Source organism: Mercenaria mercenaria, chromosome 17, assembly GCF_021730395.1.
Source record: "Mercenaria mercenaria strain notata chromosome 17, MADL_Memer_1, whole genome shotgun sequence".
Lineage (NCBI taxonomy): Eukaryota > Metazoa > Mollusca > Bivalvia > Venerida > Veneridae > Mercenaria > Mercenaria mercenaria.
Window position 1 is genome coordinate 44,510,215 of NC_069377.1, and position 60,948 is coordinate 44,571,162.

General features: G+C 35.1%; 2 protein-coding genes across 8 annotated transcripts; one reads left to right on the forward strand and one right to left on the reverse strand.

The window, feature by feature from the left end:
* Positions 1 to 9,812: 9,812 nt before the first annotated feature.
* LOC123537561 (chymotrypsin-like protease CTRL-1) lies at positions 9,813 to 26,933 on the forward strand. The gene is made up of 6 exons (XM_045321373.2): positions 9,813 to 9,973; positions 10,388 to 11,084; positions 11,375 to 11,468; positions 14,003 to 14,171; positions 14,891 to 15,036; positions 25,782 to 26,933. Exons 1-6 carry the CDS (start codon positions 9,925 to 9,927, stop codon positions 25,944 to 25,946), a joined length of 1,320 nt encoding a protein of 439 aa, XP_045177308.2. The 5' UTR covers positions 9,813 to 9,924; the 3' UTR covers positions 25,947 to 26,933.
* Positions 26,934 to 27,270: 337 nt separating this feature from the next.
* LOC123535756 (tripartite motif-containing protein 45-like) lies at positions 27,271 to 45,577 on the reverse strand. 7 transcript variants are annotated; one of them, XM_053528045.1, is made up of 7 exons: positions 44,583 to 45,573; positions 43,251 to 43,327; positions 42,141 to 42,199; positions 36,564 to 36,685; positions 33,188 to 33,275; positions 32,171 to 32,300; positions 27,271 to 31,114 (listed from the first exon to the last, which is right to left on the reverse strand). In XM_053528045.1, exons 1-7 carry the CDS (start codon positions 45,481 to 45,483, stop codon positions 31,001 to 31,003), a joined length of 1,491 nt encoding a protein of 496 aa, XP_053384020.1. In that variant the 5' UTR covers positions 45,484 to 45,573; the 3' UTR covers positions 27,271 to 31,000. The 7 variants fall into 7 exon arrangements, 2 of the variants coding, with proteins under 2 accessions (XP_053384020.1, XP_053384021.1); XR_008368018.1 differs by lacking the exon at positions 27,271 to 31,114 and adding an exon at positions 33,585 to 33,676 and having other exon boundaries at positions 32,261 to 32,300; positions 44,583 to 45,577; XR_008368019.1 differs by lacking the exon at positions 33,188 to 33,275 and having other exon boundaries at positions 44,583 to 45,575.
* Positions 45,578 to 60,948: the final 15,371 nt, after the last annotated feature.

Sequence of the window (60,948 nt, forward strand, 5' to 3'; positions counted from 1 at the left end):
ACTGCTACCTGAGGATAGCCTCGTAGGAATGGGACGGTCCATTTGTTAAAGGGTAGGCGTATTAAATCAGCATGGTCATATTCGTGACTGATAAAAAAAGGCATGTACAAATTTATACAGAATGTTGGATTCGAAAATAAGGAAATATAATCGAATGAAATGTCTTACATGTCTGACTGCTGAAATATACGCCAAATTTGAAAGACAACTTCTGTTTGTGGACATACGAGTGCGATTTTTAATGCGTTACTGATAATAGTAGTTGGATGGGCACCATTTTCTACATTTCTGCTTGTGCTTAAGTTATATTATTTATTCACCAGAAATGCCTGGAATACATTAATTCTCTTCAAAGAAGTGCCTGGAAGGCCATAGGTAATAGCCGTTTCTGTACCTTTTATAACTATGAAATGGAGAGGTTGTGGGGGAGTAAATCCCTATTAATATGATACAGGCAAGTGAATTGTTTCCAATTGTGAAGCGGCTTTACAGAGGAAAATACAAATACCAGAACTTACAGTAATTTTTTAATTTTTTTGAATGATGCTTAATTTTGAATTGGTCGATTATGACCGACAGTGAACAGTCCAGTGCTTCCACAATGAATACTCAGTGGTAAGGTAACTACAGACCGGCTACGAGGGCTGTTCATAATGTACAATACCAAGAGTAAACCGCAAAGTTCATTTGCCCAACGGGTCAACTCAAAACTGTCTGCAATGAAAGTATCATTTATTCTAGAAGTAATATTGTCTTTTTTAATTTCCATTATTGTGTGATAATAGAATTGTTTTACATGACGTCAAAGTTACGTTTTGCATTTTATGACATGTTTGACGTCATGGTAAGGAAATAATGCTATTACAAAATTTTGGTATTACACTTGTATAATAAGCTTTGACTGTATTATTTTATTCAACTCCTTTAATAAATTCAATGACAGGGCTCGAACTTTTGACCTCCCGAATGTGGGGCAGGTGCCTTATCCATTAGGCAACTGCAGCTCTGTGTACATATGTGAAGTTGTAATACTGAATACTGATAGAGAGGGCGAGTAGGGTGGCTTTGACTTATCCAGCACGTACGAATGTCGTTTTGTTATTAAGACGTTGAACTTATAAAACAAGTCATTTTGTCTGTCTGTATTTTTGATCTTTTGTCTTCTTCTTCTGTAAATTTTTCATTCCAAGACTGAATTCCATGTTAGTTGGGCGGATGAAATATGCGTAACTCCGATCTAAAAGCAGCTTTTGGCCAAAGTTGCAATGTATCCTAACTGCTAAAATAGTACATGTCTTTAGACCTATTCAATAATATCACAAGAACTTTGTTCATTATTTAAGAGAGTAAATGTCTATAGTCTTCCATGAAAATACTGATTAAATAATATAACCACACCTGTGTTTAAAACTACCTTAATCTGCTGATGGCACGATTTCCTCGGTAATCTATTATCCATCAATGTAAAATTGTCCTGCTGGTTAAACATGATTGTATATAATATTATCAGTTTAATCTAGCTTGCAGTATATTACATTTCAAACGATAATTTAAGATTTGACTTTTCCATTCAAAGTAGAATTTCTTTGTATTAATTTCTTTGGGACAGTATATAAAATCAATCCAGAATTATTGCTGGTCAATCAGATTTTGGCCAAGTAACGGCATTGTTCGAAACTTAAATATCTGATCATTTACTCTTATTTATAACATCTCAGTCATTTTACCGGAGGTATTTCTATAGCTTGGTTTCCTATTCTGCTTTTCAAATCATGATAGGGTTATTTTTAGAAAAAAGTATACATTTGATAAACACACTTTGCTTAAGGAATGATAGAACTACAGACCTGTTGCATTATATTTTTCAAAATTGTCGATAACAAATGTAAATTTAGCTGACAAACAATAAATCGGATATTAAAATGAATTCAAACGCTACACGCAGTTTTCAAATTTAACTTTTGGTTCAGATTGCTGAAATATCCTGATATCTATCGAATACAAACGTAAAACTAGAAATCCTATTGAAATGAAAAGAAATACTTAGGTTTAAAAAAAAAAAACTTCATGTAAGGAGTGCGTTATTACAAAATTGCATGAAAATAAAGGCCTATAAATCATACATATCTAATATTGATCTAATTCTATGTAATTTGTCTTTTAGTCTTCAAACAAAATATGCAAAACTTCAAAAAAGTCGTAGAATATTGCTGAAAAGTGTCACCTATAAAACGTAGACATAATTAATGTATACAATGTAATAATATAGTTTCCTCATAAAGTTAATGTACTCCGTTTTTATAACTGCCTTAATACGGTTACTTTTAAAACTATATCAGCATTACTGTTGGAAAATATATCGACATTTCTTTTATTTGATATACTGAAACAGATTACCCCTTCTACTTTTATTTTTTTTATATTTATTCAATATTTGTTACTGACTGATACTTGTTTATGACAGAATCTCACATTGTCAAATGATTCGAATCTTTCTTTGATAATAAAATATATAGTGTGAAAATAAATAATTGCGAGCATTAATACGTGTATAAAGGTAATGTTACACTTCGCAATCCCTAAAGAAACACTAGTATTTTGTCAGCACTTGATGTGACAAATGTTTCGTTATCAAAGTAACACTTAAGACATGAGTTGGAAAATGATACCATTGTAAAGTATCATCTCTAGTACTTGCGTCAATTTCTATACATTCTTTATTAACGTCCTTGGTATAGATGGATTTACACTTGGCGAGAACGTGAAAGCTGGTCGTGGTCTCACTGATCGCAAAGGCAGAGTAGGTTAAAGAAATATAAGAAATTGATATGTTCCAACAATTTAAAAAGGTTATGTTTGTATGGACATTCTTAACATGATCTGACAGAATTTACAACCTATCGCATACATCATTAAAGGTCGAACTTAAAAGTTTAATTAAGAGGCGTTGACGTATGGATTTTAAAAAGTCAAAAAGCTAAAGATATTCGACGGGTTTAACGGATGTACCCCTTCCCTCACCCCACATGCACACATATAAAGTCCCCCACAATTTCCAATACTAAATTTAACAAAGACAGACACAATCCCTCCTTTGATTTTGTATCCAATCATGCCCAAATGGGGATATATATATATACAGTACAACCTCTCAAGAGCGTCCCTCTCTCGAGCAAAAACCTCTCTATAACAACATCATCAAAATTTCCCTAAGCTGAAATATACTATCAGAACAACAACCTCTACATAACAGTCAATACTTGTATCTCCCAAAGGGCGTTGCTTTACAGAGGTTGCACTGTCTATTCATTTCGTATTCAAATATATAATTATCATCTTAAAATTGTTATTTTTCTAATTCTTTAAAGTTTCAAGTTGGTGGGATTGGGGGCGGTGGGGGCTTGACCGCAGCGGTCAAATTTAACAGAGATGGGGTAGATGTTACCTGTAAGGTTGCAAAAGGTTGTTTTAATGAACTTCTTGTATGCATATGAAAGATGAAAGAATCGTATGATGATAAAAATGTATGTTAGACAAAATTAAGAATTTATCAGGAGTGAAATGGAGAAAAATGCAAATGGCTAGAATTTCTAGGTGTAATTGTTGATTAGAATCTTTTAAAATCATTAGCTACTTAGATGAAATTGTTAAAATAAGAACTGTACCGATCTAACGTCAGATTATATGTTCAATAATGAATGGAACACTAGTACTTCTACTGTAAGCTTACATACTTATGTTTATCGCTATGTCACTTAAAGAAATTTATGTCGGCAGTAAATAAAAGCTATTTATTGCTGACTACGTAAAAAAGACCATACACAATACAAACAATTTGTGAAAAGATGTATAAATGCCTCATTACTTCTGTGTAGGAGTGTAAAACTAAACACCAGCTATGCATAATTCATGCCTACATGCTTTTGGTCATATTCTAATTTCCGCCAATGAAGCAATTACTAAATGTGGAATGTTATTCTAGATAATTTCTGCCGAATAACGTCAACAATCTTTCTCAATGTACAATGTGTGTGACGTTTGAATGAATTACATGGCTTACATATTTTATGACGAGTTCATCCTATGCCGATGGCAGAACGTAAATCTCTGGCTGTCACTTGATTGAACTGTTGCTTAATGGATACCTCGATGTCTTTTAATGACGTTAGAAAATGGTAATATTGAAGTTTGTTATGATATATGGCTGCTACCAAATAATTAAACTAGCACTAATATTACAATACTATTAAAGTATCTGTCAAACACGATACTTCGTTGTAACATTTCTGTTTCGCCGATTCTTTGTCTATATATTTTAGAGGAAAAACCACATGTACCACACACTCGAGTTCCTGTAGACGGAGAGATGGGCGAGGGGCAGGAACGTTCACCGTGCAGCTCCTCCTCAAAACCCCTTCAGCAACCCCCTATCCTTTTTTTTCATAGGTACTTAATTGTTTGATAGGACCAACTCTTTCAAAATAAGAAATATTCCCATGAAAAAAAAACATTAAAAGCTAACGGAAAGTTTTAAAATGTGTTATTGATCAATGACACAAAAGAAATATTCTGCTGAGTTTATGTTATGAAACATTCTAAGTTAAATAGTGCTTTGATGAAGTTTCTTTATATAAGATTATTTGTAATCTGATTTCTAAGAACTCTTAGTATTTTGAAATAGAAGCGATATGACTATATCAAAGTAAAATGCAAAATGTATTGGGATTTGTTTTTAACTAGTAGGTCTGCAATTAACAGACGACTTAAAGGGTGTGGGTTCTTATCTAATGGTAAACTTGTATTATTTGAGCCAACGTTTTGTTCGACACGTAAACAAACCTACATAAAATTGCTTTTACAAACGAACAGAAAAGCCAGTTGGGAAAGTCTTTCACACTTAGGGGTTGTAATCGAATCGTTATATCATTATTTTAAATATATGAAACACTAAAATGACAAACCACTTTTGCTTCTTATAAATGGCTTTCAAAGCAATAGGAATTAGCCTGAAACATTCAAATATATATCTAAACACACTGAATTGGTTATTTTGCTTTTTTCATTTTTAGTGAAACAATTTACTCGGGCTACGCCGAGACGTATAACCTGTTCGTATTTTTTAGAATATCAAATCACTATTATCATGTATATTATTCTTTTATTTCTCAATCCACCTTTAAGCATTCAGGACCAAAAATAATTTGTGATTTTTTAGTTTGCCTCTCTCTCTCTCTCTCTCTCTCTTTCTCTCTCTTTCTTTGGCCTGAGTTCAGAATTAGTAATTATTTTATGTGATGCTCAAACTGCAAATTTTCTCCAATTGCAATAGTCCATTAAGTGACTTCATGTTATAAAGAACATGTAATTATTAGCCCAGTTGAACTTGTTAGCAGTGTAAAATATGCAAGGGTTGAAAATCTGAGGTGTAGCAACAATCAACAAATGCAGCCACGCGTACAGCATTCAACATGGCAGTAGATGAACATGTTATGTATACACGAAAACAGCATAAATGTACACAGGGGTAGGCTCGATCCCAGCGCAAGGGGTAGGTTCTCTGCCACGCGTTTGAAATTCATCCACGGGCGGTTATATAGCATGTGGCGGTGCCGATGAGACGAACTAACGATATTTGTGTCGATAGCCGCAGATAACGGACTAATCGAGATTTGTGATGCTGAAAAGCGACCACTGTACATAAAGCAATACATGAAGTAGGGGAAATCACTCATTTATTATGTCGTGTTAACTGTTTGCTATACTGGTCTCCCTTGCGAGACAACCGCAATAAAATATTAGTTACTACGCAGTAACTTTTACACATCTTTTATTCCAATGTTTCATTGATGGCTATTGCTAATATTATCAGAAATTTAGAAAATGCAATTTGAGCGTGACAGGTGCCATTCACTTTCTGGTGAAACATTGCCAATGCTTCAGGCGATACTCTTTGGATCTGAGACCTCGATTGTTCGTGACTTTACACGTAATTGCTGTGCAGTGATTGAAGGTGTGTTCTCTGGTCTAATAATACCTCCATTAAATGGTTATTACCTCTTTCAACATTAAAAAGGGGAAACTAATCACAAATTTTAATACGACCAGTAAAAAAATATCTTAAGGTAGATAACGCAACCAAGCAAATAATAGCAGACACGGCTGAACTGAGTATATATTTGCAACACTCCCACGACCCTAATACACGCTTTAGTGGAACTGACAGTAGTATTGAGTTTATCTATGATCCTAAAGGACAAGAAATAATTGAATGGAGTCCAAATACGAGGCCTTGTTTGCGACTAAGAAACATAAACGAAGCCAAGAAGCATCACAGCGTAACGTCAGAAGGTAGGCTTATGAAAATCAACAATTTTGCTTACTGTATTCTCTCACCATTTCTGAAAATAATTAAAGAAGATATATCACATAATGTTCTTGTTTCGGTCCTTCTCGGCGGGACGACATTACGATTGGAATTTTATATGAAAATCTACGACAATGTCCGAAAACCTCGATCGGGGAGAAAAAAAAGAAGTCTTGATTAAAAAGGTTCCCGCTTTGCACTGGACCAGTAACTGTACTTGATTGTAATATGAAGACCCTCTCTCAAGAATAAATTCTCTGCGTCGGACCAGCTGCAATGCTTGATCATCATATTCTAACTTTAGAAAGATAGTAACGTTGCCATTGTAATAAATTTACTCATGGGTTGTCATTAATCCATAAAATGATTTTCATTTCCGTACGCCGAATCCAGGCTTTATTCTGCGTTATCCGGATAAATGACGTTACGCCATCACTTCCGGTTTATCAAACGTGCAGAACTACCTTAAAGGAAGGCATACAGACACTAAAAAGAAAAATGGCGCGAAAAAAAATGGTAGTCGCATAATGGCGGATACAAATAGTCCTCAGTTCTTTTGCTCTGTAGAGCTAATTTCCTTATTTTCTTTGCATTTTTTTTTTTGTTAAAATCACATGACAGATCTATGCTTGACATGTAGGTAGCATTTTCATAATGAAATAACAACATTACAAAATTTTTCATGGAAACTTAGATCATACGCCACCAGTATAATTTGGGGTCTCATTTTCTAGCTGATTTTGCAGTTTGTGTGTTTGACTGAAATTATTTTTCTTGCATCAAACATGACCCCCACTTTTCTTTTGATTTTTAGTTAGTATTGACAATATTCTTCAAGAAAAGGTTACAGACATTTAAAATGGGTCCTGATGTGTGATGCGGTCATTGGAATTAGGTCAATTTTATATAGAATAAAGAACAACAACTATTTAGTGTGTTATAACCTATAAATGTTATTCATTTTACTATGGACAAGGTAAGGCGATTAGAGTTAAATGTTCAGGTTATTGAATGAAAAATTTGTTTTACATTTTTGCGACTTCACATATACTCATATAGTTACTATTAAATTCAATGAAATAGCCTCTTTTTATTTCCTTTAATTTGCAGAATAATTAAGTATAAATGTCTTGCAAAAATACCCTAATATCCCTTTGTTTCATTCATATCTATTTTGATAGTGAACATATATTTTCTTTTCATCCTTACCAAAATAAGTTCTGTTTTCCACATTATTCTCTATATTATAGTTTATAAATCAATCGATGTTTTTTCCAGAATTTTTAACAGTCTTTCAAATTGTCAAAGAGCTAAAATTTCATCTATGGAAATAGATGTACGTAAAGATTTATTGAGTTTTATTTAATCTGTGAAGTTGTTGTTGATTATTAAATTCACTCGCGACCTGATACAGGCTGATAAATATCTTATATTTATGCGAAGGTGCCTGTTTTTCGTCAGTTCATTAATACATAAATCAGATACATATCATTCAGCTTCCACTTACGACTGCTTCTCAGTATTAAAATAATGACTTTGTTATGTATCTGCGTGAGAACACCGTCGCGGGTATTCTTGTAAGAGTTACCATGATTCAGAGTTCCTAAGCGCGGGAATTTAACCAAATTTCCAAGTGGTAAATAAGACAATATACCACAAGAAAAACTTGTCTTCTTTTGACTGCTTAATGACTTTGTTATGTATCTGCGTGAGAACACCGTCGCGGGTATTCTTGTAAGAGTTACCATGATTCAGAGTTCCTAAGCGCAGGAATTTAACCAAATTTCCAAGTGGTAAATAAGACAATATACCACAAGAAAAACTTGTCTTCTTTCGACAGCTTCTCAGTATTAAAATAATGACTTTGTTATGTATCTGCGTGAGAACACCGTCGCGGGTATTCTTGTAAGAGTTACCATGATTCAGAGTTCCGAAGCGCAGGAATTTAACCAAATTTCCAAGTGGTAAATAAGACAATATACCACAAGAAAAACATGTCTTCTTTCTTATATTTAACTGACAAACAAATCGGGCTATTTATAATACTAAATAAAAACTTTTTTATTATTATTGTTATTATTGTTGTTGTTGTTGTTGTTATTATTACAAACAAAATAAAACACAGTTTTGCAGTACATGTGTGCGTGCGTGCGTGCGTGCGTGTGTAGACCCTTGCAGTACATATTGGTTTATAATACATTCTGTGCTAAAATTTGACTCCTAGTGTGCATACTGAAGGACCTTTACGTTGACGTCAAACACTGTCAGTTAACCATCTCTAAACAATCGACGATTATTTATTGTAGTTTAGCAATTGATAAAAAGGTTCTTCACGCGATTTATACCGGGTGTCACATGCACTGTAACAGTGTAAGTAAGTGTACCTACCAGCACTTGTAACAAGAAAGTCAAGAGCAATACACGTAGTGGACATTTCAATAAAACAACACAGATAAAAGGCAATAAATAATCCTAACGCTTTACCATGTACCTCCCGGGGAGTATTGACAGTAGCTGTAATAAATGTAAACCTTCCACACTTTGAACTGATAACACTTGTTGACTGAACTTCGACAACATTTCGAAACCTTGTGAGTTTTCGAAATGCATCTCGTTTGGCAGCTACCTTTCATGTTTTTGCAAAATAAATAATGAAGCTTTTATGATTTGTTGTTCGATTTTCTTGTTGAAATAGTTCAATACAATATAATAAGCAATGCTCATAACGTATTTGTAAAGGCCAAGAGTCGTAAAATACTCAGCTAAAATGTTTCGTGTCAGCTTAGTAAATTTTGTTTTAAACCTTATAGTGAAAAAATTACATGGTTTGTCGGTAGCCGGATATGGTTGTTCCACTCTATTTATGTAAATAAAAACTTATTCATCTTTCTTCATTATTTGCATTTCAATATTGTAGGTGGTGCATTCCTTGGTGACATTATCAAAATCCGTCCGTTACAAAATGTTCGCTGACTTTATATATCTAGTCAGTAAGAACGTTTGGAGAGTTTGATCCAAGTAGATTATTATTTGTCAAAGAAAACTTACTTATGTGCGGCTAGAGTTATTGCACTTAAAGGCATATATTTACTTTTGAAGATCTTTACAATATTGGTACATTGTAAGTGAGCCTCTTTCATATCCTTTATTAAATGAAAGACCATTATCGTGATTTCGTTAAAAGATGAATGGAGAATGATTTAAACATGTAGTTAAGAAACAGTACAGACGCGATGAATCTTCGCAAAACATCTTCCTCGAGATACGGTATTAACCTAACAAGAAGTAGAAAAACAGACAACTGAATTCAACGCGTAATAACCCACACAAAGACAGATCAAACGAAAAGGACAGCCTATCTTGAAGCACTGATACACACATGAGAAGTTTATTTATTTGAAATCTCATTGACCCGGTTATACCTTAGGCAGGATATCGTGTAAATATTTGAATTCAAACATGTCTCAATTTACTTCTGAAAACATAGTGGATGCCAGTTTGGGGAGAAGACGCAACAAGCTTTTATTGAGACATCATAGGCATTGCAGTTAGAAAACAAAATGACATCCGCTGGATTTTTTATCTACATCCTAATTATAATTTTATCAGGTAAAACAGACTTTTTGACAATTGGTTATATCTTGCCTTCTTCACTGGTTTTAGATTTAATCTTAAAGCTACACGTGATAACATTTCTTACATTTTGTTTTCTCCATTGGCACATATGGAGTAAAACACAAGGCTTGTTGCACTGATTCAAATGGAAGAGAGATAACTATTCTAATTAATATTACATTGAATCCATAGTCATGTGATATTAAATTAAATAATTCACGAAAAAGTGCTGCAATATTTATAAGAAGATTGATGCTTTTGGTATAATAGCTTTAAATATCATCTTCATTTTGATAATTTTAGTTTGCATTCTACGGAAAAATGAAATAATTTCGTGATGATAGTTAAAGTAATTTCATTACGACTTTTTAAATATTATTTTTTGATAGATCTATTCCTATATTACAGACGCGAGGCATATAGAAAACAAGGAGCAACGTAAAGTGCTTGTGAAAGAAATCCGTTTTTCAGTTCATCAAAGGAATCGTGCGGTAAATGTGTCTGTTAAGAACGGTGTAGATAACGAAGAAGAGGCTCCAGATTTAAAACTTTTTCAACCATTTCTCATGGATGAAATGAGCCGTAAAGTACAAGAAAACATCATGCTAAAACAGTATCACAAAAACGTACGTAAAGACCCATATTTAAGCAAGGAAGCTAAAGGCGAAAGCTATCCAATGAAAAGTAATGTCAAGGATGATATCAAACACGGTAATACAAACAGATATTATGAATACAAAACTAAGATTCCAACACAGATTGCTAAAACAATTCCAAACGAAAAAGATATCAGTACTAGTGATCCAGAGTCAATGAAAGCAAGTAAAGCAAATGATGAGAATCATACAGACGGGAAGGACCAACTTGATGCTGACAGTAAAAGTACTGAGTTCTCAGGAAATGACCTTGAAGATGCAACGAAAGTATCCGAAGGAGAGGCTATCCAGAAGATAGTTGGGGGATCTTTTTCTATACCGGCGCACTGGCCATGGCAAGCTTCCATACAATACTTTGGGACGGACGGTTATTGGCATCATTTTTGTGGAGGAAGTCTGGTCAACAACATATGGGTGGTTACCGCAGCTCATTGTGTCTGCAAACTCGAGTATGTATTGTATTTTAAATTCTAGTTATCAGAAAATTTAATTTTGATCTACGTTATGATATTTTTTCTAAAGAGGATTTTCTTTCTGTGACATATAAATAAAACATTTTAATATAACAGGGCTCGGACCTTTGACCTCCCGATTGTGAACCATATATTTTGTCTAAGCATTAGATGGTCAAACTCTGTTATTTTATACAGTCATGGGTGAATAATAATCACACTCGCATCTATGATAACAGATCTACAGTCGTTACATTATCAAGTACGTTTTTATTTTCTGTACACAGGGATTATATTATTCGTGTCGTACTTGGTGATTACCGGCTGAGTACACGTACCAACAACAGAGAGCAGATGATTGATCCCTCGAGAATATGGATAGTAAGTGAAATTACTTCCAATATCATTTGCCCTCAACGATGTCATATATTTATAAAAATAACTATTTTAATCGTTTAAACTTTAAGAGTGTTAAACACAATAGCGAGCTAAATGAAAGGGAGGCTTCCGTCGTTAGTGCATGTGATACATTGTATAACCGATTTCTGCATAGCAGTGAGAAGTGTTGTATATTTGAGCTGTGCCATGGGAAAACCAACATAGTGGCTTTGCGACCAGCATGGATCCAGACCAGCCTGCGCATCCGCGCAGTCTGGTCAGAATCCATGCTGTTCGCTAATGGTTTCTCTAATTCCAGTAGGCTTTAAAAGCGAACAGCATGGATCCTGACCAGACTGCGCGGATGCGCAGGCTGGTCTGGATCCATGCTGGTCGCACACCCACTATGTTGGTTTTCTCATGGCACGGCTCATTTTATTACTTCTTATGATCAGCCCACTTTGATTGCGTTCTATGCTGCAAGTATATTGTAGATTTGTAAGCAGACAGTACCATATCTTCATGTAAGCTTTCTCTATTTCAGTATGGCTGTTACGTTAAAAGCATGCAAGCTTGCTCCATTTCAGAATGGCTATTACGATAATTTCATATAAGTTTCATTTTTCTAAGCTTGGATGTAACGATAAATTAATGTCGGCTTGCTTTATTGTAGCCTAGTTCTTGCTTTATATTAGCACGGCCATAACGACAGCTTCATGTAAGCTTGGTCTATTTTAGAATGGCTATTAAAAAAAACGTTATGAAAGGTGCTTGCTCTATAAGCACGGCCATAACGGCAAATTCATTGTAAGCTTGGGCTATTTTAGCATGGCTATTACGTTAGCGTTATTATTATTATACCAGATTTATATAGCGCCCTTTTCATGATAAACACGTTCAAAGGCGCTTTACAGCAACTGCAGCCACACAGGGCGCGAAATCATCCTCTACTAGTACAGACACAGAGCAATCTGACCAGAGGGACAGAGTGAGACAAAGCCCCCACAGAGAGATCAGAAATCAGATACAGGCTTGTCCGGCTAACTTAGCCTAGCTCGTTGCGAATAGACAGCCTGGTTCTTTAACGTGCCCAGTGTATAGCACTGATACACGCAAGGATTGCCTGGGTTCCTGACCAGTACACCTCTAGCTGGGCGGGAAACACTGAAAAGCGTTTCTGAAAATTCCCGAGTAGCTGCCGGGGATCGAACCCCCGACCTCAGGATTGGAAGGCCAGTGTGCAAACCACTGAGCTATCCGTCCACCCATGAAAGGTGATTGCTCTACGATAACTTCATGTAAGCTTGCTCTATTTTAGTATAACTATGGCTCTATATTAGCACAGCCATAACGACAACTTCGTGTAAGCTTGCCCTGTTTTAGCATGGATATTACGATAACGTTATGAAAGGTGCTTGCTCTGTTAGCACGGCCATAACGACAACATCGTGTAACCTTGCTCTATTTTAGCATGACCATTACGAAATTTTATAGAAGTTTGCTCTACTTAAGCTAGGTTATTACGATAATTTTTATGTAAGATTGCTCTATTTTAGCACGGCTTTTACGATAACCTCATGAAAGTTATTTGCTTTGTTAGCAAGGCCATTACGATACCGTTATGAAAGGTGACTGCTCTATAAGCACGACCATAACGTCAACTTCATGTAAGCGTGCTCTGTTTAAGCATGACTATTACGATAACTTCATGTAAGCTTGCTTTATTTTAGCAAGGCTATTACGATAACGTTATGAAAGGTGACTGCTCATTAGCACGACCATAAGCCAACTTCATGTAAGAGTACTTACTTTTGTGCTTTATTTTAGCATGAATATTACGATAACATTATGAAAGGTGCTTGCTCTGTTAGCATGGCCATTTCGATAACTTCACGTAAGCTTGCCCTACTTTAGCGTGGCTATTACGATAACGTTATGAAAGATGATTGCTCTATTAGCACGACCATAACGTCAACTTTGTATAAGCGTGCTCTATTTTAGCATGGATATTACGATAACGTTATGGAAGGTGCTTGCTCTTTTAGCACGGTCATTACGATAATTTCATATAAGCGTGTTCTATTTTAGCATGGATATTACGATAACCTCATGAAAGCTGCTTGCTCTGTTAGCACGGCCACAACGACAACTTAATGTAAGCTTGCTCTATCATAGCATGGCTATTACGATAATTTTATTTATAAAAGTTTGCCCTATTTAATCTCGGTTATTACGAAAACTTCATGTAAGCTTGCTCTATTTAGCATAGCTTTTACGAAAACTACACATGTACATGAAAGTTTGCTCTATTTTAGCATGGCTATTGCGATAATTTTATAAAAGTTTGCTTTATTTCAGCGTGGCTATCACGATAACTTCATGTAAGCGTGCCCTATTGTAACATGGCTGTTACAAAATTTTCTTGTAAGCTTGCTTTTTTTATGGAAGCGTGCTATGTTTCAACATGGCTTTTACGAGAACTTCATGTAAGCTCTTTTTACTTTATCAGGGCTATTACAAATCTTGTTCTTTTTTAGCACGGCTATTACAATGAAAGCAGTCTCTATTTCGACATTGCCGTGGTAAAGCTGGCAAACAGCGCGAAACACACGACTTACGTGCAACATGTAGAAATAGCTTCACCAAACCTAGATACATTTTCTGAAAATGATATATGCTATATCACCGGATGGGGAAATATCATAGGTTTGTTTGTTTTCATTGAGCTATTGAGCTATGTAATTTTAGAATTCATATTATTTTTTCATTTTTTTATTTTCTTCAGCTCAATTTGAAAAGTGTGTCTGGTAGGGGTGGAGGGGGGGGGGCGTGCGTGTGAGTGTGTATGTGTGTGTGCGTGTGCGTGTGCGTGTGCGTGTGTGCCTGCGCTTGCGCGTGCGCGTGTGTGTGTGAGTGTGCGGCAGAAAAGTATTTGGGTGTGACTTCTGTAAAATCTTACAATGATTTCAAAGAAAAATTGCCGTTTTTCATTCGTTAAATACATTGTCTCCCCATCCATTTCGTTGTGGACAAGTGCTAGATGTATTCTATTTCTGTCCTGTCATAACGGTGGTATGTTGAACACATCTTATTTTGATACCTAAGAACGAATAAATACGAAAATGCAATCCTGTAGTCCCTGTGTCGAGCAAGAAACGTGCAAATCGCAAAAACTGCCAAATTAACTATTGTTTGTTAATCAGCTTAAAAATTTCTGTGTCCCCCTACCCCCCCCCCCCCTCCCCACACCCACCCCACCACGCCCAACCGCCGCCACCAGCAGCAGCAGCTGCAGCTGCCCGCTCCCAAACACGGAATGGAACGGAGACATTCAAATCTGATGTCTCAGTGTTTTTATCGTGAACACCTATGCCAAAAATTGGAGTAATTTCTACCTAACTCTAGTTTTTATCTCCTTTAAACAGGCACCACAGATCGTATGTATGTGTCAGATTATCTTATGGAAAGTCGTGTTTCTGTGATTTCTGAGACGAGATGCCGAACGTTTTACGGAAATATAATTGAAGACACACAAATATGCATCCTTGGTGACCATTCCTCTGCTTGTTGTGTAAGTTTCAACTTTTTCTGATCTGTTGTATTGACTTATTTCGTTTCTTTTCTAATGGGTCAGTCACACTACACCGTATAGCGTTAACGGACATCCAACGTATAACAAAATTTTCAATCCGTTCGTGTCCGTTAGCATACATTTCTTTTACGTTTCTCGTGCGGCGCCTGTGCTCCTTGTTTGGTTCGTTATTCGTGCGTTCCTTATTCTGTACTTATCCGGTTCTCATCAGTTCTTGTCCGGTGGACCTGATTTACGGTTGGACTACTACCGGACATGCAACGGATGTAACATATGTTTAACGGATGATAACTGACAATACATTCGTCAAACGTTCAAAGAACGTTTTGTCTGCGTTTACGTTTTACGCGGTACAAGTCCGTTACTAGTACGGTGATGTCCGATAATTGAACGTTAGTTGTTCGTCGTGTATATGTGCTTTGATCTTGCGGTCATTGAGCGTTTTGTCCATTATATGCGCCCCATACACCGATCGCGAGAGCACCGAGCAGCAGCGGGGGATGTCTTTCGTCACCGGATACTTTCTGCCGCATTTTTTCTATAAGTCGCTATACGGTGTAGTGTGACTGACCCATAAAATACACTGTATGCCCAATGTTCATATTTGAAACTTTGAACAATTGCTACACATCAAATACAAAAATTAACATCAATGTGTTTATAAATAGTACCACATAATGTTTGGTTTAGAATACTACACATTAGTATATATGGCCCATCCATCTGGCTTACGGAAGGTCGGTGGTTCTACCCATGTGCCCGCTCGTGATGAAATAGTGCACGGAGGGGCACCTGGGGTCTTCCTCCACCATCAAAGCTGAAAAGTCGCCATATGACATATGAGTGTGTCGGTGCAACGTTAAAGCCAACAAAATAATGATATATAAGGTGTCACTAAAAATCTGTTTTAAAACATGTGTAAGATAGAAATTTAGTTGTGATTGCAGGTCTACATACACATTAACATATACAACTATTTTAGCGGAAGTTGAGTATATGCTACATATTTAACAGAAGCTGTTTTTCGTTTCGAAAGTAACTCTTTAACAAAACAAAATCAAAGCTGTATAACTCAGAGTCCATTTTTATGTTTCATTTAAAGTCTGTAACAATTTCTGCTTATGGTTTTATTAAGGACAATGAAACAGATATCTTTTCGCGCTGGTTCATGTAATGCGACAAATTAGGATCCGGCAAAATCAATAGCATTCTCATATTTACATTCATTTCCTTTCCATTTGTAAACAAGATAATATCGTCACCTTAGCGCAGTAACGGTCTAACTCCAAATTTTACAAAAATTACTTTTTTACATTTTTGGCTTCAAAATAGACATATACATCAACTGAAAAAAAATATTGGATATTATGTCCATTGAAAAATGATGACTTTGATAAAGTTTCAAAAATGGTTTAACTCAACATAAATATTTGTTTAATGCAAAAACCCGATAAAAGCACTTATTGGGTTTCTGCTCCAAAAAATCTAAATATTTTATATTATTTATTGATGCAAAAATGGATTAAGTGCACTTATTTTTGTTAAATTATTTACATTTTAGGGAATATAGATTTTCCGATTCCACTGAAAGAATTTTAATATAATGTTATACAGTGAAAGATGATAATAAATAGATAAAAAGAGCAGGAGAACATCCTGTCTATATACAAAATCATAAGTTTTCACTTTTTTTTAGCATTTCATAATTTAAGACGATAACTAAGGAATTCCATGTAGCTTGAGATGAAAGTACAGTGATATTTTAAAGGAGTATTATTTCATTTCATTACATATGTTTCAAACAAAGAGGGCAATGGGAGTATGAATTACCTCTAGTGATAGCTCTAGTTAGTACAATTCTTAAATTTGTGTTCCCAGAATGCACAGATTATACTGAAATCATTGGAGATTAACAGAAATCCAGATGGAAAATTGATGCTGCAGGCATAGAGTTCATTTGATGTGTAAGCATGTATTGTTTTTAGATGTAAAATTTAATCTAGATTTGATAGAATATCATCACATAAAATACATCTGTTTAATAAGAATTATACTTGTATTTGCATTCAATTTGACTAAAAAAGGTTAATCTGTTTACATTAAAAGAAAACAACAATTTTCATATCTGCATTGATCATCAAATACCAGTAATCGATTTATATATATTGTATAAATACACAACTACTCTAATAATAAACAGCCATATTGTTCAAAAAAAATCATTCCACTTTAAAAGTACGCAAGCTGCTGAAAATTGCAAAAGACTATTTCTTGACAAGTGCAAAAATAGGCTTCTTTTATTTAAATGAATAAAAGCTTAAATTCACCTAATTTGGATATCAGGATTTAATTATTTTTCTCTTTCAATTTGCATTCTAAATGCATTTTGTACATTGTGCTTGTCAGCATTCTTGTCAGCATTCACTTGTGATAAGGCAATATCAAATTGAATGCCCTTTATGTGCATAATACATAGGTGACTGCACTACAGTTACTATTGTGTTATCCGACAGTTATCGTAATAATGTTTAACTATCATAGTATAATTTTACGAACAATATGGAATTATGTTTTGAGAAAGAACAACTGCGTGAATGTTCTTGTTAGTAAATGATAGATGTAACATTAAAATCATCAAATAATAACCTGGTCAAAATTAGAATCGATTTTAATATCCATGATGTGGTACAGTTTAAACCTTTCTGTTTTTGAAAAACAACTGCGCAATTTCTTAGAATGATGTCACATTCAAAATGAGAATAATTCTGTTCATTCACCTATAAAAAGGCAACATTTTATTTTTTCTTTTTATACAAAACCTCAATTTGCCACATCTTTTTGAAAAAAAAATTTAGAAATTTGAATTTTCTTTGAACACCTTGTGTTACTGCAAAAAGCTTTAGGTTTACCGGATATTAATGAGATTGGATTATCACTGAACAAATTATTCAGTTTTCTCTGTATAATGCAAATGTAGATCATTGAATTCTTGAAAAATTTAATTATACATCTTTGTATTTGCAATGCATAATTGTTATCATCATAGACGATCTTGAGATATTTTCTAGAAACGTAAGTGAAAAATTATGTTGGTGACACCAATGAATGACCTATTCAATTTTGATACTACCTCTCAAACCCTTACATTCATTTTAATTCCAAGAATTCTAGAATCATGGGCCTAATTATACTGAAACAAGCTTAGAATTAAGAGCTTTTCTTTAAGTTGATATAATTAATAAGTTTCTAAAGCATGGACATGTTTTAATTGACACAATTGACACAATCATTATTATTGAATTTTACTAGCTGTAATGTTATTGTACTAATTTCATTTTTAAAGGACTGAACATTCATTTCTTTTGTGGTTACATGGTAATAAACCACACAGTAACATCTGGCAAATCCAGAATAATATAAACGAACAATCCTTATCTTTACATTTTAAGTGTACCTTATAACTATTATAAAGATTTTCAAACATGTTTGTATGTTTCTTATGAACGACATCAGACCGCACATTCAATCTCGCAGAAAAGGTCACCCTTGAGATTATTTCACTAATGTTTACTAAAGAGAATTTTCCACGTTCAAACAAGAAGTCCAAGAAACAGTTATAAGAAGTAGGGATGGCAACGAATAGCATTTTTGGTATTCAAATATTCGGTCATCAAGTGATCAACAAATCACAGGCACCAGTATCGGACCTGGGACAAAGAATATGGCCTTGTTTTTCATCCTAAATGAGTTCAAAATGAAAAATATGTAATGAAATATGACCCCCTATAAATGATACATTGTCTACTGAAGGCCAGAAGGTTTAGAATCGAGCCTGCGGGCAATGGGTTCACTTCCCGGGCCGTTGTGAAATACATGCTTTAGACAATTAAACAAACTACCTATCACTTTTTCCTGTATACATTTAGCTACAAAATGAAACCGACCCCAAGTCTCTAGCCCTTCCCGTTCATGAAATATCTATCAGAAAACGAGTGATTTCCTGCTGAAAGTCCCTGGTAGATAAAAATGCGGCACAAAGAATCGGTACGTAAACATAGACTTAAGTATGGTTGTCCGCCGAGTACGGCTCAAATTCAATAAAAAATACTAAATAGTATAAATAAATACATAAACTAGGGCCACTCACAATCGTCAGTTGCATCTCAAACACGCGATATTGGCGTTTCAAATTTTTCCACGGTCTTTCAACTGAATGCTACGCCATTGAACAGAATTCATAAGGTATTTTTAAACGCAATTTCTGATTGGCCAATAGCGACACACCTCCGACAGAATCTCAACGGCTCGTGCAAAATTACTCGGATATTATCGTATCGGTTTCAATGGCGGAGAATACAATTGAAAGACCGACGGAAAAATAAAAAAAGTAAATATCACGTATAGTAGATGCTACTGACGGTGGTGAGTGGCCATGATTTACGTATTTAGTAATACTTGTTATTAATGGCACATGACTTTGACCCTTGCTGGGCTGACAAACATCTTTTAGTCCGTGATTTCGTATCGGTTCGTTGTGCCACATTTCTATCTACCTGGAATTTGCAGCAAAAAGTCACTCGTTTTCTGATAGATATTTCATGAACGGGGAGGGCTAGAGACTTGGGGTCGGTCTCATTTTGTAGCTAAATGTACATGTGTAATAGTGATAGGTAGTTTGTTCAAATGTCTAGAGAATTTATTTCACAACGGCCCGGGAAGTGAACCCATTGCTTGCAGGCTCGATTCTCGAGATTCTGGCCTTCAGTAGACATATGTATCATTTGTAGAGGGGTCATATTTCATTACATATTTTTCATTTTCAACTCATTTAGGATGAAAAACAAGGCCATATTCTTTGTCCCAGGTCCGATACTGCTGCCTGTGCAACAAATCAGCTTAAAATCCTTCGAAATGCGTTAATTCTACTTTCGTTTACACCGGAAGTGATTCAGTCATTGACGAATTAAAAATGACAAATCGTTCACATCGCTTGTTCATCTTTTGGAGTACAAAATATTCGTTATTTTCCTTTATATACAAATAGTTTAAATAAACAATGTTTATTTCTAACATGGGTATAGCCCTCGTGTAAGTGAAGTCTTTCTAAACATATTAAACGTAACTGAATCTCTTATCGGATGATCGCGTGAAATACTTCAAAACGGCTGGAGGCATGGCTTGCATTTTGACAGTTGATTCACTACGGGGTGGAATGGAATAAAAAATGGCTTAACGTTACGTCTCTTGGTCTGAAAATTGAGTATTGATTTTTTTTAAAAAAGTTAACCATACAAATTTTATGCATTTATTTGTCATTTCATTCAGATAATCTGATTTACGTCAAAAATGATATGCATCCCATTTGACCTGTTTTCTACACTTTTCGGCTTTTTTCTTTACTCAAATACGTCTTTTATTGACTTTGATTGAAATCCGAGTATTTAGTTCAAGTGATGTCTGATCATTTTTAATTACACACCGTTCGCACCTACCGAAAACAAGGCGTGTTCTAACGGATTTACATCCATTTGTGACCATTAAAATTTTCTAAATGTAAGCAATTAGCGGTATTAACTACAGGGTACACTGTCATCACCTCTCGGTACGCTAATATACAAAATGACACGTCTAACAAAGCCATTTTCGCGCGAATTTATTATGAAAGCGGTTTTTGGCAAATTAGATAAACGAATTTTTTGTTCTTTCGTTTGGCTTTTATTTATTTTTCATGATCTAATATATTTTCCGAATATTCGAATTGTTTTGTTTGTTTTGGGTTTAACGCCGTTTTTCAACAGTATTTCAGTCATGTAACGGCGGGCAGTTAACCTAACCAGTGTTCCTGGATTCTGTACCAGTACAAACCTGTTCTCCGCAAGTAACTACCAACTTCCCCACATGAATCAGAGGTGGAGGACTAATGATTGCAGACACAATGTCGTTTATCAAACAGTCACGGAGAACATACGCCCCGCCCGAGGATCGAACTCGCGACCCCGCGATCCGTAGACCGACGCTCTACCTACTGAGCTAAGCGGGCGGGTTTCTATATTCGAATTGTGAAACAGTATTCGAATATTCGTGTAATGAACGAGTATTCGAATATTCGTTGCCATCCCTAATAAAAAGCGAAGCAAAACTAAATGACGTCATGCAAAAAGCGATAATTATATGAAATCAAAATGCAAGGCGCAAAATTGAACAATTTATCGAAATCTTTTGAAAATCTAGGCGAAACGGTGATTAAGGAGTATCCTGAAATTGAAAACAGCAATTCCGAAAAACTCAAATATGTAAGTGTTGATAAACAAATACCGCCTCCTGCTACAAACACAACCGGACATTTAAAACAGCTTCAGCATTGCACAAACAACAATAGTCAGTTAAAGGAAACTCAAAGTTATGCCGATGGATGCTGTAAAGTCTACGAGGAAAGGAACGGCGTTAACTCTCGATAAAGGCCGAAACGAAGAAAGGAATACAAATATGAACACTCATACTGAAGAACAGCCTCTAATGAAGCAAGACAAAGAATCTAACAAGTGGTTACGCAGAAAAGCACGAGAAAAAAATGAAGAAGTAAAAAATCACATAATCAATCCGAAGTCGAATATCCAAACATGCCAATAGTAAACAACAGAGAAAGAAAACCAGCAGGTGCAACAAATATTTTTTTCAAAGGAAAATAACGAGGCCGAGTAAAGAGATAATATATTGGCGGAATCGATCCGGAATCGACAGATGTTGGTCTTGAAGAATACTTATCAGATCGCGTCACTATTCTGGAGTAAATCAGACGATCTAGCAGCCAAAACTGCAATCCCGCATTTCGAGGACTACTAAGTCGAGGATTCAAATTTTTGGCCTCGCTATATGCGTTACAGGAAGTGGTACCCGAGAACAGAATGGAACCAATATATAAATGGATATTATGAAAATGAACAAGACAGTATTGACAATTACGATGATTACAAATCATAAATATGTGTATATTAAACACAACGAAACGATTAATTGCTCGCCAAGTAGAACCTCGCTTTGTAACTTGGAATGTTATTGGTATAATGTCCTCAGCTGCCTCGCTGAGTAATCTGTTGCATAATGAAAATATTGACTTTGCATTTATAACCGAGCATAAACTATCTGATCATTCAAAGTACTTTTTAAGATTTCTGAATAATCAGTATGATGAAATAACAGTTTGTAATCAAGATGTTACTTGCTTTGGTACACTCCGATGCGGAAAGGGAGGCGTAGCTATTCTGTATAAAAATCACTTTAGTTTTCAATAAGAAAAATGGACGAAGTGGCTGACGAAAGAATTGTGGGCGTAGAAGTTTACTGTGAAAATATAAAAATGTATGCATTTTGTATATATATGCCGTCAGCTAACTATCCAAATGAGTCTTATTCCGAATGTCTTGATACAATTCAATCGCTTTGTGATTCCTACTCTGAAAATGACACAGTAGTTTTTTAGAAGATGTTAGTGCTGTACCGGTTACTGATATTAATAACTTCAGCTCATATTCTTTCAGGGATAAAAAGATTACACAATTTTTATCTCAAAATCAGATGACATCGATTCTTCTTAACTTGCCTTTTTGTAAAGGACCAAGATATACTTTTAAGCCAATGGAAAAAATCCTAGATCACATTATCATGTACCAATGGGATATAGAGCTTGTAGCAAAAGTAGAAATATTATGTGATGACATGTTTGATGTTTCAGACCATTCTCCAGTTTTAGCTGTTATAAATGTTCCTCTTACATCTGTTAATATTAAATCCAACCATGGTGTTGCATGGCATAAGATAACAGATACCCACATTTCCGATTACAAAAACAATTTGTTTACTATGTTAAGTTCAGTGAGCAAAGCCGATGTCGATTCGATGTACAAACACATTGTCAATGCCATTATAACCTCTGCCAATTCTACCCTCCCAAAAGCAAAATTTAATAAACACGCAAAACCTTACTGGTCAAAGGAATTGAAACAAGCGTATGATAAACAAAGGTCAGCACGCCGTGCCTGGCTTACTGAAGGTCGACCGAGAGGCCGCTTTCATGCATCTTTCATAAATTATAAGTTGTCTAAGAGAAATTTTATAAATATTCAAAAGAAAGCCATAGAAAACGTAGAAAAGCAATTTGTTGATGAACTTACCCAAGCCGCTGAGTGTGACAATAGGTTATTTTGGGGAATGGTTAAAAATCGTAAAGGTAAGAAGTCCTCGGCATGTTCACAGTTAGAAACAAATAGCGGCTTATCTCGAGACCCAGAAGTCATAACAAATCAATTTTGTAAGTTCTGCGAACAATTATATTCACCACTGTGTAATGAAGCATTTGATGATGACTTTAAAAATTTGGTTGAGAATGAGCTGAAAAAAATATTCGTTCAACAAACAGTGAATGTCCGAGCCGTCAACAAAGTATTCCTAACCTTCCGCCAGATGATATCGAAAATCATGTTTTGACCCTAAAATGAAAAAAAGCCCCATCTTTTGATATGATATGCAACGAACATTTAAAGAATCGGGGAGGGAGTTTATTTACTTTAATATCAGACCTGTTTAATATGATTATAATGGAGGGTAAAATTCCGCTCATGTTTAAGAAAGGAATGATAATACCGGTATACAAAGACAACGGTAAACCCCGAACAGATCCGAACAATTAACGTCCGATAACCCTCCTCCCAGTTATATATGAATTATTCAAAAGTATAGTTCATGATCGGTTATCTTCTTAGATATCAGAAAGCAATATCCCCTTTCCAAACCATTAACAGAACGCATACCAAAACCATTCTGGCGCAAAAACAGCTTCCTTTAATCTTCAAGAGTTTATATATCATAATATGGAACTAAACTCAAAAGTTTACGTACCCTTTCTTGACACTAAAAGAGTTTTTGACAATGTCTGGTTAAATGGAGTCTATTACAAGTTGTCTAAGCTTGGTGTACAAGGAAAAATTTGGACCCTACTTGTTGATGCACATACAAATATGTCCAGCTGCGTGGCGGCAAACGGTTTACAGTCAAATTTCTTCCAAGTTCAACAAGGAATTCGACAGGGATCAGTAATTTCCACCTGGATATATAACTTGTATATTGATGGCCTTCTCGAAGAACTAGAGAAAAGTGGTCTCGGCACATTTATTCTAGATACCATAATTGGAAACGCCACATTAGCAAACGATATTGCCCTTTCAGCAATAAACCCTGTAAACTTACAGGGTATGCTTGACATTACATACAATTATACCTTTGGAGATCGTTCAAGAATTAGAACTCCAATGACCTTCCAGTTTGGTTCCGAAAAAATTGAGATTGCTCAGTGTCAAACATGTCGGTATTTACCTAAATAGCAAAATGACTGACAGAGAAAAGGTTAACAATGCTTGTCAAAAAGCCAACTCGTCACTTTTCTCCCTATTGTCCCTTAGAATTGACCCATCGTATTTAAATCCAATCATATCGGCTGAGCTTATCCAAAAAATCTGTATACCACGGTTATTGTTCGGTTGCGATTTGTGAAACAGCCTTAAAAACTGTGATTATGAACTCATAGATAAATTTCTGAAATGAGCAGTAAAAAAGATTCACAACCATTAGTCTACTATTGGACAAATATAAGTTTGTGCAAAAAGTGGATAAGGGCTCTTAACCCATTTTTGCACCAAGAATTTCAGTGACAGATTCTGCTAAGTACGATGTTTTCTAAATAACTCTTTTTTTCATACAGTCTTTGATAACTCATAAATATACGCCCTTCAATGTACATAGAAATATTTATTCATTGACTGTATAAATTTTCAAGAAATGAATCAGTTTTTTGCTTCTTCTGAAAAGTTTGAAAATTGGAGTTAACCCGTTACTGCGCCAAGGTGACAATAATATGAATTGCATATATTTTGTGGCATTTAACATTAAAATCAGCTTCCCGGCCATTCTGTTCAACACACGGAATAACTGCGACGTAATCTAAGGAACGTTCTCCCTGGCTATACGCGGACGTCGTCAAAACAGCGGTCGGTTATCACTAGACGTCGTCAAAACAGCGGTCAGTTATCACTAAGCAGCGATGACGTAAATTTCGCGCCTTTCTATTTGCTGTTCTTACGAAATGAACGTCATAATTTCAAATGGAAAAGAATAGGGCAAATGTAAATATTACGTTTTGAAGAGCTGTAAATGTTCCTATACTCTTTCGAAACATAAAAAAATTACTTCAAACGAGCACACTTACGTTGAAAACAGTTTTAAACTAAACTTTATAATTTAGTTTGACACAATGTTCAATAACCGCAATTTTCTTAGGCCTAAATATTTCTTTGTTTCCGGTAGGTCGGATTTTTTTTTCTTTTTGATTTTTTTTTATTAATTGAGACTTTTCGGAATTTTTTGTGTCAAAAATGAATGCAAATAAGGGGGTATGCCTTTGGAGCATCAGTAAGTTGATTTCTAACATCAATGATTAAAGCATAAAAAGTGCAGTTTTGTAATTTTTTGTTTAAAAGTTGAAAAAAAAATATTCTGTAAGGCTATAAGAACATTTAGGGTCGGGCAAAAAATTTAGGGTAGGTCGGGATACCGAAAACAAGCAATTTTTTACGCCTTATGAAAATTGAGGAAGAAGACGAAGAGTGGAGTAAATACACACATTTTTCATTCAAATTATTCAAGTGTAAAGTATGTTAACCATGTATTTTCAGGGAGACAGTGGTGGCCCTCTTGTTTGTCAAGTGGGCAATGAATGGAAACTGGCAGGTATTGCTTCGTGGGTTGGAAGTGACACGTGTTCTCCAGAGTATCCAAATGTCTACACGCGCATGCGTACCTTCTATGAATGGACAAAAAGTTTAATGGGCCAGTATTAAGGCCACTTACACAATGTTTTTATATCATCTTATAATTTCATTTCATAAAAGTGGCCTTTGGTACATACATGTACTTCTTGATATCAAAGATATGTGTAATTCGTGTGAATATGTGTTTCGATAGATTCAAATGTATTGCAGATCTTTTGAGTCATGGACAAAAAGATTATTTTGCATGGTTTTTACGCGTGTTTAATATTGATTGTTGCCCAGCAACAAAGAATACCTGCTTCTGAAATCTTGAGAAATATTGTAAGTTTCAAATTCAGGAATTCTTTTCACAAGTGAACATAAGGTCAATGACAAAAATGATATGATTTTAGAGGTGTTTTGAATGTTTATACCCCGGTGACTGTGAAAATATCATCGAATGCATTTCTCTGCGGATCCTTCAGCTACAAAAATGAATAAAAATAATCAGTATGATACTGTTAAAACTGTAAAGTTTTACCTAGCAGCATTCAGATATAATTGTCACATAACAACGGAAGAATTCTAGCGAAATTAAAATTTGATATTTGTAAATAAAAATTAGTGTTTTGCTAAGAAACGAAAAAGAGATAACGTGCAGTTTTGGACAATATAACACTTGATTTATTTTAATACAATGCCAAATGCTCCCAGAGAAGTAAAAATAATGAAATAATGAAATTAACATCATGACCGCCTACCTGGTGTGTGTATTACTCTAAAAAGTCCTAGTGAAATGCTAATCCGTGACATTTGACGTTAGACATACTCGGCATCGTGAAGCTTATAAAAGATATTTTGGACAATTGCAGTACTTATTTTTTGAATGGCCATTTAAATGTAGTATAATCATGTACTATATTATGGGTTTTACAGTGGGATTCATCTGTAAAAAAATAGGACAGGATTTTTCTGTACGACAAACAATTTCGCTTGTTAATTCTAAGAAATGTTTTGCTATACTTGACCTTTTCTTTCGTTATTGCTTGTACATACAATTAAAAAGATACAAAAAGTCCTGTTGGTTGGGTTACAAGTTCTACACTAGCAACATTATATTAAGAACTCACTAAAATCCCACGGTTACAAGCCTAGTTACCTCGCAAATTATTTCTACAAAGATATACCTTCAGATGACTGTAATGCATGATATTCTATGATATTCTCTATGGAAACAGCCTGCGATTTCATGAATTATATGTTCTCTATTTCACTGCATATAAAACAGTTTTAATGTTTTCCTATTCTTTTTTGAGTTATATATATGGAGAAGAGCCGTTTCACTGGTGCTGCACCATATTCTGGTTTGGTCTATTTACTTGCTTTTGAGCAAATAACAAGCAATAAGATATCATTCAAACAAAAATAAAAACATTTAATCGTAATATAATAAGACATTTTCAGATTGATTCTCTCAATACACATACTTTCCCACCTTAGATAAAAACAAGACAGAAATTAATATAACAATAATGATAATGACATTTTATTAATCAGTCCAAGGCCAAGCATGAATCCCAGCTTTAGTAAAAATAACACATAACAACTATAATGATAATAACAATAATGATGATGCTGATGATGACGAAGATAATGATGATGCATTATAATGGGATAACTGCTTCAACATGTACAATTTGACTTTCATATCTTCATGAATCAATCACGTAATTGCCAATAAAGTGTAAAAAATACGCTTAAACATTGCTTAATAATGGGTAGGTAAGTACATCACTCACAACTGCTACATGAATCACATTTACACAGATTTTACACCGCTTCGAGCTCTGGTAAGTCGGATTATTTTTGTACTTATTTAGACCATCTTCTATGAAAAAGCCTAACCCACCATACATTAAAGCTTACGTGGAGTGTTTCTGACATTAAGAGCGCCCGGAATTACGCACAAGTTTGAGATAACCTCTGCTCAGTGAGGTTTTCTGCATAGGTACAGTTTACACTCGACACGAAAATGTTGCTGAAATGACCAGTTTCGCCTTTTTACGTATTCATTCAACGTCAGTTAAGCGTGTGCAGATTTCTTTAACAGGGCCGCAAATTCACACCTCAAACTTTGAAATACAAACGCGGCATTTCATTGTTAGGAGAAAAGCAGATCATATCGAATATACAACGTGTCTGTAGGAGATTACCGGGTATACAATACAATGGTCATAATTGAAACTTGCACATGTTTAATTGGAATTAGTAGAAAATAGATCTATAAGAATAAAACGCTGCACACAAATTGTAATAGGTAAGAAAATATGTAGAAGGACCTCTTGCGGCTTCTAAAGCTTCAACGAAGAGACTAACCCATCTATCCAGTCGTGGATGGCGAAGAATCCCGATATACACATGACTCCATGATCCAGAATGACATGCTACAGGTGATGGCTCAAGGAAGTTTAAAGAAGGTAGCGAGTAACATTAGGGAAGACGGGTTCTACACCATCATGGTCGGTGATATAACAGACGCATGAAATTGTGAACAGGTTGTACTAGTACTCAGACATGAAGACTTCATTGGATTGTACATGGTTTCCATCCATCGATGCACATACTCTGACATCAATCATCGACGATACTCTGGTCGGAATAGAAATTTCCGAAAAGAGCTTAAGCTAGTGCTAGCAATATGTCCGGTTCCGACGAATATCAGACCTAAAAAACATCACACTTCATAGGAGGATTGCCTAGGTTCAGTATGGTGGTATATAGGAATCAGACCTAAAGACGTCAAACTTCATAGGATGATTGCCTAGGTTCAGTATGATGGTATATAGAAATCAGACCTAAAGACGCCAGACTTCAAATAGGATGATTGCCTGGGGTCAGTAGATAATCTCTTTTGTCTTCAGGGTCAGTAGGTTAAAGGTCAATGTCACAATGGAACTGATGCTGAAAACAGTTCCATCTCAATAGCTAAAGAACACTGGTGGACAGTCAATAAACATCATAGTATAATTGCTTGTGGTCAGTAGATGACCCTTATTGCGTTTGAAGCTTTGTAAATCAAATGACAAGGTCATAGTGATCTTGGGACTGAAAATGGGACTTGCTATCATAGGAGACAGTCACATTTTAAAAACATGTCTTGTTTTTCTAGATACTGCCCTTTTTCAGACTTAGCCATATTACAATAACATCTGCATCATGTGTACTCAACTCCTACAGTTTCCATCCAGTTCAAAAGAAATTTTGTATAAGTCATGTAAGGGCACGGGCATATTGTCGAGAGCCATGAATTTGATTCCCGATTGTTTTCAGTTATGCCCCTTTTTTGGCTAAGCCAGCTACATCGGTACCTTGTGTACTCAACTCCTCCTACAGTTTCCATCTAATGTAAATGCAGTTTGGTATCCATCATCAACTTGAATTAGACATGCAGATATTGTTGGCATTGGAACTTTTTCTGTACATTGTGTACTCAACTCCGTTTCCATCCAATTCAAATGTAATTTGCTATCCACCAACAACATGAAGCAGACATAGCGTACATACCCTCAATCCTTATTCCCACAATATCGTAAATAAAATACATTCACGTTAAGTACACTGTATTGCAAAAATTCAGTCATGACATGTCACACAAATACAGAATTTGATACTATTAACTACCAAATCACCTTAATGGAATTATTATCTGAATTTCGAAAAAATATCAATATTCGATGAATGCAAGCTTTATCTTATCACAATTGAAAACATTCGCAAACATGTTCACGTATTGTGACGTCCAGATAGTCACTATCTAAGGAACGGTCACTTTTCTTACTCGCATATATTTATTGTTGAAATTATACATTGTGTTTGAGATTTTTTAACAAACAGAGTTAAACGCCTTTCAACTATGCATATGTATTATTGACCTTTTGAAATATTGTTATCACATCCTTATTCCAAATTAATTACCTGCGTTCATTTAGATGCTATATATTATTGTTTATAGAAAAAAGAGACTCAAGAATCGTATATTAACATGATAAGCTCTCAGATTTTTATACGAAATGCAATCCCGATTTTATTCTTTTCTGAAGGAGACCCCCATTCCACCACTTGCAGTAGACAGAAATCTCTTTCCGCAACTACACCTACTTGCAGTTTTACACTACAAAATCCTGGCTACGACTATCAGATGCTAACACCATCAGTCTTACACATACATCTATTCGCAGTTTTGTTTATGTGTATTGTTACGATTTATATTTGTGTTACACAATTTATTGCTCTCATGATTGTAAAAGTAATTATGGTTAACTCTGGTTAAATTTATTTATACCTGATTTTTTTTTTTTTTTTTTTTTTTTTTTTTTTTGGCAGTGCAAGTACCCAAGCTATGTTGTTACATTTTCTGGTCCTATGGGCACAATCTCTGTATGAAAGAATTCCGCATAAGCAACTGCAGAAAGACTTGAAGGATTTTGCATTATTCATTGACTCCCATCAACAGACTCAATCAAACCGAGTCTGCAATTAGTTTGTTTTATTGCATTCTATGCTTCTTAAATCTTACAAGAATTCGATTTTTATCTCGAACAATTAAATGTCACTTGCACAGGAACCAACAGTTTTCCTCAAGTATCTTTTCAACGACATGTATTTTGGTCATTTTCTTGTGTGAATATAGTCCCCTGGTTTTCATGTTTTATTCTAAGATACTCTATTTCGTTTGAAAATTCATCAGATGTTGATTTTGTAAAAAAAATCATATCATCTTGCAACTCAACGCACACAGCTAAGCATCCACTTCAATAGTCAACGTCAAAGTTTACCTTACTTATAAATGACTCTAAATGATCTTTCGAACTTTCTATTTAGCCATTTGTATAATATAGACGGTTAACAGTACTGTCACCACGCAATATCTTAATTTTGTACACCTGTAATAATATTGACCTTCACGCATACTCTGAAATATTTGAAATCTCTCGCTCTCCCTCTCTCTCTCTCTCTCTCTCTCTCTCGTAAACACATTCACATGTCTTTAAATTGTAAGACCTTAAAACACTACAGCTATTTCACTCCTTTGCCTTCCTTAGGATGTCTATACTATTTATGACTGTATCGTCCTCTTTAATAATCTAAGTATCTACTGGTGCTTTTGCTTCCAAAACAACCTTTACTTTCTGTCCATACGTATCCAGAGCAACTGCCGGGTAGAGCGTTTTCCGCGTACGTAATAACCTTTCTCCGATCTGAAACAAATATTTACAACACATGACTACATATCCTTTTCTATTTTGTCAGTGGAAGAAGACAGTCTGGTGTTACCTGAGACTGCATTGTCGTGCCTATATTGTAAAGCATGAATAAGGTCTAAATTTAAGATACTTCTTCACGTTCAGATCAAAGTTTTTTCTACAGCAGAGACTTTAATTAAACCAAGATTTTTCAAACATTTAGAATATACATGTACTTACAAAATCAGCAGATAAAAATACAGGGTCTTTTTTCTGACTAATTTGAAAAATTGGGACCTCACGTAAGTTTTCATAATTAATGGGAGTCTATTTTTTTATTGGAAAATCACACTATAAAAACATTTTCGCGAATAGATATCTTTCTACAAAATAGAATTAAATGAAAATTCTTACAGTTATAAGTAAACGTATCGTCTATAACATGGTGTAACAAAATGTACAGACCTGCGATATATATTTGCCAGTGATTAAAGAGATCCGCACATTTCAAGCTGATTTTAAGACATTATTTGGATTTTTTTTGGACAAACTTTTCAATATCATATTTTATCTTTCAGAAAGATAGTAATATTGCCAATTTAGTAAAGCTTTCATCGAAGAATTACCACTAATTTATCAAACGATTTTCGTATCCAGTCAAAATTAATCACGTTACGCCACTACTTGCAGTTTTATCAGAACTACCTTAATGTGATTTCAGATTCATAACTTGACTGAATATATGTAGAACTATAACTTGCATTTTTGCAACTGAAGACTAGTTTGTGTGCACTATCAACTCATGGTGAGGAGCATTATAATATATGACATTAACATAAATATCTGTATTTCGCTTCAGCTTCTTGAAAACTTAATAATGTTATCATATATTTTGAACAGAAATGAATATTTCTACATGCTTTTTGATGGCCATGTGACACATGCGTTTAGTACCAGTTGTATTATAAAATAAATGTGACAAAATGTTTTGCACCAGATTTGAAAATGGATAATTTGATACACATCCTGCTGTACATGACCTTCGCAATAAATCTTAAACAATAAAGGTACCTTTCGACCGTTCCTTGAAAAGTATACAATTACACCAACTGTTGAAATATAAGCTACCCCGCAACCCATTGTGTCATTATCACCACAGGGTGGTCCAAATGGTTCTCCATGTTTACTCTCAGTAAAAACTCTAAAACGAATGGAACATACGTTTAGAATATTTAGTTATATCATATTTAAAAAAAAAAATATACTGGAATAAGCTGCATTTATGCCATCTACATAAGTCATCAAACCACACACAAAAGAATCAGAATCAAATTTACAATTTTCAAAATGTATGATGTCAAAAATTGCTGAAATATACAATAAGAATATTACATCTACTTCTCACTCGTGTAAACATTTGACCAATGTTTCAATAAACATTTGACCAATGTTTTAATCTATAAAATTAACCCTTGTTAAGGACTATAGCTGAATAAGATATTTAATTAACAAGAATATATCGAATTTGTATATCAATAATAGATTTTTCTGCTGAATTGCGACTGCAAAGAAAATCTTAAAAATCCATGGATAATGAAAACTGTCTGCGTCTGCTGCTTGTGAGAATACATGTATATGAAGGTGGTGAGATTTGCCAGGCCCGCGTCTGCAGCCGTGAGGATAAACTGTTGATATTGTTATTTAATCACCCTCCCCACTCTCTCTGAATTCAAATTATATATTTGGAATTTTAAAATGAACTTAATAGTTGTTTTTTTGTATTGAAAGTATTCATATAGATGCAAATCATAGCACCGACAGGCCATTGGGCCTTTATTACCTTTTCACGTTACTCCCGAGTCTTAAGTAGATGGCATTAATTTAGAGAAAAATATTATAAAATAATGATTGGCAGGTACAGTTCTGGGATATCAGAGTAATGCGCATGTTGTATATTTTAACACAGTCTACCGGATATTTATAGAAATGAGATCATGCACTTTAGAATAATTATGTCATTCCATAATGAAATGTTCATGTATTATTTTTATAAGTTGCAGCATCATTACAACCACTAAAAAAACTAACCGTCCATCGTCAGAATGGTATCCAGCCGAACATTGTCGCCATCCGGGAAAAGCGTTTTTAGGGTAGTCTTCTGGAACAATGCCTATCCCTTGAAATAAATGATGGTTTTATCTGGTTTATAACTGCATTCTTAGTCACGTAAATCCAAAAGAAAAATTTATTTAAAAGTTACAATATTGGTCTTTAACAAATTTTAATTATTTGACAATAAAGATATCATTTTTAATAATACGAAGTTGCATTAACCTCCAAAACTGAAAAATTAGCCCTTAGCCTGCTGGTGGTAAGTGATTCTGCAAATCTATCCCTGAATAACAAAGCTACAGACCAGACAGTATATTCGGATGCATATTCTATAAAGGGTGATACTTCAAAGAGTAAGGTGGGTAGATTATACCGGTAGTTCATGTAAATTGCACTTTGTATAAGTGTCCTCTATCCTTTTGTGCAGTTTGCTTACACTTCCTAAAGTAGATACAGAATTATTCACTGAAAAAAAGAACATTCAATAAAGGGAGATAATTAAAAAATAACAAGGATCGATTTGAGGTTCTTACTCGCGACACATCATCATGTCATGCTGATCATTGGTGCAAAGCTTTTTCCGAAATCTATTCATGAACGAAAAAGTTATAGACCAGACACGAAATCCGGATGCAATTTTATAACATCGCTATAAGGTATTCGTGCACAACTTTTTTTCTAGAACAGTAATTCGGATGTACTGACCGTAATGATCTTCAATCGTACACAGTAAAATGATATACAGCGTGGGAAAACCTATCACTTTAACACACTAAAGCACGGTTTAATATGGTAAGTGGCCACGTGTAGTAATGTAAAGTTTATTTCAAACAAGAGCTGTCCGTAAGACAGCCAAACTCGACTATTCGAAATATTGTCCCAGAGGCAGGAAAATATTATCTAAAAAGGTTAAATATCAAAAGAGTTTTAAGTTCAAAAGGGGGAATAATTTGACCAAAATGCATATCAGTTATGGGACTTGCTGCTATCAACTAGTTTTATAACCCCTAAGGCACATGTGAAGTTTCAATTCAATATCTGCATTTGTTTTGGAGAAAGAAACTCGCATGTAAAACTTTAACCAGAATTTTCAAAGTCCAAAAGGGGGCAAAATACACGCCAGAGTTATGGAACTTGAGCCAGTGAGGTTAGTAATTGATCTAGAAAAAGAAAAAATAAGTTTCAAATCTATATGCCTTTTAGTAATAGCTGTATTTACTTGCACGCAAAACTTTAACCAGAATTTGCTAAGTCTAAAAGGGGGCATAATTTGGCCAAAATGAAGGTCAGTGTTATGGGACTTGCTGCTATCAACTAATTTTATAACCCTGAAGACACATGTGAAGTTTCAAATCAATATCTGCATTAGTTTTGGAAATAATAACTTGCATGTAAAACTTTAACCAAAATTTTCTAAGTCTAAAAGGGGGCATAATTTGCTCAAAAACATGTCAGAGTTATGGAACTTGACACAGTGAGGTTGGTAATTGATCTAGAAAAAGAAAAAATAAGTTTCAAATCTATATGCCTTTTAGAAATAGCTGTATGTACTTGCACGCAAAACTTTAACCAGAATTTTCTAAGTCCAAAAGGGGGCATAATTTGGCCAAAATGAAAGTCAGGGTTATGGGACGTGCTGCTATCAACTAGTTTTATAACCCCGAAGACACATGTGAAGTTTCAAATCAATATCTGCATTAGTTTTGGAAATAGTAACTTGCATGTAAAACTTTAACCAAAATTTTCTAAGTCCAAAAGGGGGCATAATTTGCTCAAAATACATGTCAGAGTTATGGGACTTGACCCAGAGAGGTTGTTAATTGACCTAGAAAAAGAAAAAATAAGTTTCAAAGCTATATGCCTTTAATTGATGGCTGTATGTACTTGCATGCAAAAACTTAACCAAGGTGTGACGCCGACGCCAGGGTGAGTAGAATAGCTAGACTATTCTTCGAATAGTCGAGCTAAAAATGGAATAAAAATCCAATACCTTGACAATTCCGCTTTGTTCCTAATAGTATTTCTCGATTCAAAAAGCTTCATTTTATCGAAAATTCATAACGTTACGTTGCAACTGATAAAACAATATCGGAACTATACATTGTTATTTGTCTCTGAATCGTCATTACGTCTTTCCTGTTATTATTTCTTGAATATGGTATGCAAGAAAAAGATTCTATCACTTGTTGTAGGTGCAGGTGGGTATATCCGGCTCTCAGGTAACTGTTTACGCGGTAACTCGGCAAAGCCTCAATACCGCCTAAACTGTTAACCTCGAAGCCGAAAATTCTCATACATCTGCACCTATAACAAGTGAAAGAATCTTATATAGTAGCTCAGAGTAACCGTTGGCTTTCAGAACTGTACATTTGGAGTTTGCTACCTGTTTAATCAGATACAATAAAAGAAGAAAGTGTAGCTTCCAACTATAAAAGATTTGAACCCAACATAGTGTATCACAAACGAGTGAGATCATAAACATCTACCGGTAAAGTCTTCAACATTTTGACCGAAAATATAGGAATGACCAAGAATCTTTTAACGTTGTTAATAACATCTCAAAATGTCAGGTTGTGATCTATCTTGTCGCGGAAATTAAAACTATGACATTTTAAATTATCATGTACAGAAATCAGAATTACTAAAACGACCATAACTTGGAATAAGTGTTTTTACTTCTAGACCTTTGGGATCCTGGAACACATTTCATTTTTCTGTATTATGCAGTTCCACCGAAGCTAGTGTAAGGTGGTGTTGCACATTTTATTTTCTCTTTTGAAAAAAAAACCTCTATCAAACCAAGTCTGCTTTCATTGTGCTTGGTTGCGCATGTTTGGTTGATATTTTCTACTGTAATTCAAATGAAACCGTAACGTAGTTCAAACCAGGTTAACACTAGACAATTCTTTCTGTAAACCAAACCCTTCTCGATAAGCTAACAATTAATACATTGAAAACAGGATTACATTATTTGGTTTATAATGATATTACATGTAGTCACTTTAGTCGAACTTATAGAAATGATTGAACATGATAACGACAACAAAAATTGTTACATAGCATGATATGCTCTAGAAAAGGAATTTCAGTTCTGTTACCTTTAATAGCTATTCGGCGGACAGCTCAGCTTAGTATGCGGATTGCCGAAATAGCGGTCTCGATTAAAGGTAAAGTATCACTGTCATCATGCAGAACTTGTTGAATTATCTGAACGATTCAATCACAAAGAATTCAAAATACTAGAATCACACAATCATCTCAAAGACTAACAAATGAAAAACACAATAAACATATTATTCGTTAAGATGGAGAAGTCAGTTGACATGGTAATTTAATTCTCATTGTGTCTCACCTATAGATCCGTCCATTCCACCACTGTTTATGATCTCTACTTCAAAATGACAGCCATTTGTCATTTTGATATCACCGATGTACACACCATTTACGTTCCCCAAAGGGTTACCTCTGATAAAACTAGAAATATAATTCCACGTTACACAGAGTGATATCAAATATAATTTGAAGATATTTATTAAACGTTTTGCGCAGTGAATATTTTTCATGACTGAAAATATTTCGTCAACATTTTCATGATGTTTTCTTTATGAATTTGCTCCATATTACTCTCTCAAGTCATTGTAAACTTGACGTAGTTATTTGTTATATGCACACTTACCTACAAATAGGCCGTCCCATGTGATAATCTGTACTAGTGACTTGATACAAATTTAGCATCATAAGTATAGGTTATAGATCATCTATTGAACTTCTAATGCAATTAAGTTTGCCGAAACGAAGCGTAGCGTAGTGAAGGCAAAACTTAATGTGTTAGAAGTTCAATAAGTGTATCTATAACCTATTTATAGTTTAAACGCCCCATTTCATTTAACTGACAGGTTATAGAAATAAAAAGCTCTCTCTTAAGTAAACTTAACCACGCCTTCTTCAGTCTCTTGGAATTCATTGGCTAGTCTTATCTTCACTCATGATGTAAATTTAGAACTATGAACCATTTATTGCCATTAGAAAAAAGTAGGCACTTGCATATAGAGCGCAGTCAACGAGTCTGTCACCTCTGTCCGAAGCAGGTACTAGGTGATGAATTTCATTATCTTTTGGAATGCAGTAACTTCAAATCCATTAGAAAGAAGTTTATTCCCAATAATTTTTCTACTGGTCCTAATATTCTTCAACTTGATAACCTCATGAATAGTAAAGATAAGGGTTTACTTCTTAAATTAGCACTGTTTTGTAAAATTTTAATGTCAAATTTTAAATAGCTCATTCTCCAGATTCAGTATTGTTTTCTAGTATTCATGATTCGAGTAACTACTTGACTTGTAAACAAGTACGGATGGTATTAACATGCTTCAGTTTTGGTATAAGTTGTATGTTACGATAATGTAGAAATTAATTATAACATATCGTTGTTCTTTCGATCTCTGGTACATGTAAATGTTTTGGACCCCCCATTATTGAGGTTTACATGCAGTATAAGGGAGAACATTAAGTATTCAGGTCAATTAATAGGCAATATTTGGGGGAATATACTCTGTCATTATTTCTGCATAAGCAGTTTTTGAGTTGTCTCCCTTTCATCTTTGGTTATTTTAGTGTGGTTGGTCCAATTCATTTTTTTCTTAGTCAGACATTGTACCGCATTTTGTACAACATTTTGCACAATATTTTGTACAATATTGATTTGTGACCGTTTTATTATTTCACTTTGTTTTATCCACATGCATATTATACGCCATGGATTATAATTAAATCTGAAATCTGATGGAGAAGAACATGTTTACTACAACTTTATACAAGGTCATTTTAGCCAACCTTTAGCAAAACAGCGGTTGATCCAGTGCTGGAAGATTTTAATTTAGTTTATATCATAAATACATAGTAGACGACTAAGTCTTATTGAGTAGTTTGTGGAACATAATTTTATATTCTTATTCAGTGGAAATATAATATGCATGTTTTAACTCCTACAGGCGCGTAGCTGCCTATACGCGAGTACGCGGCTGAATCCACATGATTCTGACAAAAAAAAAATCAAACAAAGTTTACACATACTGCAGACAAGATTGGCCAGTCTTGCGGACTCGCTTTACATCTTTAAAGCCGCATTAACCACTAAAGTAAATGCCCTCGAGGTGCTAGAGCGAGAAGGAGACTCCAAGGCGCGCAGCTATAGGTGTAGCATCCTTGGGTTCGACTTTATCGTCTCTCTTGTTGTTGTTGAGCTCGTGCTTCAGGGTGTAATGCCACTGAATAAACTTTAACAGAAGCAAAACATCGACTTAGTCGAGGCAGCCAGGGAGAGCCAGGTTCTTATAGCAACATTCCGTGCCAAGAGAGCGGACGACGCTGTGTGAGCTATACGGCAAAGCATGGCCGAGGTGCAGGAAGTGGTACCACCGTAGCAACGTTCCCGCCGATTCCGTCTCGGAATACTGGAAAAGGGTACAATACTATCCGTTCGTTGACCATCTGGTTGTAGAACTGGAAGATCACCTTGTAATCGGCAATGACAGATTCAAAGCACAGTACCTGATACCAAGTCCTGTCCATGAAGCATGAACTGACACCTGCTCAAGAAGATTCCATGATGACTTCAGTGCAGATCGTGAAAGTTTCAGACGTGAAGTTGCCCGCTGGAAAGTAAGGTGGTCTTTGGAAGAAACAAAGCCTTCTGACCTGAGTGCAACTTTAAAAGACACAAACAACACTTTGCATCCAGACATTTTCATATGTTTTGGTGTTGCTTATCACCATGACGGTCTCAACAAACTCAGCTGAGTGGCAGTTCATTATCATGAGAAGGGTGAAAAAACTATATGAGATCTACCGCTGTCAACCTATGTCTTGACTAGCAATGTTGCATAGTTACAGACATATGGATATTGACATTGAAAATGTAATCATACAGATCGCTGGCAAAAAGGACAGAAAATTAGACTTCTTTTAGACAATCTGATTATTATGAATATAATCGGGCTTGTATTTATTTGATATTTTAGCTCTATTTCAGAGAAAAATCTGCCGAGTAAATGGTTTATTTGTTGATATATGCTCCTTAAACTGTCGATTTTCAGTACTAAATAAAGCACCTCAGAACGCCCAGAATGCACCAGATTGCACCATTGTTTTCAAAATTCTCCGGAGGAGCATGCCCTCCGACCCCTAGCACAATTATGAATCCACATGAATAGATGGCTAGCTACGCCCCTGTCCTAATGATCGAACAGAACAATTTAAGCAACTACATGAATAAATGGTACAAGACAAAGTAGAATCTAAGTACACCCTGGTTTACTTTTAGACCAGTAGAGGTAGTGAAAGGTGCAGAAAGGTCAAACTTGAACTATGAAAGTACAGCTTGCATTGAACTGAAACTAAAAACATAATTTGATATTTGAGCCGCGTCATGAGAAAACCAACATAGTGGGTTAGCGAACAGCATGGATCCTGACCAGACTATGCGGATGCGCAGGCTGGTCTGGATCCATGCCGGTCGCAAACTCACTGTGTTGGTTTTCTCATGGCCCAGCTCATTTATCTATTTGGTCCGTTTATTACATAGACACATTATTTCTTGTATGCAGTCCCTGCTTTGGTAATTTCTCCGCCTCCTAGAATGTGGGAAATCCATAGTAGGCGGAACAATGAATACTCATTAATTTTGAACTACTTCATGATTAAGTGGATCAGATTCTTCAGTTATGAAACAATATGAAAATAAGTTGGTTACTTTTTTGAAAATCCCTCGCTTGTCATTGGATAAAAAAGATGTTTGAACTATAAATAGTTTAAAACACACGAAAATCATTGTTAAGTTTGTGTTCAAGCACAAACTAAAAAGTAGCATATTGTGATTAACTTGTCCCAGACAAAGAAATTGCTAATATATGTAGGAATTTAATGCTATTTTTGTGCGTATACTTGGGTATAAACCACATTGCGACTTCTTGCAATTTCATTTATGTATTCTTGGATGATTTGCAAAATGTCCAAATGTGGTAGAATGTTCTTGTTTTGTGAATGACGTCAGGTTGGGCGTGCTATCTCGCGGAAAGGGCCGTCTTCGATGTTATACTGCCAATGTTGTTATGCGACGAAATATACGTGTTTTATTTTTTTTTTTTCAAAAAAATGTAGTCTGAATGTAAATGATTTGCAAATAAGAGCCGCACCATGAGAAAACCAACATAGTGCATTTGCGACCAGTATGGATCCTGACCAGCCTGCACATCCTCTGTCCGCTAACGGTTTCTCTAATTGCAATAAGCTTTAAAAGCGAACAGCATGGATCCTGACCAGACTGCGCGGATGCTGGTCGCAAATGCAGGCTGGTCTGGATCCATGCTTGTCGCAAATGCACTATGTTGGTTTTCTCATGGTGCTGCTCAAATGTTTGTGTTATTACAAGGAAACTTCTGAAAACTGACGAAACCAAAAATACACAACAAAATTATTTTTCAATAAAATGTTTCCAGACCGTCTTTAAATATTCAAAAATAAAATGTCAATTTAATGATATGCGTAACGTATCGCATATTTGGCATGCAATGTACACGGTCTTACTTCTTTCACAATGTTCTTGATGTCACGTCTCTAAACGCATTTGATGACTGATGTAAAAGCATTCTAACTATTGAAATAGTAAAAATAACATTTCTGTAGGGATAATACACGTTTTTCTGTGTATTAATGTCTGCAGAAGCCCGCGGGATTGTTTGTGACCGAGACCGAAGGTCGAGGTCACAAACATATCCTAAGGGCTTCTGCAGGCGTTAATACACAAAACAAACGTGTATTGTCGCTATTCTTGCATAAAAAAAACATTACACGACGACTAAATGCATTGTTTTCATATGTGATGACTTGACGATTCCGGTACACTTTTTATTTACCATTCTTGTTGTTCTTGGAAACGGTAAACATGTTTTAAATATCCATAACCGGGGCACACATAACAAAAACACTAGTAAAAGCGTGATTTGAAGGTTTTTTGAGCATCTTATTTTTATTTTTAGTTATTACAAACGTTACATTACACATAATTTTGCATATAACTAAAAAATTTGATAAACAGGAACACAATTATTTTAAGAATAACAACTTTACATTCGAATTATTTTGAGTACGAACAAACAGAGTACGGATGAGTACGAAGCTAGTGACTAGATTTCGAGGTTTATTATATAAATTCTGCGAACAATCATGTAAAAACAAACCGACTGATACTAACAAAAATCATTAATATAATACCTAAAAACGGGCAATAGCACAAGTTACACGCGATACTTATTTATTCACAGTTATTTACAATAACTGAACAGACGCTTTGTAAAGGGAGTAAACTCTAAGAGAAGCTAGTGCGTACATTGATGGGGGCAGTACCTTTGGGGTTGGAAACTGATACAGCTAAACATACTATGGATTACATTGTATCTATAATGCTACAAGAAGAGGTTATTATGGAAGAAACAAGATGCAGATGCCAAATATCAGTCTGCGCAGAAATACATACATACGTCCCTGGCAAAGCATTTCAAAAATAAAAATCATGTATTAACAGCACGTGAATTGCCTTGTTTGCACACGATTTTTCTCCCGTTTATACATGGGCGGATCCAGTGAAAAAAGTAGTTTTTATGCAAGATTTTACATTTTCACATGAAAAAGGTTTAACAATAATTTATTCTTCCTGCATATTTTTATTTCAGTTCTAGTTTTTACCACTAATACAGGCTTTCACATGGAACGGTTGCACAGTACATTTAATCAAAAATGGTTTGTGACCTTTCGAAACGGATCGTTTAAAATACTAATAATATTAACTGATTTATAAGTGTCAGATATACGTAAAGATAATTTAACAACAATATACAACAGAAAGTGAAACATAGTCATATAAAGAACATACCTAAGATGATCACCATCTGCATGAATGTTGTCGATTCTCAGCTTCCTGTCCAGTAAAGGCTATTTAAAACACAGAAAATAACATGGGCATTAAAACGCAGTTTCTAGCAGCGGAACGTATTTTGATGTAGACTGATGTTAACACTATAACGGTAAATCATGACTGATAACGGTAAGGTCTTTTGATTATCCTGTTATACAATGATACCAAGACGTACAAGAGGCTTGATTCAAGAGCAATTCTTAAACATCTTCATCGTAACTGTAATATACTGAAATTGCGGGATTATTGTAAGTTTAAGCTGATTTACAATATATATGTTATCAGTTATGTATTTAATATGCATTTGCCCATTAATGCAATTTCCAGATAAAAATTACAGAACTACATACATTTATTTAAATTTCGCTGTAATTTCTCCTACATTTCAATGTACATGTTAGTTAAACTGTATGTGAGTGACAGATCTCATTAATTACGATGTACATGTCCTTACAGTGTGTTTGATAGATCCCCCACATTACGCTAAACGTGTTCGTTAATCTGTAATAGATCTTCTACATGTTCCGACCTATATCTTTGTTAAACTGTGTTTGATTGACTCCCTACATTACGCTATACTGTATGTGATAGATCCCTATTATGATTATGTTCGTTTTATTTTATATGTGAGAGATCCCCAACATTACACTGTACACAAGTTCGTAAAATCATATGTGACAGATCCTTTACATTACGTTACACATGTTCGTAAAATTGTATGTGATGGTTCTATAACACTAAATGATACATGTTCGTCAAATTGTATGTGTATTATGTGATACGTTCCCCACATTGAGAAACATACGTTTGTTAAATTGTATGTGACAGTTCCCTATATTACGCTGCACATGTTCGTGCGACTGTTTGTGAAACACCCAATGCATTACGATGCACATGTTCGTTAAATTGCATAATTATGATAGTCACATTTTTGGCAAGCTACATAAGTATGATCTGCAGAAACACATTTATATCATACATAACTTGACCGGAAATAAGGTGTTTAAGTGACTTAAATGAATGAACATAGCCATATATAAAGCTCATTAAATTTAGTTTAAGTTTTACCTGTACTTTTGGAATATTGACTGTTGCCTGTTTTACCTCCTTTTCTGATGTCAACAGCATATTTTCAAGCTTTGCATCTGTAATAGATTTTACCAAAACAATATTTACATTCGCCCTATTCTTTTCCATCGCAAATTATGACGTTCATTTTGTATGAACAGCAAAAGGAAAGGGGCCAAAGTAACGTCAACGCTGCTTGGTGTTAACGGACCACTGTTTTTACGACGTCCGCGTATAGTCAGGGGGAACTTTCCTTAGATGACGTCACAGTTGTTCCATCTAATGAACAACCGCCTCGGCAGCCAAGTGGTAGAGCGCCCGCCTCCAGAGCGGTAGGTCGTGGGTTTGATCTCCCAGGCGTTGTCATACAAAAGACGTAAAAATGGTACCAGTAGCTTCCTCTCTTTGTGCTCAGCACTAGGATTGGTCAATCCAGTGTCAGTACAATGTGACTGGGCGGGATACGTGTCTACGGTGTGTTATTCCAGTGAGGCAGCACTGTAAAGTTGGGCATTGTGCTCACTGCTACAAGTAGACATCGTCGTTAATTGACTGAACAATTGTTGAAGAAGATGTTAAACCCGAACACACACGCGCGCGCGCACACACGCGCGCATACGCACGCACACGTACACTATATCTGATGAACAGAATGGCCGGAAAGCTGATTTTAATGTTAACTGCAACAAAATGTATGCAATTTATAATATAACCTTGTTTAAAGATGGAAAGCAAATTATAATGTAAATAAAAATATAAGAAATGAATCTTTTTCTGAGTGCATGCGACATGAACGACAGAATATGATCGGCAAATCGTGAATCGCGCTATGAACGGCAGAATAGGATCGGTGAATTAAACATGAATCGCGCTATACCTGGATTTGCCGATCCTATTCTGTCGTTCATTTCGCATAACCGCCGAAAAAAATATTTCATTTCCTAATTACCTTTGTTTTTCATTATTCTATTGGCGTGTATAAGTTTTACTTCCTGTTAGACTGATTACGGTATTCTTATTGAATATTAGAACAAAGGAAATATTAAACTACAGCTCAAAGTTTATAGTATAAGTTAGATTGCTAATGATCCAGTTAAATTTACCTATCTCTTATCAAAACTTTGAAAAAGACAAAGGATGTTGCATTTCATTATTCCTTCGCCGAATGAGCGAATTTGTGGTCTACCTACTGAACAAATCACAAGCGGGCATGTTATAAAACAAATACAGCAAGTATATTCATTTACAAATCAATTAAAATGGTAAAATACGCGGTACGATAACAGTAGATAATATTTGCAGTAAGATAAATACAATTTTAATCAAATTTACCTATTTCATCTTCTTTGCCAGAACAGCGTTGAATAACACCCAGACCGTCGCATTGCATTAGTGCACTTTTTAATTGTTCATCTCTTTGAAAAATGTATTCAGTTGTTTTATTCTTTTTCTTACTTTCATCTAATTTTTCTTTTAAGCTCTCCAACTTCTGTTTAATCTGTACTGAGGTGACAAACAACTTGTTTGGCTGATCTTGCTGGGACAGTAGTGTCTCTTCGATTGATGATATTTCATGTGAAATATCAAAAGCATCTTTTTCAAGTATCCCAAAGATATCAATAGTCTTTGATTTGATATCTGTCGCTTGATCACAAATATTGGACGTTAGATTATAAACATGATTGACAATTTCATCCCTAAATGCTTCTGCATCAACAATAAACTTTGCATGTACAGCCTCGACTACGTTCCTGTTTGTCTGTATTGCTGACAAACATTCTTGGCTTTGATTGCTGCAACTTTTTACGTTATTGACAACTGTTTCGAAGTCTCTGCTGTCTTTAAAAACTGTCGCCTTGTCAGGAATATATTCCACTTTGCAAGTTTTATGTTCAAGAATGATACAGTCCCCGCAACCAACCTGTTCGTGAGTTGGACAATAAAACTTTATTAACTCTTTAAGGTGTTGTTGACATTTTCCTAGTCCTTCATCAGACGCAATGATTTCCTTCGGTATACTACCACTATATCTATGATCAAGCAACACGTGATCTTTACAAAACTTCCCTTTCTTATGATGTCTGAAGCAAGTTGAACACATATTTTCTTCACATTCTTGACATAAGCCGTTAGCAGCCGTATATTTGCCTTCATCTTCACATGGTTTACAGGGTTTGTCTACAAATTCCTCGGATCCTTTCTCGCCCAAAAATTTACGTCCAGGTACATCCATACTTAACGCATAGAAATTTCTGTTTATATTACAACAATAATAACTGCATAAACAACACAAGTTACACGATACACTACATAAAGTTAAACCTCAAATGTTAACTTCCGTTATAAACGTAAACACATAATAATTACTATGTGCGCTATAACCATGATTTTCAATAAAGTTGTTATGTGGACAAAAACATATGTCTCTGTACGAGATAATTGTTTTTTAAGATCAAATAATTGCACTCCATTTTCTTGACTTCGCTAGATGTTTGAGCTATATTATCGTATAATAAGCTTAAATAACTTTTAGGTTATATATATAAAAAAAAAACTGCATTTTTTTATAAACCAATGTATGTTGTACATGAATGACAAAAACAAAACAGTATAAAGATAACACCGGGCATAGCAAGCATATCCTCGCACAGTTTTAAGACGTTTTGAAATGTAAACAAACAAAAGATTTGCATAGCTTTAAGTCTATACACAGTCTTTATAGTGCAAACCATAATTTTTCGGCGGCCGTGAGGTAACGCGCTCAGTTTCGGACTTTTTCGTCGTGGGTTCAATTCCTAGGTCCGAAACCACGTGTAACTGTAAGTAAGTTTAGGCCTAACGTTTTCACTAACTTAATTACATTTGTCATTTTAACAGAATTTATAAACGAACGTAACTTTGTTTAAAAACACATATATAATGTAATGTCTTGTGATATATATTAAAGTTTTTAAAATTTTATTACAGTCTTATTTAAACATCATTGCCCTGTCATAATTTCAGTACCGATTAATTTATGGATACTGCTAATTTTATACGAAGCAAGTACAAAATAATGAAATAGAATCCAGAGAAGAGCATGAAGTATGTAATGCAACAAGAACTGACGGTAGGACAACGAGCTCGTCTATTCGAAAATGCTTACTATTTTATTATTATTACAATTACCAACTTCGATAGTTTTTGCAATATTTTTCATATTACAAATTGTATATTTTTGAATATTTTTATATATTTAAAACAATATATTTTAAATAGTTAATAGATATTATAATATGATATCTTATTCCCTATTTTTAAAATGTTTATATTTACGTATATAAAATCTCATTTAAGGCAGAGAATTAAAAGGCTTGCTGTAAATGTTGAGAGTTTTGCTTGCCTTTAATCTCATAGCTGTTTCAACAAAGTAGGCCGTTTTTCTCCTAAATAAAATACATTTCTAAAATAGCAGTAGTCTTGTGCAGATGCACCGGTACACTTTTAGTTAAAACATATTTTCAGATTTTTCAAAATTTTGATGCCCCGCATTTAAAGCAAAAACTAAGAAGGCAATTTCACGATTTGTACAATGTCACGGAAATAGTGTTAACTAAATTAAAATACACTTTGTGAAACTAACAATAAGGCATTAACATCAGTATCGGAACAGTGAAAACAAGGTGTGTAAGAAAGATCCACTGAACAACATAATAACGTATAAGATGAAACGCAAGTGCGATAGTTTCCATCCAAAATCAAATCAAAAAGCGCATCTCCATTTTTTTTTTGACATCTGATTAATGACTGACGAAGAAACAAAGTTGCGAAATATTCCGAATTAACTGCGTACGCTTGAAATCTGATAGCGCGCCTACATGATAAAAGTATTAAATCAGTCCTTGTGTCGTCATATCACTAAATATATTCATTTAATGTTTGAGACATATGAAAGACTGTCGACCTAGACTCGCTACGTGACGTAAACTACAGAAATTCCTGTGTTCTGACGCTAAAGTGTCAAACGCTAGTCTATAAAAAAACAAGAGGGAAAGAAATGTTTGTGATTGCTCTTTTGTCTCATTTTGTATGAATTTGTTCCCAGCTGAAAAACAAAAATTGTTCTAAATGTAAGGTCATGTCGCACGGATTTTTTTCTGGCTGTAATTCAGTCTTTCGCCATAAGACGTGTAATCGTGTTCTGAAAATCCTTGTAGTCTATGGAGAAATATTTGGAAATAAGATATACTGGCCCCCGTTAAATCAATTCTGCTCGGACTTACTAGCACCGGTTGTGGTTTCTTTTTCGATTTTAGAGTGTATTTTCGACGAGATATTTTCAGTGAATGCGTTTGAAATGTAACATATATTTATAGTCTGTTTTATATCATTATAGATGCTATATATCTAATATTCTATGGCAACTGCTTCCAAAAACTTCCACAATGGTACCAAAATGTCACGAAAATCTTCATCGCATTCAAACTGCAATCTAATACTCTAGTCATGTCAGTTGTTGCAAAAAGCGTTTTGTGTCTGAATTCGAAAACCTGATATTCACTAAAGACGATTTCACAAAATTAATTAATAGATCTATGTTTGTTACTGCCTATAGAATCAGTTTTAAATTGATCATTATTGACTTTCAAAAAATTTAGAGGACGCAATGGTCTAGTGGTAATTTTCACCGTCCGACTACGAAACGTAGGCTAGGGCTGTAACGTCGATCCCTCATTCCTCCAACAAACATAAACTAACTTTCGGAACAGAACCAGGGAAGATTCTAGTACAGGAACGTCTTGTATGTCTTGTGCTATCCTCAAACTAAAATTATTAACAGTCCTCTTGAGGAGCCGCCAATATCGTTAAATAATAAACTTAAGTACCACAAATTAATTGATGACATAGCATATCATAACTATCTGTAATGCATTGAGCGTGCAGTAATGAATACATGAAGGGCCGGTCGGGTAATGAGAAACATGATATATTTTATTTAGTTTTATACAAATTTGTCCCTAAAACATTGTCGAAATTGCTCTTATCAAAAATTAATATTTAGTTTATATTAATTGTTGTACATATGTGATCACTATATCACTTATGGAACACCACACATTTTGGGGAACTACTTTTTTTGTGTAAAGTGATTGTATTGCCTATTTTTGATGATAGTAACTCTGTTTGATAAAAGATTTCAGGTAGCACCTGTTAGGACTTGTAATATGTATTTTGTTTTGCAGTTATATAAATAATGATAATTTGTTGTGCAAGTAAATTCATTTCAGTCTGACATGCAGTTTTGCAAATAACTGCACCTAAATGGTTAAATAAAACTACCTAATATTCCTTTTTCTTAATTTCCTATTTTCGACATTACTATAAAAACAATTCGATTATGTATCTTCATTTATTCATACACACATATTCATTTATATTCTTTCCTTTGTCGCGATTTAAATAATGTACCCCACCCACTTTTATTTCCAGTCTAAATATTTCATAGCCCTTTATTTAATTATACTTTTATTTTTATAATAGCTATCAGAGATGAATAATAGTTATTGCAAAATTGACAGAGACTAGTAATATTTAAGTATAACAAAGATTACAGAACTATATTTTTATTAATACCATGACAACGTACGAAGTAATTTACTATTTTCAATTATTACGATATAAATAATCTTTTCAATGTTACCAAAACCTACATGAATTTCAAAACTTTATAGTTTAAAAGGAGTAACGACAGCGCATTACGGTTTAGTAAATCAGTGTATTTTAATGTACATGTAAACAATTTACAAGATAAGAAGCCAGTTTATTCGGAAGTTTCTAAAATAGCATTTCAATGGAGGTTACTGGAAAATTGTACTGTAAGCCTTGCGGAGATATGACACTTAACGTGTACCTGCAAACGGTCTATGTCGCGAATGTGAGAAACATATGTGTATAGTGTGTTTCGGAAACCACAAAAAGTACAAAATGTGTAAAGATCACAGTTTGGTTGATACTGATACAAAACTTTAAGTCATTAGGGAGACAATAAAAGGAAAGTTCGAAAATTGTCTGGAGCACAAAAGTGAAAAGATAAAATTTTATTGTTCAAGCCACGAAGAAGTAGGCTGTGGTGACTGTATGATATTAGTACACAAAACGTGTAAAGTTCAATATATACGTGATATATCAAAAGCGTTTAAGGGCAGTAAGGAATTTCACGACATTGTCGAAAATGTTGATTCTTGTCAGAAAGAAGTGACCAAATGCTATACATCAATCATTGATAACAAGCTACAGGTTAAAGATATATATCAGGGATTTCTTGCCGATATCAAATCATTCCGAGATTAAATAAATATCCGTCTAGACAAACTGGAAGAAGAATTGATTCAAAAAGCAAAATTTACTAAAGAACCGATACACCTTGAAACACCATGCGAAGATCTAAAAAAGACTTATCACAAATTAATTATGAATTTGTGTCTAAAGGTGATGAACCGGACAAATTATTTGTAACTGCAATGCAGTGCAAGCGTGTTTTAAAGGGAATTAAGTATAGACTCTGTAGTGTCATTCCTAATAATGCAGTTAGCAATTACCGTTCCAGAAGAAACAATAAAATTGAAGAGCTATTGGAACAGGTTGAACATGGGACAATAGTTTCAATACACGAAGAAAACAGATCGGAACAGGATTCTCTGGGTAACCATATAATTTCTTTATTTTAACAATTATTTTTGTATTTGCTTGTCATAATATTAAGAAAACATACAATAAGATCTGTGAGAAGATCCTTTGGTAACATAGAACGCAAGCAAAATAATAAAACACTCGGTTTGATTTAGTCTATTCCTTAGATAACATACTGATATATTCATGCATTTGCAAAATTTTATCCAAGAACATTTTCATAATGCATATATTTATGAAATAAGCATTATAGACAAGGGTATTAAGGTGTAAATTTTCTGTGCTAAACGAAGAATACCTACCTGTCGTGATCATATTCCGATTACTTATATGGGTATATATAGAGATTCGGTTATGGTCGTCGAAAAAGTGTATCGAATACCAATTCACTTGCTTCGTCATTATAAGTTAAAAAGGTATCAGTCGTTTAGGGATAAAGGTTAAGTTGATTTTTACGTTGCAACACTCCAACAAAAGTGGCCTTTACATAATCTAAAACGTTCACGTGCGTGGTGGTATTAAACGTGAAAACCTATAGCCACAGCATGTACGGTATAATAACGATGACTTTCTGATACCGTATCAACTGGATGCGGTTTGATATTCTTGCATAAAAACTACCTTTTTTCACTGGATCCGCCCATGTATTAACGGGAGAAAAGTCGTGTGCAAACAAGGCAATTCACGTGCTGTTAATACCCGATTTTTATTTTTGAAATGCTTTCCCAGGGACGTAAATGTATTTCTGCGCAGATTGACATCTAGTATTTGCGTCTTGTTTCTTTCATAAAAACCTCTTCTTAAAGCATAAGGTGGCAGGGGAGTGCAGATTCGCGAATTCCACATTGACGTGTGGGTACCAGTGTTGAAATATCCATAGAAATCTCGTTTTTGCTTATTTTTCTTTGAAACTACTATGGACTATTGCAGATACTATAGACTACATAAAGACGACTCTCCGGTCCTATGCACCTGTCGCTTTCCATGCCAGATGTAGTGAAAATTGGCCAAATCACCCAAATTTTATAGACCAAAATTAGCCTAACCGGGCCTCACTTTGAACTCTGCCATTCATCCATTTTGTATTTTTAAATCCAATTTCGTAGCATATATGTATAGTGCGAACATAGATGCATACCCAGGTGGTGTGGAATGTGTCTCCCAACCACCACTTTATTTCCCTAATTTTCACTTGAAAAAAAGTGGATGGATGACAGCCGAGCGTCTGGCCGACTTTTTGTTCTGATGTTTATGTTTTAGCCTCAACCGGAAGTACGGAGCTAGGAATTTTAAAACACCCGCCATGTAGAATCATTAACCGTTCCTCCTTCCCCAGATATATTAAAGAATTAATAATGCTAAATAACCAGTAAGATAGATATGCCTTTATATCTACCCTGTCCTGTTTATACAGAAAATCGACCGGGCCAAACTACGAAACCGCTCCCCTGCCACCTTAAGTTTTTAAGATGTTTAAATAAAATAAAATAAAATGTAGCCTGTCCTGAATCCTAAGACACTTATAGTGATATCAACTGAACAAAAAGTATTGCCGTACCTTGCAAGATAGCCGGTGAATAAGCCAACAAAAGTGCCCACCCCTCCACGCAAAAATCAGCCAAAAAAATGCATTCCGAATCAAAGTAACCCCGAAAAACTATTTACTGCCTTTAAAGTTAATTTCACACGATATTTACATTTTAAAGCCTTTCAAATGTTAAAACCATGTACTTTTAACATAATTTTGATATACAAATGCAGATTACCGTACTTATCCTATCGGGACACCCCTTAAAGGCCACCCATCCATCATTTGGGGCCACCCCAGCCATTATATAGCTAAATGCCATTGCTAGATATAGACACAGGTGTTGCTTTTAAACAAAATGGCATGAATAGTCATTATCTAGGCACTAATTTCTTCTTTTGGCCGTTTTATGATACGAATCGTACTGGCTGGGGGTCCTTAGCTTCATTATTATATGGCCACCTACTGCCATTTTGGGACTCGCTAGGCCGAATTTAGTACTCAGAAATTAATAAAAACCACTATAGGTTACAGTTCATTCCGTAATGGGTTTAAATACATGCAAAAAGTCAATATTTGAGTGGTTTGAAAATTTGCCTATCTTCCTTAAGGTGGCAGGGGAGTGCAGATTCGCGAATTCCACATTGACGTGTGGGTACCAGTGTTGAAATATCCATAGAAATCTCGTTTTTGCTTATTTTTCTTTGAAACTACTATGGACTATTGCAGATACTATAGACTACATAAAGACGACTCTCCGGTCCTATGCACCTGTCGCTTTCCATGCCAGATGTAGTGAAAATTGGCCAAATCACCCAAATTTTATAGACCAAAATTAGCCTAACCGGGCCTCACTTTGAACTCTGCCATTCATCCATTTTGTATTTTTAAATCCAATTTCGTAGCATATATGTATAGTGCGAACATAGATGCATACCCAGGTGGTGTGGAATGTGTCTCCCAACCACCACTTTATTTCCCTAATTTTCACTTGAAAAAAAGTGGATGGATGACAGCCGAGCGTCTGGCCGACTTTTTGTTCTGATGTTTATGTTTTAGCCTCAACCGGAAGTACGGAGCTAGGAATTTTAAAACACCCGCCATGTAGAATCATTAACCGTTCCTCATTCCCCAGATATATTAAAGAATTAATAATGCTAAATAACCAGTAAGATAGATGTGCCTTTATATCTACCCTGTCCTGTTTATACAGAAAATCGACCGGGGCCAAACTACGAAACAGCTCCCCTGCCACCTAAAGTTGCAATCTAAACCATAGAATGTTTTGACAACTCGGCGTCGATTCAGATTTTGTAGACAACTGTGAATGTTAAAGAATCGCGCGTAACCTGTGCGATTCTTTGTTTTTAGGAATCATATTTATAATTTTGGCAAGTATCAGTCGGTATGTTTTTATCTAATTTCTCGAAGAATTTATATAAACAGCTTGGAAGCTTGACACTACGTTCGTACTCATCCGTACTCCAGCTGTGTCCGTTCTCAATATTACTCGAATGTAAAGTTATTATTCTTGAAATTGTGCTCGAGTGCACCAAATTGTGAAGTGATATGAACAATTACTGGTAATTTTATGTCTGTAATAAAGAGAGATAAAAAAAAATCATTTAAAAATCTTCAGGATGTGCTTTTGATAGTGTTGTTTATTTCTGGGCCCTGGATACGGATATTTAAAACATGTTTACCGTTTCCAAGAACAACAGAGAATGGTAAATAAAAAATGTACTGGAATCGTCAAGTCATCACATATGGAAACAATACATAAAGTCGTCGTGTAATGTTTTTTATGCAAGAATAGTGACAATACACGTTTGTTTTGTGTATTTTTACACCTTTTAGAACTCTCTTGAGGGATAAAGCTTATTCACCCTCCGTGGTGAAGTGATTTTGTCTATATTTACAAAATACTAAGACACCGAGCACGTGACAATATTGTCATGATATTTGGTTCATAATCGCAATACAATTGAAAACTACGTGAACATTTCTACAAGAAAACAACGATCTTAGTTTTAAAAAAAGGAACTGTGTTTGAGAAATGGGTTGATATTTGACACAGACTCTAAAGCCTTTTAGGTACCTACATTAGGCAAGTGGCCAAAGTGTGTAGTTTAGCTTCAAAAATTATAGAGAATAGTAATTAGTTTACCACTTCGTTTTATGTAAATGTGATAAATTATTATTTTTTCAATAACAATTTCTCCGGCACAAACTGTAGAAAATTAAGACTTTTTGTGGTGCACATGCTAAAAGAGTAACATTTCATTTAAATTTGTTCATTCTGTTAATAAAAGTTAACGAAATAGTTTAAAGGTTCTTTTTTATTATTACAGATACGCGTACTAGAGATAAACAATCCGCCGTTTTGCAAAGTGTACGAAGCAGTTGGATTAAAAGCTTCTGGTGACAAAGCAAGAGTAATACTTGACGCGAAAGAACCATATCAAGGTATGAAAATACAAGTTGTGCGAAGTATAACCAATTTCCAGAGACCGGGAGGAATTCGGCTGAAGTTGAAGTATATGTGCCAAAGTGACGTGAAGAACTTATTGCATGCTTATTTCATATAGATACAGCTGGGTTGTATTATCAACAATTATTATTATTAAAGTCATAGACATGTGTTAGACACAGACTGAAATATCAAGCTTGTAAATTCACATGTAATGTCAAAGTAGCGTACTTGCTTGCTTCTAGGACAGAAGGGCCAGAGTAGCTGCACTCGTAGCAATTGAAACTGAGGTAATGCTAACGAGGAAGGCTGGATAACTTGTTCACAGATCGAACCTTTATTTATAGAGTTTGTAAATAAAGACAACTTCTTTTTCATTACTTTTTAAGATTTCCAATGGCTATCTTTCACACTAAAATAATTTAAAAACCTTTAGATATTTACTTCAAATGTGGAAATATATGCTATGTTATGTTATGTTATTTACTTCAAATGTGGAAAACCCTCATTAAATATATCTGACTTTACTAAATACATTTTATGTATATTTTATTTTGTCAAGCAAGGAATTTTTTGTCTATATTGTTGTTGTCATGGCTTTCAACTTAATATTTACATTGCTTACATCAGAAGCTCACTTTGGTTTTGATATATGGCATAAAAATAGTAATTGAGAATTAGAAGATGAATGTAACTCCACGAAAAAATAGATAGGTGGCTGAATTTGTCTTGTTATTGACTATAATTTGTCTTGTTTTTGACCATAAGTGTCTTAGGAGAACACTGATTTCAACTTAATATATCTTACTGAATATTGTCTTGCAATGTATTTAACTTTTTTATCGGCAGATATCTCCGCGAACCACCAAAATAAGCCAAGGTGACTGAGCCGGCTTGCTGTTACAGCGCAAAACCGCTAGCTTTAGCATCGATGGTCCGAGTACTCGATCGAACAATAAGTGTAGCCCTTGGCTAGTTTCCTTACACTTTTCTTTTTAGATTATTCGAAACCCCGCATATACATATATACTGATCCCGTCCTAAATGTAGAGGTCGAAAAAAAATCTTTATTTCATCGACTCTGCTAAAATGTTCTCCATTCAGAGTGAATTGTTGACGAACAACTCTGGAATTTGTGGTATTGTCTTTCCATCACATTTTATGAAATCTGACAAAATTTAGCGACTTGTCTTGAATGTCAATATAGAACTTATTTTCTGTTTAAAAAAATAGTCTTATGTAATGTTTTATTTCTTATTTTACTTATATTCTGATATAGTATTGACATGCATGCCTCCAAAATGTCCAATCCTAGATTTTCTCAACATATTAAGTGAAAACCTATTGTAATGATAACTGCCAAGAAACAGCAATACTGAACACTATACTACAACTATATTCTAATAGCCCAGTCAATTTGAGCCTATTTTATATCTATTGCCAGTCAGTTTTGAGATACTGGCGGTAGAACTCGATGCTTGATGCTTTGCGTTTTTTCATTGGTATATGTGTGTATGTGTGTGCTAATGTATCTAAAGAGCCGGGAGTATAAAAGCAATTTGTGCAATACAAGTTGTCATGTACTTCACCGCCAACTTCACCGTGCCTTATATGAACATGGTCAGTTTTTGTGGGGAGAGGAAGATGTTAATTTTGAGAGTGGATAATGCTGTCAAAGTCAAATTTATGCATTTGTAATCCATATAAGCCTCATGTAAAAGTAGTATATATGTAATTTGTGTTTATATTTCATAGAAACATGTCAGAAAAGTCGATTGCGGTAATACATACTGTTTACTAGTATTTGTTTTGCTGAGTTTTAAGTCCCACCAACAGAGCTTGAGGTCATATGGTGACTTTCCAGCTTTAAATAGTGGAGGATGATCATGAGTGCACAGGTAAAAAACTATGACCTCCCGTAATCAGCTGGAAGGCGTCCCCACATCACCCTTGAGAAGAGCAAGAGATGTTGAACACTCGGCTATGGAGGCTTAGAAATTATTGATAGAATCATACCATTTATTATGTCCGTCTTGTTGATAAGGTGGATGCATACAAACTTTATTCCATATAGAGGACAATTATGGGAAATTGTCTCTGTTTTATCTATATACATATAATACCTTATACAGTCAAAACTGATTATACCAGTGGCGGATATTGTCCGATCGGGCAATTTGGGGATTCCCCTAACACCTGGCCCGATCGGGAAATTTTGCGCCAAAAATTGCCAGATCGGGCAAGAAAACGGTCTATTTCTATATATCTTAGAAAACTTAACCTGTACATAAGGATATTTGACCTAGAGATGATCTAAATGCATGCTTCGTATCACAAAGGGTATATCTAAGATCCTACCGTTCAAAATGTTTTAATTGTCTAGATTCTAAGATATTTAGTCTTAAAAATTCACTTTCCCATTTTGGCAACTTACTTTCCAGATCGGGAAAGTGACTTTTCCAATCAGGAAAGTGACTTCCAGAGAGTATATATAGCAGCAAAACAAACTGAAACAAACAGTAAGTATCTATAAATGTTTTATTCTTTTAAATCGAAACATTATAGTTCATGGTGTGCATGACTTGTAGTTCGGTGTATCAATCTGACCATGCATTGTCGCAAGAGTCATCGGCGGTGCTCTCTCACCAGAATGCTTGAAACAAAAATATTTGAACTTAGGCAAATGAGTGCAAACCTGAATTAAAGTGAGTAAAAACTGTTTCATTTTCAGTGTACATGGTGTAGTTGTACTTACAGTAATGCTCATTCGGTTGTGTATAGCTGGATACTTCAAACTTGCGCCTATCAGAATGTCCTCAATGATTTTCCCAAGGGGTGAAGTGCAGATACAACGTACTTAACTGGTTAAATCACTCCTCCACCTCTTTCATGTTGATTTGGCCACGGGTGTGAACTAGACTCTAGAGGACCTGTGACAATACTGAAATATAAAATTTTGGATGTGTCCGACATAAAATATTTTCAGTTTGATATGCATTGCGACCAGCTTGGATCCAGACTAGCCTGCACATTCACACAGTCTGATCAGGATCAGTTCTGTTCACTAACAGTGTCTCTAATTTCCATAGATTTGGGATCCTGATCAGACTGCGCGGCTGCATGGGCTGGTCTGAATCCATATTGGCCGCAAATGCACTATGTTGGTTTTCTGATAGGGCGGCTCATATGCTATTTTATGTTATGGCTGATTTAGTGTTTAATTCAAATGTACATATAAATTAAGTAGAACTTCATAAAATTGTGTATTGATACACATATTGCCTGCACATGCTTCTTTAAATAGTCAAATATCAAATCAAGCGATTTATATTCATGCGCGTTGCTATCAATAATTATAATTTATGATTTGTATTTTAAAAGAATTATTATGAACTAGATCAACCAAAAATGTTCATTGTGTATGCAGTATATTACCTCTGATCGATATTACATTTATCAGCATAGTCCGTGTCATCTGTACCACAAGATGCATCTATCATTTGTTTAGGCAGAGCTTCGTTTAATGCGCGATGACATTCACTACAGTTCTTCTCCACATAAGAAACACACCCTTGATAGTAGGACACAGTTTTTGCATATTGCTCAGTTTTGTAAATTTTGTCTAATTTTTAAGGGCTTTACTGTTAATATTACGTTGAACAGGAATACGTTTTTCCTTTGTAATTTTCCAAACAGTATGCATAAAGTAGGTGCCACATTTTTGTGAATCTGCTAGCCATTTCCCACAATTTAGAATATATTCACTTTCCTGATTGGGAAAGTCACTTTCTCGATCTGGAAAGTAAGTTGCCAAAATGGGAAAATGAACAAAATGCATTAAAACTGGCCAAATTGGTAATTCTTAAGGCTAAATATCTCAGAATCTAGACAATTAAAAAAGATTTTAAACGGTAGGATCATAGATATACCCTTTGTGATACGGAACAAGCATTCAGATCATCTCTAGATCAAATATCCTTATGCACAGATTATTTTTTCAAAGGTATATAGAAAATGACCATTTTCTTGCCCGGTCTGGCAATTTTTGGTGCAAAATTGATCGGGCAAGGTGTTAGGGGAATCCCCGAATTGCCTGATCGGACAATTTCACCCATCTTAAGCCGGTGCTAGTGGGCGTGGTCAGTGTTGCATTTTCCGTTTCTGTTCATGAACAGACTCAGTCAAACCGAGTCTGCCATTTTCACTGTTTGCCTTGTTCTTGGTGCTTCCGAGGGATCGGTTTTTCAGATTTGATTTTATTCATAATGGGAGTCTATGGGAAAATCGCAATTTTCATAACATTTTCGCGAATAGATTTTAGTGAAACTTATCACAGTTGTAAATAAACATATGGCCTAATATATGATGAAATAAAATGTATATAGGTCTGTGTGCTTATTTTTTTAGATATTTGGCCATGATTAAAGTGAACCGCCTATTTCAAGCTAATTTTAAGACATTTTTAATTATTTAACGTGTCAGATGTTTTAATATCATATTCTGTCTTTAGAAAGATAGTAACAGTGCCAGTTTAATAAATTTACTCACAGGTTGTCATTAATTCATTTATATAAACTGATTTTCGTTTCCGTACGCCGAATAAGGCTTTATTCTCCGTTTTCCGGATAAATGACGTTACGCCATTACTTCTGGTTTATCAAACATGCAGAACTACCTTAATCAAATTCTACAGTGTAGAAAAAAGTTTGATCCACGAATGGAATCGATTGAAAACCAAAAGCATAATCACCAACATCATGTGACACAATGGTCTTTACACTTGCACCAATATTTCATGAATTATTCTCCTTTTTACACAAATTGTCACCTTAAATTTTTGATATGTTTTCACTCTATCTCCTTTATTACTAAATTGATTTGAATCAAACTTAAAAAAAAGTTGTTTCACCATCATAACCCACATTGTATGACACAAGTGCACCAACATTTCATGAAGTATGCCCCAATTTTATTCTGAATTTCAGGTAATTTTTGATGCACCTCCTCTATATCTCCATGACTCCACATTGGATTTATTCCAGCTTACAATAGTTCATCCTCATCATCGTCCTCATAATATGAAACAAGGTCACTAACTCTTGCACAAATGTTTCATGAATTATATCCCTTTTTACTTAGACTTTCAGTTTAATTTATGCATTTTCACCATATCTCTGTTTTTTATAAATGGATTTGATTAAAACTTAAAATGACTGTTCCACACCATCACGCATATCATATGTCACAAGGTCATCAACTCTGGCGTCAATATTCTATGAATTATGACTCCTTTTACTTAGAATTTCAGGTTATAGTTTTGACACGTTAAATAATACCAAAAATATCTTTAAAAAGCGTGTAATACGCATGTCTCTTTAATTTTAATTATGGGCAAATATTCAAGTTATAGCTAAATGGAATTTCTCAAACTAGAAATGGTTGTTCACATTATCTGTTACATGGGGCATTACTCTTGCAGAAACATTAATGAAATAGCTTCTTTTTATACTTAGCTAATGTTTTATACATTTTCAGCCGATCTCTGTTATTACTAATTGCATTTGACTCAGACTTAAACTTCTGTCCTGTATAGTCATACGCATTCCAGTGAGGCAGCACTATAAAGTTGTTAACAATTAAATAGCGCTCACTGCTACAAGTACTGTTTATATGACTGAAAAAATGTTGAACAGTCGCTAAACATGAACACACACGCACAATGCTCGGTGGAGCTTTAGTATGCCAACCATTGAAGAAGCGGGGACATAAAGCTTTGCACATGTCGGGTCGAGTCGGTATGTCCTTCTGTCGTTCGTTTAGTAACTTGAGAACCACTTGAACCAAAGCATTCACGCCTAATAGCATGATAGGGCCTGTGAAGCAGATGACCCCTATTGTTTTTTGGGTCAATATGCCAAACATCAAGGTCACAGGGGCCTGAGCCTTGAAAACGTTTTCCACTCAATAACTTGAGAACCACTTTACCCAGGACCTTTTAACTTGATAGCATAACCGGGCTTATAAAACAAATGATCCCTTTTTATTTTGGGGGTCAGTAAGTCAAATTTCAGGGTCACAGGAGCCTGTACCTTGAAAATGGTTTCCGCTCAATAATTTGAGAACCACTTGACCCAGAACCTCCGATCTTAATAGTATGATTGGGCTTATAAATTTGATGACCCTAACAGTTTTAGGGGTAAGTAAGTCAAAGGTCAAGGACACAGGGGGCATGAACGTTGGAAACGGTTTCTGCTCAGTAACTTGCGAACCACTTGACCCAGTATCTTTAAACTTGATAGCTTGATTTGGCTTATGAAAAGATGACCCGTATTTTATTTGGATCAAAGGTCAAATTCACAGAGACTTGAACATTGGAAAATTTTTATGTATGGTAACTTGAGAAGCACTTGACCCAGACCCTTCAGACTTGATAAGATGATTTGGCGTAGATGGCCGTTATGCTCCCTCAAACCTCTCCCTCTCTCTTCTTGTCCCCCCCCCCACCCCCACCCCCACATACACACCCGCCACCCCCATTCCCACTCAAAGAAGCGGGGTATCTTGCTTGAACATGTTGGTCCTTCTGTCAGCATTTCTGTATGTCAGTATAGCTAATGGTTTCCGCTCAATAACTTAAGAACCGCTTGAACCAGAACTTTCAAACTTAATAGTATGATTGGGCTTATGAAGTAGATGCTTCCCATTGTTTCTGGTGTCTTTCATTAGGTCAATGGTCAAGGTCGCAGAACAGTTTCCTCTCAATAACTCGAGAACCACTTGACCAAGAAACTTCAGACTTGATATCATGATTGGGCTTAATGCGGGGATGTCCACTTTCAAAAAAAGAAGCGGGGCGTATTGCTTTGCACATGTCAGTCATGTCAGTGGGTTGGTCAGTCGTTATGTTGGTCTATCGGTAGAGCGAACGCTTTCCGCTAAATAACTTGAAAACCACTTGACCCAGAACATCCAAACTTGATAGCATGATTTGGCTTTTGAAGTAGCATCCGTTACCGCTCCGCTATTGTTTA

Bases quoted from the DNA above. Each gene is read 5' to 3' on its own strand.
- LOC123537561 (XM_045321373.2), top strand. From the start codon at position 9,925: ATGACATCCGCTGGATTTTTTATCTACATCCTAATTATAATTTTATCA. The intron at 9,974-10,387 runs GTAAAACAGACT...CCTATATTACAG, and splicing joins CCTAATTATAATTTTATCAG to ACGCGAGGCATATAGAAAAC. The intron at 11,085-11,374 runs GTATGTATTGTA...TTCTGTACACAG, and splicing joins CATTGTGTCTGCAAACTCGA to GGATTATATTATTCGTGTCG.
- LOC123535756 (XM_053528045.1), bottom strand. From the start codon at position 45,483: ATGGATGTACCTGGACGTAAATTTTTGGGCGAGAAAGGATCCGAGGAA. The intron at 36,686-42,140 runs GTATGTTCTTTA...TTATATTTCTAG, and splicing joins GCAGATGGTGATCATCTTAG to TTTTATCAGAGGTAACCCTT. The intron at 33,276-36,563 runs GTGAGACACAAT...ATTTATTTCAAG, and splicing joins TGGAATGGACGGATCTATAG to GGATAGGCATTGTTCCAGAA.